The sequence below is a fragment of the Microcebus murinus genome, chromosome 13 (assembly GCF_040939455.1).
Source record: "Microcebus murinus isolate Inina chromosome 13, M.murinus_Inina_mat1.0, whole genome shotgun sequence".
NCBI classification, from domain to species: domain Eukaryota; kingdom Metazoa; phylum Chordata; class Mammalia; order Primates; family Cheirogaleidae; genus Microcebus; species Microcebus murinus.
Window position 1 is genome coordinate 48,639,655 of NC_134116.1, and position 72,089 is coordinate 48,711,743.

Sequence of the window (72,089 nt, forward strand, 5' to 3'; positions counted from 1 at the left end):
GATAGTTCAACATAGGTGAATCAATTAATTCCATATACCACATTAACAGAATAGAGGATAGAATCACATCATTGTCTCAGTAGATGCAGAAAAATAATTGACAAAATTCAACACCCTTTCATAATAAAAACTTTCAACTAACTAGTTATAAAAGGAACTTACCTCAACATAATAAAGTTCATCTAAGAAAAAATCCCACAGCTAACATACTTGATGGTGAAAAACTGATTTTCCTCCAAGATCAGAACAGGGCAAGAATGTCCAGTGTCAATCCTTCGATTCAACATAGTACAGGAAGTCTTAGGCTTGGCATTTAGGCAAGAAAAAGAAATAAAAACATCCAAATTGACAAAGAAGAACAAAATTATCTCTGTTAGCAAATGACATGATCTTATATGGAGAAAACCCTATAAACTCCACCAAAAAACTATCAGAAGTAATAAACAAATCCAGTAAGGTGGCAGGACACAAAATCAACTTACACAAGTTGTGTTTTTATACATTAACAATGAAGTATCCAAAAGGGAAATTAGGGGAAAAAAACCAATTACAATAGCATTAAAATGAATAAAATACTTAGTAATAAATGCCACCAAACAGGTGAAAGATTGGTATGCGGAAAAACTATAAAGCATTGATTAAAAAAATTAAGGAAGACACAAATAAATGGAAAGACATTTGTGTTCATGGAAGGAAGACTGAACATTGTTGAACTGTCCATACTATCCAAAATGACCTACAGATTCACACAATCCCTACTAAAATTCCAATGGTATTTTTAACAGAAAAGGAAAAAAATCAAAAAATTCATATGGAACCAGAAAAGACACCAAAAAGGCAAAGCTATCTTAAGAAATAAGAACAAAACTGGTGGCATTGCACTTCCTCATTTCAAAATACATTACAAAGCTACAGTAATTAAGACAGTATGATATTGCCATAAAAACAAACATATGAACTAAAGGAAAAGGATACAGAACCCCAAAATAAACTCACACATATGCGGTCAACTGATTTTTGACAGGAATGCCAATGAGAAAATAATAGTCTCTTCAATAAATGGTGCTGGGGAAACTGGAGACCCACATGTAAAAGAATCAAACTGGGCTCTTAAATATACCATAAGTGAAATCAACTGAAATGAGTTAAATATTTAAACATTGAACCTGAAACTGAAAAACTGGAAAAAAAATTTGAAAAATATGGAAAAAATTTCATGAGATTGGTTTAGACCAGTGGTCCCTAACTTTTTTTGGCACCAGGAACCAGTTTCATGGAAGACAATTTTTCCACAGATGGGAGTGGGGGGAATGGTTTCAGGCTGATTCAAGTGCATTCCGTTTACTGGGCAGTCAAACTTCTCTGCTAATGATAATCTGTATTTGTAGCTGCTCCCCCACAGTAGCATCACTACCTCAGCTGCACCCTCAGTTCATCAGGCATTGGATTCTCATAAGGAACATGCAATCTAGATCCCTTGCATGCACAGTTTACAGTAGGGTTCACTCTCCTATGAGAATCTAGTGCTGCTGCTGATCTGTCAGGAGATGGAGCTCAGGTGGTGATGTGAGAGATGTGGAGGGGCTCTAAATAGAGATGAAGTTTCATTCACTCTCCTGCCACTCACCTCCTGCTGTGCTGCCTGACTTCTAACAGGCCACAGCCTGGTACCAGTCTGTGGACCAGGGGTTGGGGACCGCAGGTTTAGGCAATGATTTCTTGGTTATAACAGCAAAAGCTCAAGCAGCCAAAGTAAAAATAGACAAATGTGTCTACATCAAACTAAAATGTTTTAGCATGGAATAAACAAAGCAAAACAAGATAAAACAAAATCAACAGTAAAAAGGCAACTTCTGGAATGGTAGAAAATATTTACAAATTAATAATATTTATTTTATAACTGAGTAATATTGGCAATATACTAGGAACTCCTGCAACTTAACAGTAAATCAAGACAAACACACCAAACTAACAAAAAATGATTAAAAAATAGTCAAAGAACCTGAATAGACACTTCTCCAAAGAATAAATACAAATGGCCAACAGGTATATGAAAATTTGTTCAATTAAACTTTACTAATCATCAGGGAAATGCAAACCCAAACCACAGTGAGATATCACTTCACACTGGTTAGGATGGCTATTTCAGAAACTACCACAAAACAAAATATAACAAATGTTATCAATGATGTGGAGAAATTAGAACCTTTACATAGTGGTGGTGGTAATATAAAATGATACAGTCACTATGGAGGTTCTTCAAACATTAAAAATTATTTTAAAAGAATTTATAGTAGTCACTAAACTACCATATGAGCCAACAGTCCTATTTTGGGTATACATGCAAAATAATTGAAATCAGGATGCCCAAGAGGATTTGCACCTCCATGTTCATTGTATCTTAACTCATAATAAGCAAGATATGGAAATAACATAAATATCCATAGATGAATGAGTGGATAAAGAAAATGTGCTTTTATATACACTGAAATAATAGTCAGCCTTAAATAAAAGAAGAAAATCTTGCCATATGCAAAAACATGGATTAATCTGGAGGAAATTATACTAAATATAATATGCTAGTTACAGAAGTACAAATACTGCTTGATTTCACTTACATGCAGTATCTTAAATAGTCAGAACCAGAGAAAGGGGAAAATGGGGAGTTACTTTACAATGGTTATAAAGTTTCAATTATGCGTGATAAATATTAGTAAGATCTAGAGATCTACTGTACAACCTTGTTAACTGTTATTAATAATATTGTTTTGCACATTTAAAATTTATTAAGAGGGTCAAACTCATGTTAAGTGTTCTTACCACAATTAAAAAAATCACAACACATTTACTATGTGTATGTATATAGCTACTAAGCATATCAAATTATACAGTAAATATTGATTGATATATTCCACAAGATAGCCACACACAGATTTATTTGATAATTGCATTTATACTGAGGAGAATAAAGTCAATCTCATTTTTGCAAAATATGAATTTAACATTATCAGACAGTATTTTATACATTTTTATTTCTCTAGAGATTAGCCTTTGTCAAATATAGGCTATTGCATTTTTAATTTCTTTGAATGTATATTCACTCCAAGTCTCTGATTAGAAAAAATTTTAATGAAATATAGGCCTTACTTCCCATTATACATTTTCCTTGTTGAGGGCATTCAAGTAATGTTAAAAAACCTTTAACAATCAGATCCTCATTAATTAAAATTAATGATCCACGCCCGTAAAATGCCCTTTCTTTTCCCCATCACTTCCCTGAGGGTTCACTGAATGTTATTAGCAAACATTTCATTTTAATGGATGTAAATTCCAACTGGGTTACTTCCCACCCAGTCATTTTGTGGCTGACATATTTGGTGGCATAGTTAGACATGTCACTGAGAATCATTCCCTCTATTAATGTTTATAGATTCTTAGGCAAACAAAAACAAAACCAACAGAAAAATAGCTTCACTGTTCTTGTTAGTTTATATCCATTCCACTCTCATATACATAAACAGTGCAAGATTACCAGAAGAACACTGAAAATGAATACCTTCATACTCTAAAGACTATCTTTATTGTATCTGAGGAAAGATAATAAGCATTTTCTCTTCCGCATCTGGGAGGTGCTTTCTCTTCTTGCTTAAGGTAGTCCTCTTTTAGGGTGTGGCAGCATTCCCCCTTCCTGGATCAAGAGTCTTTATCCCTGTGCCCTGGAGCATATTCAGAGCTCTCTTTTTCATCTTCCCAAAGAAACCAAAGGGCCTTATATGTTAAAAAAAAAAAAAAAATTAAAGGTTCTTGTCTTATATGTTGAAGTTTCTGGGTTACATATCTTACTTTGTAGCTTTTTCTAACCATCCACAAATTCACAGTCATTTCTGAGGAACTGGTAATACAAAGATGAAAAAGAAAAGAGAGAAGGAATGGAGTAAAGGGGGGAAAAACAAAGAGGAAGGAAAAAATGTGGAAATGGAGGGAGAAAGGATGGAATAAACAGGAAGGACAAGAGGCAGTGACAAATGGACAAAAGATGGTGGGGGAATAGTTGTGGAGAGAGAAGACACACCTCTATACAATATACTATAATAGAGTGTTTTGTAAATTTATAGACATTAAAACCGGACTAGCTGAGTTCACATCCAGTTCTTACTACTTCATAACTAAAATACAGTGACAATTTGTTAACTCCCCCTAGCTTCATCTTTCTCATTTAAAAAGTGAGGAATAGTACTACACTATGATAAACATTATTAGACACAGCCACACAAGTGTGCATAGTTTATAAGCCCCTGAAGAAGAAACTGCTTCATCTAACTTTGTGCCAAATGCATAGTGGATTTTTGTTGCTTGGCTGTTGAATGATTGATAGACACAGAATCATTTCAATTTACTCTGTTGCACACAATTCAATGACCATTCCAGGCACCTGCACAGCACACTATTAGAGAAATAGGAAAGATGACTTACTTGTTAGGGGATATTTAAAGCTTCAAATGCACTTCCCTTTTACTCTATGATCTCCTACTTTCACTTACCTGACATTTCTTCATTTATTAGTGATTGATCAGATCAGGGCTAGCATATTCTATGATCATGTTATCATTGCGTTTTGTTCCTTTGTTATACACTATAATTTTATAGAATTTTATGTAATGTGATTGCCTTATGTATGACTATCTTCTTTAACATTTATTTTTATTTATTTTTTTGACAGAGTCTCACTCTGTAGCCTGGGCTAGAGTGCCGTAGCATCAACCTAGCTCACAGCAACCTCAAACTCCTGGGCTCAAGCCATCCTCCTGCCTCAGCCTCCAGCGTAGCTAGGACTACAGGCACGCACCCCCGTGCCCGGCTAATTTTTTCTATTTTTAGCTGTTTGGCTAATTTTCTTTCTATTTATAGTAGAGACGGGGTCTTGCTCTTGGTTAGGCTGGTCTGGAACTCCTGAGCCCCAGCAATCCTCCCGCCTTGGCCGCCCAGAGTGCTAGGATTGCAGGCGTGAGCCACCACGCCCGGCCTCTTCTTTAACATTTAATATATTGAAAGCACATCTTTAACACTGCAACCTAAATACTTGGTTTCAGTTTCAGAAACTTTTAGTTTTGGAAGTCATAGTTCACTCACACACACACACACACATAAATCACATATACCTATAGATAATCTGTATGACAGACGGCAGTCTCTGTCATTTTAGAGATTTGGGTTATGATGACTTGAATCTCCTATTTGCAATTCAAATTGGCTTCCAAATCCCTCTTAAGGATATTGATAAACTCCTAGATATGTATATCCCTATATTTTCTCATAATTTGTGGACAAGGCTTCATTTCTTGCTGTTTATGCCCTTTAACTTAACAGCTCTGACATCATATTCAGAGAAAGAAAGAGAATGTATATTTGGATGAGTGTGTAGTCTAAAAACTAAAAGTAGTCCTACCTAACAAATTTCAGTTATTTACACTTTGGGATTTTTTTATTCTACCATAGAAGGATTCCTTAAATTAGGAAATGTGTGTCATGAATAAGGTGGCAATGTTTTCAAGTAATTATTTTACACTTTTAAAATCCAACCAAAATAGCTTCTTATGCCAATAAATCCAAATATTTTCAATAGAGGGACTTTAATTGTCTATGGGAGTTTATCACATAGAAAAATTTCACAATTACGTATGTGTGTGTCCCTTTCTTGCCTCTCGCTTGAACTCTAATGTTTACCTTAAAGCATTAAGTAGGCATTATCACACTTTCCACAGCTTAAATTCCTTAAAACTTGCTTAATAGCTTCACAGTCAAAGCAATTATCTCTATCACTGCCTAACTGGGCAACTTGTTCTCCAGAGCAAAATTAATAGATATCATTTAATGGTCAGAGCTGTTTGTGACCTTTCCATGACTCTAGGGCACTGAAACAGTTTGTTCAATCTACTGCACTTACATAAAAAGCTGCTGCTAACAGCTTGGATTTAGCATCAATTTTTGATAACAGAAGGTCTTTCACAGCAGGGTCAGCACACTCGGTATGGTGCAGTACAATGGCAACAAGAACTGTCAGTATTATGAAAATTCAACTCAGGACACTGATGTTAAAAAAATGTGCATCTAAGCTTTCTTGTGGATGCATATACTATTTCTGCATTCATGCTATCACATGTTTTTGAACTGAAAGGAATACATTATGAAATAAATTAGGAACAAAAAGAGTGAATTATGAAAACAGTATAGTTCAAGTACCTGGAGAGGAAATTCAAGGCAAACAAACCAGAATACATAAAATGCAATAGTTTACTGTTTAAGTTTTACATATGTAAACATTAAAATTAGAATCTTGAGAGGATTTGGATAATACTGGCAGTCCTTGTTGCGCCAAGTGAGCTAACCCCTTTGAGAAAGGTCTCCTATTACCATGAATATTCTATGAGTAAATAAGACTATTTAAAAAATGAACTGTATTTTTATTGTTTAATGATTTCTTAAATATAATATCAAATATAAACTGTTTTTATATTATGAATTTTTTTAAAGTTACCTTTCTAGGAACAGTTCCTATAATATAGCATCATGTGTTCATCTCACACATATCAGTAATAAACATATTTTTAAAATATCAGAAGATGTCTCCTTGTCCATATTCTGGTATTGAATAAATTATAATTATTAGTATCACCAGTTATGCAAACAAGTATAAAACTAATGTAATCAGTCATCTATAAAAGTACATTTAAATTTACTTTGAATTGGGATACAAATTTATTTTCCAAGGTCTTAACTTCTCAAAAAAAATGCTCCAAAGTAGAAGAATGAAAATATACTACTAAATATAAAAGCATAACTACCTAACTCCAATACTATCTGAATTCAAACAGAAAGTAGGGATTCAATATAAGTTTTAAAAAAGTTATTGCAAAGAGATTAAGTTGAGGAAGAACTTGGTGCAAATATCATAAACAAAAACTTGGCTTTTTTAGGTCTTTATAAATTGAATCCCAAAGTTGAACCCTAACTATTTTCTCATCCCTCTCTCTCCTTATTTTATTCAGCTTCCCCAGATTCTTCTGTTTGGTGACAACAAAGGCTTTAAAATTGCTGATCTGAAGATGAAACTGCCAGAAGCAATTCTGCTAATGGATCTTTTAAAAGTAGCTCAGTAAAAAACAATATGTTTATGCACCTTCTTTTTGGTTAACTAAATATATTATCAACTAAATAATAACTATTAATATGAGAACTGAAATTTTGAACCAAATAACAAAATATAACTCCCTCTTGTAGAGTCATAGTATTAATATTTGCATTTCTTTCTTGTATAAAAGGTAAAAAAATGTATTTCCAGTAACTACAAATTGTACATACTAACTTTTCTTGATTCTCCTTGGTGTGAAATTCAAAATATCCTTTTAACTGTCAGAACAGTGTGCTATATCAGTGATAGTAGCTCTTTGAGAAGATTTTTAGCATCTTCAAAGACATCATTTTATTTTTATGACAATCAAACAAGCTTATAAATTTTTCATTAGATGATAAAGTGTCAGGTAGCTTAATTGATTTACTGGCTTCTTGAAATAAATAATTGCTCTGAAATTATCATTTTTATATCTTCACCATAGTCTTATAAATGTCATTTTAAAAATGGAACAGAAAATCCGTTAGTATATATTTAGTTGGCAGTTCTGAATACTGTGTAATATATTTTTAAATATCAATTTGATTAAATTAGTATTGCTATGTCCTAGTCTGTTGGAATTACATTTAAAGTTATGATAGATGGTATGCTCTCATACAAAGTCACTTTTCATTGTAAAACCATAATGATTATAATCAAAATCAATTTCAAGGGCTCCAAGCCCTTTAGGACTACCACACTGACCAAAATAATGGAAAATTAAAATGATTTAAAATCCATTTTAGCTCTGTGTATCTTAAAAATTATACTTTATCATATTATGTAAATTACATATATTTGCCACATAGTCTAGTTTAACAACCTCTTATGTCCTCATGCATGTGATAAGGGTGACATACTATCCACTTTGTGATGAGTGCATAAAATGACAATTTTGTAGACAAAACATCTTGCTGGCAGATGTTATAAAAGGCTGTTCAAGAACCTTTTCAAAGCAAGTTGAAATAGTCTGATAATGAATAAATAGCAGATGCTGTCATTGTAAATTTTAGAATACACACAAAATACATTCTGAGATTTTTTTGAAAGCAAACGTTAGCCAAATTTTTACCAGTATATGTATTTTAATTGAATCTTCTAATTACTTCAGATGAATTAGAAATATCAAATATTTCCATAATTATTTCAGACAGTATTCTTAATCATCTAACTATATTTACCTATATTGATTATAATCATACAAAACATACAGGGTTTCAATGTATACATTTTTAATAAAAAAACATTGTACACTAAAATATGGCTGCAATTCTGGCTTTCAATTTATTCTACCCCCTTTCTCTGAAAATAAAAGTTTATAGCTTTAGGTAAAGGTTTATAAATTTATTCTCAGTAATGTTTTTCAATATTAGATAGAAAATTGATTTGCAAAAAACCTAGAAAAAATTTATCTTCATGCTTATATTTAGTGACAGACTAATTATAGCCATTGTGAAAAGAATATTTTGTTTATTGGCTCAGTTTTATGTTTTTGCTCTTAGTTTGAATCGACTACATGCTCAATGACTTTCATCTCTTTTAATTCTGTAAAGTAAACATTATCCCTGGACTTATTTAATTTTCAATTTACCCAGAATCTCTAAAATTGTTAACACAGTTCAGAATTTGGTGATAAATATTTAGAACTCTTGAGTAGGCAGAATAATATTCAATATATAAAATGCCAGAGAAGAAACATTATAAACACTTTGCCATGAGTTTGGCTGAAATGGTTTCAACAGAGTGACATAATCATATACTATCTGCTGAACAAGCAAAGAAATAGAGTGTTTTCTAAAACATTTGAAAGGCAGCTTTTCTCAACTAGTGTAGAATTTGGATCAAGCTGGAACGATACACCTAGAAGAATCCACTAATGTAGTTGAGATTTTTATACTATACTCAAGGTTAAATTCCAAACATTGCCACTAGTTTAAAATTTTAGTTCACTGTGTAAGGAGTAAAAATATGGTGAAATTTTAAAAGCCCGGTGAGATGTTGTCAATTGCATTATAAACAGGGACCTGAGAGAAGCATACTTTTTGTAACTGTTTCTGAAAATACGAGTCTACTATGTGCTATTTATAATCCAAAATTTATTTTTCTATAAAAAATAGTTTCCTTTGATATATTTATGCTAACAATTGCTATTCTCACTTTATGATGTTTAAAGATATATCAGTAAATGGTATTTACTGAATAACTCCAGCATACTTTAAAAAGGTTTAGTTGAAAAAGCACATTGTATGTAAATATTGTATTTGTCATCTTATCTGATATAATTTATATTAAAAGTACTTCAGTACAAAAACTGTGAAATATGTATGCATATATTATTAATATTTTAATCTGTGATGCACACTGTCTGGGGGATGGACACACTTGAAGCTCTGACTCGAGGGGGTAGGGGAGACAAGGGCAATGTATGTAACCTTAAAGTTTGTACTCCCATAATAAATATATATATATATGTATATATATATATATTTTTTAATCTGTATCCCGGGCTAAGTTATTTGATGTGAATTATTTTCATTATAAACCTATGGTCTGCTAATGGTTAGCTTTTGAAAGGTATAAGGAATAAACAGACCAGAGTTAAGCACTAAAAATATAATTATCAAAATTTATACCTTAGCATTCATTAAATAGCATTGTTGAGGCTAGAAGTAATTCTTTAATGGATGTGTTTCATCTGGTAAAGACGTTTAGTTTTCTGCCAAAACAATGCTACCATGTCTACAGTACACAGTTTGTGTGAAGATTCAGGGGCCCAGATCGGTGCTTTATTTCTAAATTTCTTTTCATTTTTGCATAATCTTCTGATTTATTTTTACCAGCAGAATATTATTAGGAGAATTAACATGTACCTTTTCAGTGTCAAAGTACCTTTTAAGAAATGCTTTTTACACTCTAAAATTCGTCTGTTTCCTTTTTTTTAATTTCTAGATATACAAAGTATTTTTATATTCTCCATCTTTTCTCTTTTCTCTTCTGATTTGCAGGAATAGATGATGAAATGGTCCTTACAGGTTGAAAAGGCAAAGATTTAACAAGGAAACAGGCACCTGCTAACTAGAAAGATTGTATGGACCCTCATACTTTGCACAAATAAAGCCTGTTAAGCAATCCCAGCAAACAAACACCTTCAGGATATAATGTGAGAGTTACTATTCCATAGTATATGTGTGCTCAACTTTCACAAATGTCTTCTGAGTAACTCTATCTGCAATCTGTAATGTGAGTCTAAACATCAGAATATTTTTACATGTTAGAAGGTGTCTTTCCAGAGACACTTTTCTAAGTCCTAATTGAGTAGATTGAGACTTTATCAAGAAAAGAAAAGTTTTTTTTTAATACTGCATACTCATAAATGTTTAAGCATATAGAAGCATATAGTGTGAAGACCAGATTTTATTTAAATATTTTTTTCTGTTAACAAATTATTGAATGATGGGCATATAGTTTTCATGTACATGCTAACAAAGTAAGTTATTTTCATAAATAAAAATCATATAATAATAGTTATGGAATTAATTTAGATAAGTTCAAAGTAAAATTTTATAAATTTAAGTATGAACAAAAATACAATTTTACTATAACTTGAGGTTGAGAAATTAGTAGCCATACAAGAACACTGAGTGATTATTAGTGTATGCTTATAAAAATCCCAATTTTTAAATAGGTTGCTTAGATTGAACTTTCTACAATTGCAGCTACTTATTTGGTAGCTCTATAAATGAAATTTTGGCTTAGAGATTTTTATATTCTTTTCAGAATTGTAAGTTTGGCAGTTTATTTTATTTTTACCCCACATCAGCAGTGGCAAAGTAAGTTTGGCAGTTTAGGTGATAATTTTAAACTCCTTTTAGTGAATTTTATTTGATAAATTGTTTTATAAAACACACAAATAAAAAATATATAAGAAGGGGTTGAATAATATAATGACACTATTTTAATTATGTTATTTTTATTCTGAGATGAAAAGGGGAGAGAATATTAGAATAGTCTAGTTATTTAAACTCTAATTCCCTCAATACCTGTTAGAGGAAGATTAAATTAAAATAGTTAAGTGTTTGCTGCAGTTTAGTATTAGAGCTTTAGTGTCTTCGTGTCCTTTAAAAGGAGATAAAGGCCAATATTAAGGATTCTTTGTTTTGGCTCAACAATACAGAGATAATGAAGGAGAAAGAAATAAGACGAAAGATAAATTAAAGAATTACTGAGATAGAGTACTTCCTCCTAAATTTAATGAATATTTGGATTTGTTTCCTTAATACTATTCTTTGAAAGTGATCGTCAATTATACAGTTGAAAGGTTTTTTTTTTTTCCTTAATAATCTTTATTCCAAAATGTCATAATGGAGAGAGTTGGCAATTGTAATCGGTAAACTGTAACATGATACGTAGACAAAAATACAATTTTCAAAAAAAAAATAATGTATTGACTTAGGTATGGAAGATTATTGTATCTGGTGCAGACAGAACCAGATATATTGTGATCTTTAATCATAAGATATTTCCAGGAGATGGGAGAAATGGGTGATTTCTTTTAGCCTTTGTTTGATCTTCATTTACCATTATCTCCTTGGGAGGGCAAAAAATAAATCTATAACTTTTTTCCAGTATTTTTCCTGAGTTAAACTCCTTTAATGTAATGTGCATTTTAACAATTTGATCTACACAGCAAAAGGTACATACTAAATCTTCAGAAATTTTTATTATCATGATCACAAGTGTTCTTGTTCCACGTCAAATAGTTTAAAATGCTTTTGCTTGTTTGTGTGACATAACAGCAGCATACCTAGCATGTCATGATGCCATTATATTAATCTTTCTCCTTTAAAAAATCATAACTAAAAATCATAATTTCTTAAATACAGGAAAAACATGTGCATTATCAGGGACAATTGATAATGCTTGCTTTCTGTGTAGAAGATAGGGATCAAATACATATAAACAGTGTCACAATGCAATGACCTTGAAGTGCACTGCAGGCCCATGATCTTTCATGATACTTTCTGATGCTCCAAACTGTATCTCTGAGTTAGCAAAATATGTTCTGATGAAGTTCAGAATGCACTGTTTCATAGATAGAGTGAATGCTGTACCTTTCACTCCATTAGCAACTGCCAGATTCATTTTGGATTTGGCATTCCCTATCTAATTTGACACCAAATAGCTAATCTCTTTACCCTTTAAATTTCTGATGTGTCATATTGCATTACATTTCTTCTGTCACCTTCCATCACTGTATATTTTGTCGCATAGAAAAGCCAATGTGATTTGACATAACACAAGATGATGGGATCCAAGAGATTTAAAGCAATGCTAGTCAGTGGAGCAGAAATGTGACACATTGCTTCAAATGTGCAAATACTCACTTTTTCAAAAGTAGATATCTGCTAAAAGCAGGTATATAGGGTGATCTATAATAGTTAAGGGAAAAGATATGGATTTTACCTTTTAGTGGCAAATTTAAAACTCTCTGCTGCCCTATATAAATAACAGAAAAATTGATTCAAAGTGACAATGGCCAGAGAAAAATTAGTTTGATACCACTGTATTTTGTATGGTAAGCATTTTTCTAAACTCACTAAATAATACACCAACATGCCTGTCACAGTTTTTTCATTATATTTTTGGACAGAATTGTAGATAACTTGCATATGTTTATTTATGGCAAAACAAGCATTGCTTTTTGTATTGTAACACCTTAAATAATAATAATATATACTGAAAAGAAATTTCACATTGCTCAAGTAAGTTTTTTGGCTCATTTTAAAGTTATAATGTGTTTTTGAAATACAAGATTATAAATTGGTACCATAAAGTCAGTAATATCCATGAGATAAATGGGATCTAGCTGCTCGTATACAGCCCAGAATTATCTTGGAAGACATGATTCTACCTCTTCTCGCACAAACTATTTCATTCATATTTTTAACTTGTACTTGTTCAATGAGTCCACTGATATATTCTATTAGCAAAGGCTAGGATAACTGGTAGAAAAGAAAGAAATAATTTATAATTCAGAGGCAAGGTAAAGGTTAATATCTATGGTTAACATTCTGATATTTTTAATACCAAATGCACCATATGTGAATGCCCATTCTATGATTGGAGAATTCCCCACCCAATAAGTATTGGCAGGTCATAACATCATCTTCCCAGTAAAGAGAGAAATATATTTTAAAATGTATTCATTATCTACTTGGAAACTCAAATATCATACAAGAATATGAATTAGGCGTCACTAATCTGATATACTCAATGCTAAACAAGAAGCTAACAAAACAACGAATACAGGATTATTTTAGGTGGTGGTGATTACATCAATATCTTATTTTTATGATAGGTTGTAGCATAAGTACCATAAGTTGTGCTGGTAGCATGACAGGTGTCCAGTTTCAGATATGGAAATGGCATAAATTCTGAGTACACTGTTCAAAGGCAATGATCATATGGTATATGCCTGACAGATCATGGTGAAATTTTTATTGAAACATTTACCTTCCCCTGTTCCATCTCTTCTCTCAGTCTGGTTCTCTAGACTTGCATTAAATATTTCAAGCTACACAATCACAATGTGCTTTATATATATTTCTTTTTAGTTTAATTTTAGCCAAAATTTTTTCATTGTTTTATTGTAATAAACTTTTGCTATTTTAAAGCAAAAACTCAATGAAACCATTGAGGAAATAGACAAAGTATTTAAATACCCACTTCTGAAGAATGCAAATCCAAGTAGATATTGATAAATAAAAAACCAAATTTTCTATTGATTTGTTAAATGTAAATTACATGAATGTGGAAATTTTATTTCATTTTACACATGTTAGACTTTTAAGTAGATGTATTTTAAAAATTAGAAGTAATATATCTCACCTATTGCTGATCAGGATGCTGAGTAAAAGTTTACTCTCATACATGGCTGATGATAAAGTGAATTACTATAGCTTTTTGGATAACATTGAACATATGTATTTAGAGAAAGAGACAATGGCACATTTTTGATCTAGCGAGCCTCTTCTTGGTAATGAATACATTAATGAATTCATGGAAATGAATACATTAATGACATGTAAGGGGGATCTAAGAATAAAAAGGAAATAGATGCATTAATACATAAAGGTATTAATACATACACAATAAAGGATGTTTAGTGAAGTGCTATTTATTATATGAAAAAATTTAAAAGAGTAAAAACCAATCAAGAGGGGGAAATTTGAATAAATTGTGGTCCACCTATTTTGTGAAGTAGTCCAGAAATTCTAAAACAATCTGTTAACTCCATTCCAGGTGAATAGATACATTTAATTTTGAACTTTTTGGAGGACGAAGCAAAATGACTAAGAAGTATGACAACTTGGTCCGTTTTAAATAAAACAACAAAAATATTTATACTTACATTTATAATTATGTTTTGATTTATAAATATTTATATTATACACGATATAACTACAACAATTTGATGTAAAGACATACATTATTTTGGTAATATTGTTTACTCAGGATTGAGAGGAAGTAAGATATAATAACAATTTTTACTGGAAAAAATGAGTGAGTAAAATTAGTACTTAGCAAAAAAAAAAAAGGTGGCCTGTGAGAATGAAAAATGAAAACTCCCAGTAAGAACTGTGTATGACATTTGAATGTTACACTCAGAAAACAGTATGTATGACCATACCAGAATCATCCTCTGAATCACACAGCTGAAGAGTTCTCACCATTGCCTTTTGGAAAGGAATTACTACTGAATTACAACCCATTATATATCCTTTATATTCATATGTGTATAATATATGCCTGAAGGTATGAACATGATGGAACTTGTCTTGATACCATAAATATCACTCGCTTAGCTATGACTTGGTGTCTTTATTAACTGGTTCTTTACTGTTTTTAAAACTTGAGTTCCTGCTTCAGAAGTACGATGAATTTGTTTTTCACTCGAAGGACATTAAACTGTGTTGTGGAGCCAGTTTCAGATTAAGACTGTTTATGTATGCTACTAATTGCAGTGAATCCATGCCAGGAAAACTGCCTATCTGATTAAATCTAAAATCATCAATTCCCAACTCCCTGTTGCTGTGCTGTGGTACAGCAGCCTAAGACATCCTCTTTACTTTGGTTTGAATCTTGCATACGCTTATTTCATGTCGAGACTACCAGTTGCCTGTTTCAACCTCACAGATGTAATGCCTTGTCTCTGAACCTAAATGTTTCCCCATTATCTCCAGTCAGTTCTCTCACTCATACATACAAGGGCTACCTCATACAATTTGATCAGCCTCAGTTCTGGATTCTGGCCCCGCTTAGTCTGCCCCAACACATTTAAGAATCTGGGTCATGATCAACTATAATTGCCGTATAAAAATTAAAAAATCTTATCTATAGATAATTACAGTATAGTTTAATTGCTAAATATGAGAGTACATCTTAATAATAAGGGGTAATGCCAAGGATACTCTCATAAATAGTACATAATCTACAATTAGAGATTAAGTGAAGGTTATAAACATACTAGTTAAGATTAATTTATTATTTCCTGTCATTAGGAATATGATAATATCCTATTAGCAGGACAACACATGATTCTTTCAGAAAAAAAAACAATTTTCTACCAGTAATTTATTTAGGTTCATTAATAATGGAATTTTAAAGAAAAGTTTTTAAAAATACTTAAAAACTTTCTGGAAATAACAGCTCATGATATCAAAAATAGCATGTGAATAAATTGACATATACCCCTCCCCAAGCTGTTTTATGTTGGAAAAGGATAAAAAATTATGAGAATAATATTGTTAGAACTTACAAAAATAATAATTTTCATTCAATATAGAAATCTACATATGCACCCTTGGCATCAATTTAATCAAAGGTTTTCTCAAAATGAGAATTCAACAAACAGTGAATATATAGGAAACAACTAAGGATTTCTTGAACTGCTCACAGAATGTAATTATTTTTTATTATAGTTTAGAAGAAATTAAACTTTTTAATTAGAAAGTTACATTGTAATTTGAATCTAAGCAACTGTTCATAAAATAGCCACTGGCACTGTCATTAAAGTAAAAATAGATTGAATTTAAATTAAAATAAATGTCTTTTAAAAAAACACAGCTGGGCTCCCAACACCATTTTCTCCATAATATCTCCTAAAATGAAAGCTCTAAATTGTTGAGATCATATCTACCATTTTATTAGTTATCAAATCTCTTAAAAAATATACTTCTTCCTATTTGACAACCCTAGTATTGCATTAACTGTTGTTTGTTATAAGATTACCTAAAGAAGCAATTTTAATACTAAATGCATAAGAATACATTATTTTTCTTTTACATTAAAAAAATCTGGTTGACTAAATAAAAGGTTTTGTGATGCACATTTTAGTTCAATTAAACTACATACTAGTGATGGAATGAATATTACAGGTTAATAGTTTTAATTTTTTGCTTAATAGTTTATATATTTTATTGAGCAGTGTAAAAAAAGTACAAATAAGTGTTTCATAATGAATACTTTTAAAAGATATCTGAAATGGTGCAATAGAGTTTAAACCTTAAATGCTACACCACTGATAGTGGGGGAAAATCCTATAAATATTTCATGAAGGAAATAGGGAGCTACTGGATACCTAAATTTTAAGCCTCAAAAAAAATTATGATTCAATTAAAATACATCTTGTTACTGTCTGTACACCTTAATAGAAAAGGCAATGTTTCTGTCTTTAAGAACCTTTCCATCAAGTTTGTTGAAAATAAGAAGCAACTAGAAAGCACTCAAGCATTTATATTTTAGCATGAATTGCGTGCTATTACAATTTATCTTGCTATAATTGATATAAAATTTCAACAAATTTTGCAAAAGAATTCTAAAAGGAAAAGGAAACAGGGAAATGTATTTTAGAACTTCCAAAAGTAGGGGAGAGGTACCTGGCATGCTTCACTTCATTCTACTTCTAGTTTTTACAGACTATCTGATAACAAAGTAAGACCAGAGGCCAAAAGACAGTATGAATAATTTCAACTCCAGAATAGCCCACAGGGTGCCAGTTCAGACTAGATTGAGGAACTAGAATACACTCTTAAAATTTTCTAACAAAAAAAGGAAACGGAGCTTGGAGTGATGAGAAAAAGTTTAACACAAGGACTAGATCTAGAAAAAAAGAAAAACAAAATGGGAGGTCAGAAGAGATAGTGTATGTTTGTGAGACAATGAGAAAATATTCTGTTTGTTTCAGATATCTCAATTCTATACCAAGTGTGGAAAATAGAGAAGAGAGGATCTGGTTATAAAGGGCTTTAAACAGAGGAAGTTGGGCTTTTTTCATCATTTGAAATGGGAAGCCCCACTATCACCCCTCAAAGTCACCTCCTTATCTCTCCTCCCACATCCACCTATCCCTTGCCTCTCACAAAGTAGGAGAATGATGTGATTAAATATTTTTCAGCAATGGTAGTTGGTAGAATGTAAAAAAAAATTAAGAGAGTAGAGATGAAGATAAGTGGCTTTAACAGGAAAGAAAGGTACTCATTATAAGAAAGAAATGCAGTTGACCCTCGAATAACAAGAGTTTGAACTGTGCATGCAGGTCCACTTATGAGCAGAATTTTTAACCAACCCAAATGGAAAATAAAATGTTTTATGTATATGGAGGGCCTGAGAATCTGGAGGGCCAACTTTTCCTATCTACAGGTTCCACAGGGCATATTTCAGGACTTGAGTATGTGGGTTTGGGTACACACAGGAATTCCTGAAACTAATCCCTGGTGAATATGGAGGGATGACTCTGTGTGTGTGTGTGCGTGCGTGTGTGTATTCTAAATTATGCATGAAATATAGGAATTCTTATATTGACAATATATAGGATAATAGAAAAAGAGAGGGATAAAATAGAAATTTCCATTTAAGCTTTAAGATTTATTTTGTGAGGTATGAATGTTCAATATTGATTTGTATGCAATGAAAAGTCAGATTAATTTTGGTAAAGGAGGAAATCCTACCCAAGTTTTTAAAGATAAATTTGAAACAGGGGTGGAGTTCATATTGAACAAGATAGAAAACCGTAGAAAGGATACCAATAAAGCCACCTTTGTACTATTTCAATTAAGTAATGACAAGGTCCTGAATGAGAATGATACAATACACTAGACCGTTCACACAAGAAAGATTTCAAGTAGATTGGGAGTCTTGATAGACTAATTGACAGGATTGATATTTTTTTTCTCTTTCTTAGCAAGTAATAGCAAGATGATCTTTCGAGAGAATTCTTACCTTTCTTTAGTGGCAATGAATTTACAATTACTGATTCACCAGTAGGAAATGCTAAATTTTGAGGAGGCTTTCTAGAAACAAATTTCCCTTTCATAGAACATAAGTTTAAACATTCCCAGGCAGAATTAATTTTCTAAACAGTATGAAATATCCAATTTATGTGTCATGATCCTCTTGAGAGCCCTTAATGTCAATAGAGTAATATATCAAAAGATATTGTGTGAATTAGGAAAAGTAAATTTTACTTTACCACTACAATGCTAAGAGAATTTTCACAGTTGAACTCATCTATGATTATGAAATTTCAGGTGACTGAAACAAAAACATCTATAAATTTACTTGGTTTTTTTGTTTGTTTGTTTTGCTAATTTGCCTTACCATTATTATTGATTGGTAATTTAGGGTGAAGTCAAAGAACTTCTTTGATTAGGTAAGAATGGTGAGGAAAAGGAACATTTAGATAGTCTACAAGTCAAATTTCTATTTTAGGGACATGTGCCTGTAAGGGTCATGAAGTCCAAGTGTAGCTCTTCCTATTTAGCAGATATGAAACGCCTTGGGAAAAGGAAACTTTGGGCTTAGAAGTGTTGATTCAGCCCTTCAGAGTTACATGTGATACGTTATTTCTATTAAACATGTAAGCCAGAAAGCGAAGAAAGAAAAGGCTGCCAAGACTCCTCAGGCAGTGATTTATCAGAGGAGTAAGATGAGAGGAGAACAACCCTGCTTATACTACACCAGATAAATGAGGGCTCCTTGTGTGCTAAGATTGCCTGGCATATCTGCACAGACCAAGTTATGTTTGGTGAATTATAAAAGAAAAGCCTGCATTGTAAAGCCCTTAGGAGATAGTATCAAATGGTAAAAAGACTGAACTAAATATATAACTTCAGACAACTCTGAGTTTTATTTTATCATGTGTACGATAAGTATTAAAACACAAAACAGACATAAATAGATGGTTGTTGTCAGGATTAAAATAGACAATGCAAATGGAGCATTTAGCCAAGTACAAGACACTAAGCAGATATTTTGCCATATAAACATTTTGCTTGTTTTCCTTTTCTTGTTTTAACATGGCTTTGTAATCTTTTTAAATCATAAAATGCCTACCTCCCGCCACTATGGTAACCTACTTTTATATAGAGGCAGAAAATGGCAAAAATAAAAATGTAATAACAGGTAATAGGCAATGAAACAGGCTTATTTATTTTTTAATTTTAAATACCAGTAGAACTATGCTGTTTATGAATTTTTTTTAGTTGTAAATTTGTTAAAATAAAGCTATTAAGTTAAAATAAAGGAAGATACTGAATGTATTTTAGCTATCTTCTCTTTTTTTGGTACCTAAATAAAGTACATGAGTCCCAGTGGCCATATTTTCTTTATCACGTATAGCAATGCTGATGAAAGCACTTGAGGCCAAGATAAAAAATATAAATTTCCAAGAATCTGAAATGATAGTGCAGTAACTGAAAAGTTGAGTGTGGTTGGAATTCTTAAATGCTTAACTAGATTATTGAACAAGCTGGATCTAGTTGACTGCAGATACAGATTGTCAACCTTCTCACTTGATATGGCTATACAGTCTAGATTACTTATAATACCGAATACAGTGCCTACATATCACCTCATTTGTGTTGATGCAGTGAAGTACTTGGTGTGTGGCACATTCGTTATCCACTGTTCTAAACATTAATATTGTAAAAATTCCAAGACATACCTGTGTATTTTATTTAAATGAGTGAATAATCAATGTACTAAGAAATATGTATCACCATTTATATGAAAAGAGTAGATGCACAAATTAACAAGTATATAGGTTTACAAATGTGATTAATATTTTGAGCCCCTTCAGAAGCTGGCTGGATTTGAATCCTATCTTATACTAATTGTATGATTTTGATAAATTTATGGAACATACCTCTGCTTTAGTTTTTATATTTTCTACCTCCTAGAATTGTTGCGATCAGTAAATATGTCGTCAATTTGAGCAAATGTTAGAACATTGAAAAAAATTATATATCACTATATATTAATAATTGCTTATATATAGTGATATGATTAATTATATTCCTGTGTAACAATATATTGTCTTTTGCTTTAAGTTAAATTCATATAAGCACCTTTAAATTTTAGTTGTATTAGTTTTATGAGAGGAGGAATACTTTCAGATAATTTTTCTGTTAATAAAATGGTAATTTCTTATATATTTTCTGATAATTATATGACATGAATATGGTTATATACATAAAATTAGTTCACAGGGAAAGTGAATAAGTAATTCCTCCTATGAAAAACATGATTTATAACATTAAGAAAAAAACATTCTCAATAATCAACATACTCTTAAAAAATTGTGGCTAACTAAAACATCCCTAATCTCAAGTTTCCTGAATGTTCAAACAAACCTCTCAAATTTACAATAGTTCTCTGTTTATTTCTAGGACATAAATTTAGAAATTCAACTCTATTAACTACATCAAAAGTATATTTTTAGTTTGCATTATATAGATTCTGGTAAACAAAATCCTTTGTAACTTTCATTGATGTCTTGCCAGGCAATGTGTAACAACTGCTTCCATTTATGAGTCCTTGAAACAATTGTATCAACAACCTAACTACCATTTTCTAGATGTTTCTCATTGATAGCTATTTAAATTTAGAGCTTATAATTTCTACTGTATACTTAGCCATGATTGTATCTAATGATTTTAGCTATGTATTCTCTGATATATAAATATACAAATACACATATGTATTTATATGAATAACTTTTAAAATAATTAAATATCCAATGAAGGATACAAAAGACACTGGTAGGTTTAATGGAGGTAACATTTTAGAATTAATTAATAGATAAACAATATAAGAAAATCAAAGACAAAACTATGTAAAAACTAAATTTGTAAACAATTCCTTATTAAAAGTTGCATAATCATATAGTGATCGGTGCTTTTATATTTTGTTTGTATCACTTTTCTATAGTATATAAAATGTGGCATTCCAATATTCCTTAATAGAAATCATTAAGAAATGTTTTCTGTCTCTTTCCTTTTTCCTAAGGGTTCCAAATTTGAAAAAAAAATGATACAAATCTTTTTACTTTTTGTTTACATATTTCTTTTTTCCTTAGGCCAAGATTCACTTTATTTCTGCTCCATCTTTTACTACTTGACTTTTATTTTTCTACAGTCTGGATAGACTCCTCTCTTCCATTTTAAGTTCTATGACTCAGTTTGGCAATTACATTGTCAAGAATTTAAACAAATGATTTTGCCAGTATAGTTTTTCTTCTATATCCAAACTGACTCCAAAACATACACCCTAGTGTTTTATTTATTTTCAAAATCTCCATGTTAAGCTGAATTGGCTTAGGAAGCACATTATAGTTAACAAAATATTGAAGTTTAAATAGAATCATGAGAGTCAGAGATGTTTATTGATTCCCCTGTGTTATAAAGCTAAAGAAATTGTAGTGCTAGTAAAACCTGTTCTCATTTTACTTTACCTTTAAGTTTTTTGAAGCTAGTGGTAGCGTTTTGAGCCTTTTTTTTTTCTATCCAAAACCCCTGGCACAGTATTTTTAATCAAGTTTCACATAAACAATATATGTTAGTAAATAGAGTGACCACACATAGTAATGGATGCAGGTCTTTCAGCAAACGCACTGAGGAATACAATATAGATACACAAGAAATGAGATATGAATAGTGCAAGATACAATACAGCTTTTGGGACACTGTAGACACCAGTCAGGAATTTCACCACAAAAATTTGTGAAGCTAAAGAAGAGCTCTGTCAGAGGCAATAAACATGATCCTGGATCCCAGTGCTTCAATGTGAAGTTGCTGTTGGCACTCCAACAAGAATCAAAATGTGGCTCCTGGACTCCAGACAATGGATGGAGGACTATTACCAAATTTAACCTTATATATAAAAGAAGGCTAACACATTCCAAAAGGTTATCTTGGTTGTCACCTCATCTGACCTTGTTCCAAGAAAATTTCTCTGCATTTTTGAAATTCACCATTTTCCATTTTGAGTATTGCTTCATTTTAGCAACTGCAGCTCACTCTGTACTGATATACCACAGGAAAGAAACATCTCTTAGCACACAGTAAAGGACAGGCGATAGTATAAAATAACTCTTTATGTAGCAAGTATTGTAGGATAAATATACATAAATTAAAATAAAATGAAATTTAGAAATGAATACCAAATATGAAATGTGACCGTTTCCTAAATCCGTAATCTAGGTCTTACAAGGGTTTACCATCAAATAACAGAGACCCAGGTTCCCAGCATGATTCATTTATATCTATGGTCGAATCTCTAACCCCTCAAAATATAAATATAAACAACTTTCTTCTCCACCTTCGATTTGCCCTGATATCAGCTGCCTTTTCTTGATTCCTTTATTTCTATTTTTAGATAAGCCTCTTTTCAGGATAACAATAATTCAATTAAATTTGAAAGATTTATTTTGCCCAGATTGAGTACCAATCAATTTCTAAGAACCGTACATCCATTAGTGAACCACACACATATGGATCATTCTTCTAGTGGGAGCAGATGGATATTAAAATAAAATAAGGTCTTTATAAGGTGGGTATACTATAGGGTGTCAAATCCTCAGGAGAAATATAAAACAGGAGAAGGGATTAAAGTGAGTGTTAGAAGAGGGATGCAATTTTTAAGAGTAGTCAGAACAGGTCCCACTGAGAAGGTGACATTTAAACAAAGAAATTAAGGTGGAAAAATCAAAGATTAAAAAAAAACTAAAATAATACAAGCAATCAATTCTATAGACTATACAATGTAATATAGAACATAGTATAGTTTATACATAGAATAGATGACAGCTAAAATTTATTATTTATGTGCCAAGCCCTAGCTGTAATCATGTTACATAACACCATTTGTTAGTTTACATTACAACTCCATGAAATAGGCAAAATTATTATCCACATTCTACAGATTAAGAAATTGAGATAAAAAAAGGTTTATGTAATTTGTTCAAGGTCATGCAGCTGATTAATATTTTTCAAATACAACTTTTGCTCCAGATCCCAGGATTTTATCACTAAAATTGTCATGCTCTGACAGGAAGGGTGATTTACATTCTGTTAATTTACTTCTATGTAGAGAAATAAAAAAGCAAACTAATCCCTTCCCACTGATCTTGGCCTTGTCCTATTTGTCCTCCATTCAAAACCCCCACAACTGTACAATCCACTGGAGAACATTTATTACAGTATAAGAAATTTAGTTCTCAGTAATACCACATATGGGAATCAGCCAAGCAGTGTAAATTGAACTTTAGAACTTCAGATCTGGTTCCCTTTACAGTCTGGTGCCAGCATCAGCACCAGGGGATGCCTCCAGGTTGTTCCTGTCATCACCAGCCTCTGATCTCCATCTCCCTTAGGAAGACAATTTTAGAAAAGAATACACACACACACATACACACACACATCTACACACACACTCCCTACTCCATCCCAAACTTAATAATTTTCATTAAAATGCTGATTATATCCACACAAAGAAAAAATAATTTCCCAAAGGAAACATTCTATGAAAAAAATGTCTGTACAACTCTCTGATCCTATGTTTTTCTACTCAGAAATAATCAAGTATGCAGGTAGAGGCAAGGGGGAATCTGTGCGTGTGTCTCATGCTGATGCTAGAGATCTTCTGAAGGTTGGCAGAGGGAGCCAAGGTCCAATTTTGTCATGCAAAGAGTAAAGATGCCAAGGCAGCCTGAAAGGGTTTCAGACAACTAGTAAGTTGAAATCAATAGAGGAGAGGAAAGGAAAAGAAATGTGACCAACACAAAAACATGATTAAAGAGTGAGAAATGAAAATGCAATAATAATTAATAATAAATCCAAATAAATAGAAGGAATAAAATCAAATAATCTCCAAATAGATTATTTATACACATCATTATATTAATGCAAATGTTTTAAATCGTCTATGTAAAAAAAACAAACCTGAAGCATCTCAAAATGGTTACAAGCAAAATCTGGCGGTTTATTAATGATACATCAAATACAAAGTGACAAGAAATGTAAAAGATAAAAGAATTAAAATGGAATACTGTGAAAAGTAAACAAATGGTACGTAGGAGTAGAAATCATCAAACCAAGTAAAGTAAATTTCAAAGCCCAAAGCACTAGAGAGAGAAAGAAAGAGAGTGATTGTTTTATTTTGCTAGAATAAAATGTTCCTTTAATGTTGTGTTTGTGGTAGTATTTTGTTGTCTAAAAGAAAGGAGAAGATAAATCTTGTAAGTAAACTTTGACCTCTACTTGCCTGTAAAAAATACTAGGGCTTCAACATATCAGTCATTTTCAATGTTTCTTTAAAACAAAAACAAAAGTAATCACAATAGTTTATCACTTAATAAATACAATTAAGAGGTATCAATAGAATTATAATGAAAAATATCCATCTATATACCCACACTCATGATGCCAGCCTCACCCAATGCTACTTCTCAGCATTTAAATATTTTTGTCAGTTAACTCCATGTTTTAAAAATGTGCATAGTGGTATTTAATAGTCACATTGGACCCTATTATTTATATCTCATTTTGTGGTTTCCCCTGATCCTCTCCCTCACTCATCAGTCCTTTCATGCATTTTCTCAATATTTTTCTAGCCATATATTAGTTAAAATCATCTTTATGTTATCATGCCTTTAGAAATATTAGTGTATTATAATTGCATTTTGGCACTTCTTATTTTTTTAAATTGCATTTTGAATAGACTTTTTGGTGGTCTTTTGTTGTCTTTGCATTATTTATGTATTATATCTTCTCATTTGTACTTTGGAAGTCTTTCAATTACACCTTCAGTATTTTATTAAGTCTGAGCCCTGAAACCTTCTTGCTGAAACACACCCTCTACTTTCCTGCTTCAGTCTTGAACTATCTGTCCTTGATTTCTACTGTGAACCACCTATCCCAGGCTGCCTTTGACTCTAATCCAGGATTGCAGGCTCCTTTCTGCTTTGTTCTTTGAAACATATACCGATAATTTCAGAGGTGTGGGAGGTCCTGGTGTTTCCAAAAAATGTTTTATACCATCTTGTCTGGTTTCATTGAATTGGTAGCTTAGCAAATTATATACTTCTGAGTTGAAAAGACAGCATCCCTGAGAAACATGAAAGCATTCCTCCCCTGCCCTCTAATAGCTAATGTCATTCTTGGAAAAGCTGGCTGCTATTTCGTTTGTAGATAATCTGTTTGTGTGGTTGGGTTGGGTTTCATTTTGTTTACCTCTCTAACAGATTTTAGCTTTTAGTATTTTCACAATTTTATTAAAAGCTCATGAAAATGTGCCTTTGTGTGTGTGTGTGCATGTGTTTATTTCCTGTATAATCCCTGACCTGGAGAGTATTATCAATTTTCTCTTGACTAATTCCACTATTGATTTGCAGATATTTTCTTCCCTTAATTTTCTCTATTTGTATAGGTTATGGAAAATTGTATAAATAATACATGTGACTTTCTTAAAATTTTCTCTATATCTATTAGCATTTTTCCTCATGTTTCTTACTGCTCTTTTTTTCTATTTTCTGGGAGATGTTTTAACTTAAGTTTCTAGAGTTGCCAATAATTTTACATTAAAATATATAGTTTTTTTTGGGGGGGTGGGTATACATTTCTCCAAATTTTCCTAAAAATTTTTCTTTATTTTATTTGTTGAATATACTTATTAGAAGTATATTTGCTTAAATTTTCTTTTCTTTCATGGGTTATCTCTATTTCCTCTAGGGTGATTACTTTTTGATATTCACCCTTCATCATTTTGTGTTGAAAACTTTTCTCAAGTGTCTTAGTGGTCATAAGTTAACTGTTTATATGTAAGAATTAAATAGTACAAAAAAACCAATCAGGAACATAATACCTTAGTGGCCCTTATCAACTGTCAAGCTTTGGTTTAGGTTAATTAACTCTATAATATCAAAGCTTGGAATTATTTCCTCTGGGTTCATTTAAATTCCCCAATAAAACTTCTTATCTGCTCTCTAGGGGTATAGAAGTTCAATTGCTTGCACTCAAGATAAAGAGATGGGACAAGTTCTCAATATTGAAAATTTCAATTACTTTTCTAACTATTCTCTCACTATCACCCTTTGATTTTTTTTTTTTTTAAGAGTTGGGGTCTTGCCATGTTGCCCAGGCTAGACCGGAATGACTGGGCCCTAAGCGATCCTCCTGTGTCGGCCTGCTGAGTAGCTGGAGCTACAGGCACGTGCCACAATGCATAGCTTATTATGCACAATCTTTGTAACAGCTTTCTTCTCTCTTCTACTAAGCACTATGACTATTTCTACTAAGCAAAATGGCTCTCCAGTCATTTTTTCTTTAAAATTGTATTATGTATTCACCCACTTTTAATCCTATGCTTTGAGATAGTGGGTAAATGTATATAGGCAACCCTTCATCTTTGTTCAGAACATTTTCAACATTTCACATAGTCCAGATCCACATCCTAGTGAAACCTGAAGTCAAATTGCATAGCCTAGGATGGAAGGGTTCTGTGATTATGCTCTTCATGGAAGAATCAGAATAAATACAACCCTCTTCTGGAGCGAATCCAAGTGACTTTGTCTTTTCCCAAGTACGTAGACATCCACAAAGTATTAAAAACTTGAAAAAAACTTGAGTAGATCAAGATGTGAGTCATGGTAATGAGGCTATGTGGGAGAGAAGCTTTCAAAAAAACAAGAGATCTTTCAAGAACAGAGAACAGCAAAAACAAAGACCTTGAGGTAGGACTAAGTGTGTCATGTTAAAAGGAATATTAATAAAGATAAAATACCTGAAGTAGAGAGAGTGGTAAAGAGATCATGTAAGACTCATAGTCTACTGAGAATTTGATTGTTAATCTGAGAAAGATAAGAATGCACTGGAGAATCTTGAGTAAATGAATAATGACATCTATTTGCATTTAGAAAGAATCAGTCTGGTTGATGTGTTGATTTGTTGAGAATAGAGTTTATAGAGGCAAAGACAAGAAGAAGATGATCAATTATAGAATATATATATATATTCCTTGCATTTATTTAATTGTAAAATGTATTAGGTTGTGAATTTTTTAGCTAAATTTTTAAATAATATAATGGAATCTGCAAACATGATTGGATGATTTACATCAATTTCCCTAGCATTTCAGATCTATGGAACCACAGGGGCAGTAAAATTTAATAAGGCTCACGCAGCTTCCTCAAACAATACAAATACTAATAGGATAATGGAGTTTGATTAAATCCCATCTCTTTAGAACCAGTGTTATTGTGTCATTTTATTTACAAAAAGTTACTGTAAATTTCCCACATGGCTATTAAAGAAATTGTAGTATATACTTATTGCCTGTTAATAGTATAGGTATTTTTCTTGCTAATGTTGCATTAATCTTGAATAAAAATAATCATTATCCTTAATTAAAGAAATGGGAATTTATTATAGATGTGTTTAATAAAATAATAAAGACAACTATCAGAATAAAGTAGAGAGTAAGTTGGCTGATTTAGAAGGGTCAAATGTAGATGATTATCAGAGCATGTCTGGAATGGCTGAAATGCTAAGAAAACTATTTGGAAAGAATAGTCAATAAAATAAGTGATGAGTATGGCTACCATATAAACTTGGGGATGTGAGGAGAGCTACTAGGACCTCTAATAGAAAGACATGAACAGACAAAAAAAAAAAAAAAAGTTCAGAAATCAAAGCCAGTTTAGAGGACACAAAATGGTTAAGTCACCTCTACATTTGACAGAACTACACTAGAGCTCAACTAATATGGATTATCTTGAACTGACAGGATCTCTATAAATAGAAATTCTATTTAAGGCAGTTACCATGGAGAAAGCACTTGGTCCTATTTTTTTTTCCCTAAAAGGACCTTGTAATATTATGCTGGGGGATTTGTTTTTGGGGGAGTGGTGTCAAATATCTACCTTTTGAACAGAATAAACTCCAGAATTTGTTGTGTGTGTGTGTGTGTGTGTGTGTACGTGTGTGTGTTGGAGTGGGGAATTATTTATAAACCATAACAATTAAAGTTTTCCTTGAAAAAATTAAAAAATAACAGTCAGTGAGTATCTTTGAATATACAGGAAAAAGAGGAAGAAAGAAAAATAGCTATAACTATAACAAATCTTTAGAATGGGAATATTAATATATCATACATAAAATTATATATGAACATGTAAATCAAAAATATAAAATACAAAATAGATGAGAAAATAAAGAAAAGATGACAATGAACAAATATTTCTGATTTTCTAGACCAATTAGGCCTCTGCTGCAAATAAAAAACTGAAGCTTCAGCTTGCAACACCTATGCTATTGATTGTAGTCCTTGAATGCTGTTGTCAGAAATTTTTAATGCCTTTGAAAACTAACCTAAACATTTGTACCCCCATAACATTCTGAAATAAAACAAAATTAAATTAAATTAAAATTAAAAAGTTAAAAAAAAGAAAACTAGAGGTAGAAACCACTTTTTTTTTCAAAATGAAAGAATGAACATATATTAGAAAATATTTTGCTAGTGGAAACCAAAAAAAAAAAAAAAATCTTTATAAGCTTATATACTTGAAAGAATACATAATCTCCTTAAATTTGAGAGAGAAAGCTTTAAGAAGAAAGAAAATGGGTGAAATGACAATAGAAATAAAAGAAAGTGGTTAACAAACATTGATACAATGAGGAACGATGGTAGAATATACTTAAAAAAAAGAAAAATTAAAATATACACTGGAGTACAAAAGTATATGATTCACACTAAAAAAATAATTACTTTAATGGGAAGCATGTGAAAACTACTCCTAAAATACAACGAGAGATGACCATAGGCTAAAAACGATGAGAAATTAAATAGTAGGTATGAAGGATAGGAGAATAGAGGGTTCCAAAGAAGAAAACAGTCTTGCAAAATTGTCATGAAATCTCTAACCACTAAAAAACTTATTGAAAAACATGTTGTATATGCACGCTAAAAATCTAATTCAGTTTTTTGAAAAAAAATCTTGAAAATTCTGCCATTTTTAAATTTCAATAATACAAAAGTTTGGATAGAAAAATGTTTTCTTCAAATTGATAATTTCTTTTCTGCATTGTAAAACTTCAGAAGAAAATGAAGTAATCATTACAGAATTTATGACAAAATTTTTTAAACTGAGAGTTATATATTCAGGCAAGCATTTAATTTATATGTGATAGACATAAATGATACGATTGTCTACTTAGGAACTCACACTTATACCAGGCACAGATACATAATTCTATAGAAATTACATTCAATAGAACCCTAATGTTAGGTACTTAGTGAGGGAACTCAGGCTCTCTTAGGACAAAAACAGGTGCCCTGCCTGAGTGCTGTCTACAGCAATTGTCATGCCCAGGGAAGGACAAAGACAGGTACTCTGGCCTTGGTGCTGCCCCACCTTGATCTTGTCGCAAGTCATTGCCACACCTGGGAGAAGGAAGAACACCCTGAGGATCTGCAAAAGAATGCAGGGAATTCCCTAGCCCACAGACCAGAGAGCCCAGACACAATAGGATCTGGAAGATGACCTAGTATAAGACTAATTATGTTATTAACTGTCCATCAAAGTGGTTCAATGGTGACATTTGAACCATGAGGAGGGCACAATCCAAACAATATAAAATAGGACCCCAGACCATAACCAAGGCCTCTTCTTATGACAGAGGGCCCATTCATCCTCTGTAGTGAATGCATCTTGCTCTTGATCTCTAAAGCTATCTTGCTCTTCCCCAATAAACTTCATTTAGTGCTGCCTCTGTTATCAGTGTGTCTGGTCATTTTTGGGCCAAGAGCACAGCAAGAACCAAGAACAGACTGCCAACCAGATACTAATAGGCAAAGGAATTAGTACATACTTTAGTCTTAAGGAGGGATATTTGTGAAATAAATTTGTGTGCCTTTGGAAAAAGACAATTATACAAAAAAAAAAAAAAAACAAAAACAAAAAATAAGAAAAATATTTCTCTGCCTGCCTTCATTTAATTTCACGCTACAATCAAGACTGTAAACACATACTATAAGGTGCATTCATAAAACGAATTTGGCCTTGCTTTGCTTTGCCATTTTCTTTTGCCTACTCACCCTCCCCCATTAATAGTGTATATCTCAATCTTTGCTTATACCCTAAATTTTGAATGGTATTATTTAATTACTTAAAAATTACCAAATACTGTTTAATTACCTCTGGAATAAGTAATTTGGAATATTTATACAGTTACTCATATAACGAATAAAAATACTTACTAAAGAATTTCTTTGTTAATACAGACAATGGGTTTTATTTTGTTCTAAAAGCCTTTATTATAAAAGAGTGTAGTAAGTATATTTTCCATCTTTCAATTTCATATTGGACAATCTGTTTTCTTAATTAAAAATATTTTTTATCTGCTTTGTCAAAGATGAGATGGCTATATGAGGATGGTTTTATATCAGGATTCTCACATCTGTTCCACTGGTCAATATTCCTGTTTTTGTGCCAATACCATATTGTTTTAATTACTACAGCTTTGTAGTATAGTTTGATATCTGGCATATTAATGCCTCCCATTTTGTTTTTGTTGCCTAGAATTGCTCTTGATATTCGGGGTCTTCTTTGGTTCCATACGAAGCGTAAAATTATTTTTTCTATATCTGTGAAGAATGCTGATGGGATTTTAATAGGTATTGCATTGAATCTGTAGATCAGTTTGGGTAGTATAGACATTTTGATGATATTGAGTCTGCCGATCCACGAGCAAAAGAATCCCTCTTCAATAAATGGTGCTGGGAAAACTGGATAGCCACCTGTAGAAGGCTAAAACAGGACCCACACCTTTCACCTCTCACAAAAACCAACTCACGCTGGATAACAGACTTAAACCTAAGATATGAAACTATTAGAACTCTAGAGGAAAAAGTTGGAAACACTCTCCTAGACATCGGCCTGGGCAAAGAGTTTATGAAGAAGTCCCCAAAGGCAATCACAGCAGCAACAAAAATAAATAAATGGGACATGATCAAACTACAAAGCTTCTGCACAGCCAAAGAAATAGTCATGAAAGTAAACAGACAGCCTACAGAATGGGAGAAAATTTTTGCATCCTATGCATCCGATAAGGGACTGATAACTAGAATATACTTAGAACTCACGAAAATTAGGAAGAAAAAATCAAATAACCCCATTAAAAAGTGGGCAAAGGACTTGAACAGAAATTTTTCTAAAGAAGACAGAAGAATGGCCAACAAACATATGAAGAAATGCTCAACATCTCTAATCATCAGGGAAATGCAAATCAAAACCACAATGAGATATCACTTAACCCCAGTGAGAATGGCCTTTATCAAAAAATCTCCAAACAATAAATGCTGGCGTGGTTGCGGAGAGAGAGGAACACTCCTACACTGCTGGTGGGACTGCAAACTAGTTCAACCTCTGTGGAAAGCAATATGGAGATACCTTAAAGCGATACAAGTGAATCTACCATTTGATCCAGCAATCCCATTGCTGGGCATCTACCCAAATGATCCAGTGACACTCTACAAAAAAGACACCTGCACTCAAATGTTTATAGCAGCACAATTCATAATTGCAAGGCTGTGGAAACAGCCCAAGTGCCCATCAATCAAAGAATGGATTAATAAAATGTGGTATATGTACACCATGGAGTACTATTCAGCTCTAAGAAACAATGGTGATATAGCACACCTTATATTTTCCTGGTTAGAGCTGGAACCCATACTACTAAGTGAAGTATCCCAAGAATGGAAAAACAAGCACCAGATATATTCTCCAGCAAACTGGTATTAACTGAGTAGCACCTAAGTAGACACATAGGTGCTACAGTAATAGGGTATTGGGCAGGTGGGAGGGGGGAGGGGGGCGGGTATATACATACATAGTGAGTGAGATGTGCACCATCTGGGGGATGGTCATGATGGAGACTCAGACTTTTGGGGGGAGGGGGGAATGGGCATTTATTGAAACCTTAAAATCTGTACCCCCATAATATGCCAAAATAAAAAAAAAATAAAAAAAAAATAAAAAAAATATTTTTTAAATTTCCTTTTTTTATTTGTATCTTTGTTTTCTTAATTAGTAATCTAAAAGGACCTATGAAGATTTTGGAATAATCAATTCAAAACAAATCCATACCATCTGATTTCAAAATCAGCAAAAATTTTAATGACTTGGGGAATAGCAAAAAAATAAAATAATATAAAATAAAAATTTTTAGAGAATTTAGAGAAGAGCAAAAAATGCAAAAACAAAAGATAAAAATATAAACTGTTAATCATAATTCTATCTAGGTTCAAATTTTTACATTAAATTATTTTTCAATAATTTTACTTTACTTGAAAACTAGACAAATGAAATTAATAAAGGTATGTACAATTTTATCTGAACTATAACCATAACCTCATGGTATAAAACTATTATCTATAATGAACAATCAATGGAAAGTAATCACAATTAAAATTTTAGCTTTCAAAATTACATGCATAACTGGCTCTTTGAACAAATTTCAACAACCCTTATATGTTTTTGGCAATCCTCTCCCTTAACTAACTTGCTTGACTTTTGAGTTGTTTCAGAGAAATGATGGATTTTCTGTGAGATAAAGGAGCTGATATTCTGAAGACCTTTGGACAGACTTCTTGAAGCTAAACATCACCATCCCTCACAACCTACCCCAAATGTACCTAACCACTTGTTAGTTACACCATAACCTGCCCCAAGACACGTGGCTCCTTCTTTAAAAGCTGTGATCTCTGTTATTGGTTATTCAGAATGAGAGATTTAAGAAAGCTTCTCCCATTCTCCTGGCAGGATGTCTTTTTTCTTTTTTTTTATGGTAGGTATGTTTATTATACCTTTTTAAATATATAAAGCCAAACATTGAAGAAATGACATTCTTTGGCTAGGAAGCATAGCTAGAAAGTGAATAAGTCAATATTTGAACTCCAAAGCCAACATTATTCCTACCATATCATATACCATAGGGATTTTTCAGTAACTCTTTTGGGGGGAGGGTGCTGAGATGGTTACATTTTTTTTTATTATTATTATTATTTCAGAATAGCACAGGGGTACAACCAGGAGAACCACCCCTACCTTTCCTGCTGGACAGACTGCACCATGTCCACCCTTAGGTCTTCCAGGCCCACCTGGTCCATCATGTCCTCCACCTCCTGGTCAGGTTCTGCCTCCTCATCTAGCTGGGTCTCCTAACCAAGGAGATTGCCCTCAACCACCAGTTCTTTTTCCTGGACAACCTTTCAGCACCCTTTTTGGGTCTGCTTCCTCCTGGCTCTCCACCTCTAGTTCCAGGCTATGGCTCTCTTCCTGGTCCACCACCTCCACACCAGGGACTACCTCCACCTCTAGGCCTTTTTCCACCTTGCCCACCTGGTCCACTTGGGCCACTCCTTATACTTGCTCCTCCTCCGCATCTTCCTGGACCACCTCCAGGTACCCCACCGTTAGCTCCACAAGGGAATCCAGCTTTCTTTCCTCCACCAACTAACAGTGGCATGCCAGCATCACATGGCTGATGTCCAGCACCAACAGATCCATATGGCTGACCTTCACCATATGATAGGGTGACCATGGGCCCCCTGGAAGGGAAATATATAGTGCAAGAATACTACTGAATGAAGCTGAGTTTGAGGAAATCATGAATAGAAATAGGGCAATCTCAAGCAGTGCTATTTCAAGAGTTGTGTCTGATGCTAGTGCTGGTGATTATGAGAGTGCTATTGAGACATTGGTAACTGCAATTTCTTTAATTAAACAATCCAAAGTATCTGCCAATGATCATTGCAACGTTCTTATTAGCTCTTTGCAAGATTTCCTTCATGGAATTGAGTCCAAGTCATATGGTTCTGAATCAAGAAGACGTGAAAGATCAAGAGAGTGGGACTATAGTCATGAGAAAAGAAACAGCATCATAAATCCCATAGTAGAGCTCATCATGACGATTGTTATAGAGAGAGAAGCAGAGAATGAGAAAGGCACCAGATCCTGACAGAGGTGGTGACTGAGACAGTGACTGACAGCGAGAGTATTGTCATTGTTAGTAGTATATACCTACATTTTAAATGGTCCAACTACTTGTTCTGAATTTAATCTTTTGGAAACATCTGTTTCCTATCTATAAACAGATCTTATAGAAATCAACCATTAAATATGTGGGCTAAGATGTCAAGACTACTTTGTTAGAGCAAAAATTTCTGTTTTCTTCTTTTCAAAGGAACAAGTTGTTGCCGCATTAAGATGTAGGCAGAACTGAATATATACTAGGAAAAAATATATTTAAACTACCAGAGACAAACAGATGCAGTTAAATATTCTTCATATTTTTTAGAAAAGAAATTAGATAAGAAACATCAAACATGCCCTATTCAAGAAAATAAAATTGAATGATTTTCCAAACCATTCAAATATTATTTTATAACAAACTCTGAAGCATGAAAATTATATTACCACAAACTACTTTCTTCCTAAAGCACAGATTGAAACAATTGAGTTCTAACAATCAACAGATGCTATCTGTAGGTGGTACATTCATTTATAAAGACTTATCAAGATAGGAATAGTAATTCAGTAAAGAAAGTTAAGTCACCTAGTACAATTTGAATCTTTATAGTCAACATATTACTGGTAATGACAAAATAATGTGAAAATGGTAAATGGTAACTATCTCACAGATGGAAAATGAGAATTTAAATCAGGAAATGCTTATATAGGAATGCAAAATCATTTGTAGTTACAGTGCAGTTTGCTGATAATATAAATTTCAGGAAAATTAAGAACAAAAACGAAACAAATTTTGATTATTTCAGGTATCTATTGGTTAGTGTGGTAGAAAAAAAATTAAAAAAGAGAAAGAAAGAAAAGAAACAAAACAAAAACATGCTCTTCCAAAAACTAAGAATTTAAGATCTACGGGTTTGGAGGACCTCTTTTATTTCCACCACCATTTCTTTACTTTAATTATCTCTCCTCTGAAGTTACTTTTTAAAACGATATTACTTAAAAACATGCTCCATAACTGTGCTAAGTCATTATGATCATGAAAATGTATTTGAATTTAAAAACTATATTTAAATTTAAAATGACTAAAATTTAAAGTAATATCCAAAATGTCAAAACGTTAAAATTTAAACTGTCAAAACAATCATATTTCAGCTCAACAGGAAATCAAATAAACCATTTGATATAAACCAAATATATCTAAAAGACAACTGGTTTTAGATATATTTTTAGTTTTTCTGAAATTATTTAATAATAATTTAAGGCTTTATCAGAATAGATGATACAATCTATGAGTCATTTAAAATAAAAATAAAGATGAAACTTTTACTATCTTGAAACAAGTTTACATATATACCTAGGGGAGTCAAAATTTCCTTGTACTATTAATGTGTATTTCAACAGTAATATTTGGTTGATTACAAAAGAAACTGTAATGTATTATCACTGACTCCACTATGTCCATGAGATAGATTATCTTTTTGACAGACATTTTTTTTTCTTTCCTATACACAGTTATCTGACATTATTGAACATACAAACTTCTTAAACTTGGATGCTTTCCTGTGTAATACAATAATATGTATTATTATTTACATTAATATACTTCATCATAAAAATGTACTCTAAAAATAGATACCATATATTTATGCACTGATCATTTAACTCTTGCACATTAATATCCATAAATGCAAGTATTATTCTTTGGAACACAAATCGAGCATGAAATATATGCAATTCTTTCTTAATCCCTTTTTACAGATGACCATTCTCTTTAGACTTTTTCTAATATTATAATTTTTATCACTTTTATGTGGGGTAGGAAAGTGAACAAAGGATTAGCACTTGAAAGAATGAATTTCTCTAATTTACTGAAATAGATTAAGTGCTTATTATATTTAATACTTCTAACATACATTACCATAAAGTAGTAGTGAACTTTTTCTTTTTACTAAAGGCACAGTACTAAAGTAGAAGGTACACAAGAGCAAGGATTATAATTGTCTTAACTTTACTATTCCCTTTATATGTGGCACATAGTAGGTACTCTACACATAGTTCTGAAATCGATGAATATTTTCTAACCATTCATGAAAAACGAAAAAACCTCTGTGTTCTCTCTCTCAGGAGTTGCTTTATTGACCACCAAAGTACCAGCACAATGTAGATTTTTTGGATGTAATTTACATTCTTGCATATACTATTATATAAATCTAGTACTCCATAGTCAACTTATTTTACCTTTGCTACTCCCTAAAGCAACAAATGTTTGTGTTATACTGTTTTGTTTCTCAGAATTTCTTTATCATGTACCCAGATATGATACAAATGATTCCAAATCCATGATTTAGTTATGCTGCTAAACAGTAAATATAGTTTTACACACAATTTAATAAGTTACAAAACAGAAGTCTTTTTTGAACAATGTTCTATAAACAAAAATTTCTCTTTGTGTGATCAAAGTCTGACCTGCCCTGACTCACCTGAATCTTTCTCAGGCTTCCCATGACAAGCAGCTCAGCAATCAATAACAGGTCACAGAAGCTAAAGTTGAAGGATTCTGCATCTCAATGTTTCACATTTATTCGTTTTTTACTTGGTCCAATCATACTTGGGTCTTATAACTCTCACTTAAAATGTAGAAAAAAGTTTTTCAAAATATTACATTTAAATACACACACACACACACACACACACACACACACACAGACCCACAGGTATGTCTGCCACATTGTAGTGTCAGAATGTGGTTGTGATGAGGATGATTCATTTCAATACAAAATTCAAAATAGAAATGACGTAAGATTGATAGTAAGTTTTATAAAAACCAGTTCTTACTATGCCCAACTTAGAAATAAATATATTCCAACCACCTCTGGACCTTTATCCAATATAACTAATTTGTTTCCTAAAGTTAGCCTTAAAATGACATTTAGCCTGTTACAAATCACTTTGCTTATTCAAGAGAAATACAAGGACAAAGAATTTCCATAAATAAGATGATCTGCAAAAAGAGCCTGAAATAAATTTCAGGTAAAGATGGTAATATATATGTGTGCATTTTTAAAAATCAGAGTAGGCATTGCAGCTACCTCTTTTATGTGTGTGTGTGTGTGTCATAAAAATTATCCCTTTAATTCACCTAGAATACACTGAGATTGACAATGTTATTCATTTAGGAACACTAAATGATCTTTCCTGAATATCCTTCAGAGTTAAGCAGTCATGTGACACACTACATATCTAAAACTTGCAGCGGCTGCAGTTCTATTGTTTGTTATGCAGACAGACACAATTAAGCTCCCTTGGAGAACACTATTGGCACAAACCAGTAAAAGTTTTCTTTATGCTAAAAACATAAAACAACAGACTAAGTGGCAGCCAAAGAGGAAGTCATGACCACCGGCAGTACACTGTCATTCACTTTTCCCTAGTGAATTAATTTGCCATGAACATTAGAAATAGCATCCTTCATGTCAGAAGCAAAACCATTAGATCACCATCCAGAGAATGGACAGGAATTATGCAGACACCTAGGAACACTAATGCCATGGTATTACAATCTTCAGTAATTCAATGGCTCAAGAGTTTTGCTCATCTGTTATTTGAAGTGATGGACATCTGTCTGTTAAGTCCGTGGGCCCTGCATGACTATTTAAAATGCCACCAGATGTTAGAAAATCAAAATAAACAAAAGTCAGTTTAAAAGACAGAAAAGTTTGATTGTTATCAGAAATAAAGACAGATGGATGGACAGACATAAGAGAGACATACTTTATTTTAGGCAGTTAGTCTGTGCTCATCTATCTTTTCATTTACGTGGCCTCTGACACCACAATAAGACAATATTAACTGGGGCTTAGGACACATGTATAATAGTAGCTTCCTACATGATTTACCTGAGTCTGTCTCTCTGCCCTTCAGTCTATCCTCCGTATCAAAACCACAAAAGTGTTCCAATAATAGAACAAAAAGGGTATCATATCAAAAGAAAATTCTTCAGACTTCATAATTTTGTGCAGGTCAAACTGTGCAGCCAAGTTTCACATTCTGCACTAACCCGGGTGGCCTCAATGCTCTCCTCAGCTTGACAAGACTTTAGACAGGCTTTGTCTTGGTTCTACACCCCTGCCCTCACTTTTCTTAGAGCATTTATTTTTAAAACACTTGAATTATAATTTTTTTCCACCTTATTGAGATGTAAATCTTCTCCTAGTCTGTTGTCAATTTTACAACCTAGAACTGTTTTTATGAAATGTAATCACCAAGAGAATAGTGCCCATCTCCCAGTCTCTATGAGACAGCAGGAGCTTAACTTCACTCAGCATCAATTAGGAAACACAGATGGCCCAGATATGTTAACCAAACTCCCTTCTACTGTCCTCTGGTCCTTAATCCACTAGATCACCTCAGCCCTTGAAAATATTAAAAAATCATCCATACTTTTTTTTTTTCACGGTAGTTAAATTCCATTTTTCTCCTCTATTGCAACAGTCTTGACCCCTATTGCAACAACCTTGAGTCAAATCTTTCTTGCCTGTTTAACTCTACACAGTGATTTTTTTTTTCTTGACAGCACTTACTCTGTGCTTTCCATTGCTCATTCCTCTTTGCATGTCCTTCCCCAGCCTTTCTTTTTTGAGATCCTAATTATACTTTAAGACCTATGTCAAATACATCACATATGAGTACAACCAGCTGAATTCTTGCAGTTGCAAGAAAGGAGGGGACTCTTCATTTTGTCTCGCAATGTTTACGGTCCAAAAACGTAAAACAAGATAAAGAATCTCACCCTACATGAATTAGTCATTCTCTCTTCAAGTAGTCAGTATCTTTAATGAGAGATTGAAAGAGTGAAGAAATATGTCCTTTCTTGCCAAGCAGTTAGCAGGGCGTTTCTTTAGTTTCCAGTCTTCACATGTTCACTTAGAAAGGGAAAAAATGAGTTAGAACACTGTGAAATTTGTCTTACTGAAACATTTTTCAGTTACTTAAAAGACGAAGAAGACTATCATCTTCTTTCTCACCAGGCAACTTCCCTTCAAATGACTTTGTAATGTCACTGAATATAGAACTCTGCTGAGCAGGGAATAGAAACATTGATGTCTGTAGAAAAGTGCTAAAGAACTCCTTGACATTTTATGTCTGGCACTGTAAGGAAGTGTACTTATGAGAAAAGCTTATTGTGATGCTCATCAGGCATGGAATGTTCTATTTTTTTCTATACAAAAATATATAATTATGTGCAGCAGTATACATGCATATCTGAGTAAAAAGAAACAACACAGTGGGAAAAAAGGGCAAGAGCTAGAGAGGGGTTATTTGTTCTTTTCTCTTTCATTCTCAAATTTGAAAAAAGAACATAATTAAATGGAAACAAAATAACAATATGACCAAAATCTGAAAATTGGAGGTTGAAAGAGAATAGTAAGATCTTATTTTTTAAAAAAAAGTTTGCTTGATTCCTTTAATACTCAACATGCAATCTTTTTTCATAGTCCCTGAAGCTACCTCAAATATACTGCAAATTGCCCGCTATGCAGGGCCATTATGACCCTCTATCCTGCCCCCACCCTTTCTCAACTGGACTCCTGCAAATAAATCTCAAAAACTGTATTACTGATTTTTTTTCTTTTCTTCTAAAAACTACATGATACCTGGCTGTAAAAGTCACCATGGTGAAACCAATTTATGCTTTCAGTAAAAGATAAAGCATGACACTCCCTTGCTCATAACCTTCAAATCTATCCTCAAAAATCTCAAGCACTTGACCATACTCCAAAAGCCACTACATGATATGTCCCAAATCTGTTTCTCCAAAATTATTTCCTTCTTTCTTCCCTTCAGGACCTCCATTCAGGCCAAACTGGACTTACTGCTATCCCTCAGAAGCAACTAACTGGAATTTCCCTTCCAGAAATCTCCACACGATTCACTCCCTTACTTTGTTTAAGACTCTGGTCAAGTATTGTCATTTTAGAGTTCTCTAGAATCTCTCATTTTAAAGTGGATCATTTTTCTCCACAAGTCACCTTTTAACACATGATCCTCTTTTGTTGTTTTGATAGCACAATTTCCACCTGAGATAATAGCACAAAATAGTGTAATAAAGTTGTATCACTTTCTAGACACACACTCCATGGCAGTGGCTTCTCATTACACTGAGGATAAAAGCCACAGTGTCTTGCATGGACCCTCTCTATATCTGTGAACTACTTATCACACACATTCAATTTACTTGCTCACTCTTTTCCAGCCATTCTGATATTCTTGCATATTTTGAACATAAATAGCTCGTTCCTGATTTAGGATCATTGTATTCATTGTCATTTGCAGGGCTTATTCCTTCATTATATTCAGGTTTAGCACCACTTCTGTATTAATGCCTTCCTTAATCACAGTATTGAAATGCTACTTCACAACACTCTCAATTGCTTTACCCTGCTTGTTGATTTTTCCTACATTTGTAGCTATTTTATATGTTAAAAACTTATTTTATTTGTTGATATTGGCACATTCCTATAGAATGAGAATAGATGCTTTGACTCTCTGGGTTATCATTGTATCTTTGGCTCCTAGGAACAGTGTGTGGTACATAATGAAACCTCAGTAAATACATTGAATGAACAAATTATTTGTATATGCAAAAGCTATTTTCTTTAAATGCTGCAATATAAAAGACTAACAGGAACACACAAATTTCTTTGAAATTATGTCAATTTTGAATACTTGCATATTGTTTCTTTATGCTGGAAAGAAGATTGACTTGGATTCTTCCCTTGGACAACTCAATTTGTTGTGACAGTTGATTAAGGAAACAATAGATAATACACAGCTTACATTTAAAAATGATCCCCATGATCTATGATATTTTATTTTTGAAGTAACACTGAAGAAGAAGAGATTAGTGAACTTGGTAGATCTGCCTATAATGAAACACAGAAATATTAGACTCCCAAAAGGAGTAGGGAGAACATAAAATATTTGAAATAATAATAATGACCCCCATATTTTCCCATATATAATCAGAATGTCAACGTATAGATTTAAGAATCTTGACAAATTCTAAGCAGAATAAACATAGACACTTTCACTAAGGGGCATCATAATGAAATTGGTATGAATAAGCAATAAAGAAAAAAAATTAAAATCAGTCAAAGAAAAAGACATCTAACAGTTGTTTTATAAAACAACTCTCTCAGAGAATGATATTAATAACTTCTTTTATACCACTTTTAAAATCTCGAATAAGTCTTTTTGTTTTTTGCAGCAAATTCTAGTCTGAAAACAAATGGGGAAGAGGATATAGAAATTGTAGTTCTTGATATTCGCTCTGCTAAGCTTAGGGCTCATGGAAAAGAAAGGAAATGATACAAATTGACAGAACTCACTTATCTTTTGATCTTTTTGCCTACATACAGCAGGTATTGACATTTTTCATATAATGATATTAATGTTAATGTTTTAAATATTATTTTTATACATTTATTTTAATAATATGCTTGTATTTGAATAGGAGGCATTTATCTGGGGAATAAGAACCATTGCTTTCATTATCTTAATGAAGAATTTTAGGATTCCTTGAAGGAAAAAGGCACACTGTATGCTCTTGAATTCAGAAAGCTTTTAATTTTTTACCCAAAGTCTAACTCATTATCTGACATAATATTTGCAGATGTTTGTATAGTCAGTTAACAAAAGCAAGAAAGATGAAAGTAAAAGCAAAAAAACCACTTTTTTTCCTCCACATTAAATTAGAAGCCCCTTGCTAAATGCATTCAGAGCATTCTATAGTTTTCTCAAAATATTTTTTTACTTTATTTTAACAGCTTATTGTAGCTTTCTCCCTCTCAGAGTTGAATTTACCATGAAACAAATAAATCTTAAGCCTCTAGGACCCTCATATAATGGGGCCACTTTCTAGGCTATGACTATTGAGTACTGATGAATTAAAGATCATTTAAAATTAGTCACTACAAATGAAATCTGAAATCCTCTGACTTATTGTAGCTGACATATGCAATCATCTTGATCCTAGTTTTACCAAATGTAACAATTCCAAAGTGTGTCTCATGTTACCAATGATTTCAGAAGCCAAAGGAAACCTCAGTAAACTGTACTAAAATAGTCTTCCTAGAGGAAAGACTGAATTGTATGTCTGCATTTAATATTTAGATATTGTCTTTTAAGAATAAATTAATTGTTTGATAGTCAACCACAAGAAGTCAAATTATCTTTGCAAAACTATGTGTACACTAGAAAACCCTTTTCTAGGCATTGAGGAATAAATATGGGAAGAATAGTAATCGCCCTACTTCATTATAAATCAGAAGAAATAATGCAGGGTACAGGTTATCTGCTCCTCTGCAACCAAATCTTGTGACTTCTCTGGAAATAACCATCATTTATTTAGGAGATTCATTTGGGGTGTTTTTCACACAAGGCTTAGTCTTGTGTACACCTGAGGCAGATTCACCTGGCATATCTGTTGTAACATAAAAACAGCTTACTGTTCTGTAACTGCAAAGTGGGACAGTACTTAATGGGAAAAAAATTCCATGGGAGCTGTTGGGATTATGATCAATCCAGTTTTGATCACAGGTTTAAATGGGCCTGACACCAGCCACAAGTAAAACCATCCCTCATGACTGGTTGCACATACCGTCATAGGTTACTAATCCCAATTTATATTAATGGAAAGTAACTTTTTGTTTCCAAACCAATTCTCACTATTACCATTATTTTAAAGAATCCACTAATAACCAGGAATTAGGCAGTTAATAAGGAAAAATGTAGTCATACGCATTAAAAACTTTCCTCTTTTTCACTGAGGACAGACCATATATTTCCCTTTGGAGTCATTAGGTCCATGAAGTCTAATCTTATACATAGTTACCTATCAATAAATGTTTTATGAAATAGACTAATAATTTATGTAATAGACTAATAATTTATGTAATTTGAGCATATATTTTTATTCAGATCTCAGCTTTTACATCTAAAAAATGAGAGATCTGAGAAAGTTCATGCCAGAAATTAATTATATTATTAAAATTTTCATAGAATCTTATATAATGTAGTATGTTTGTAATTTATAATATATCTAAATTGAAATAAATGAGTTTAAAATATGTGGATTATAAATATGCAGATATAAGTTTTTGACACACATGTATATAGCTCTACTATTATTTGGCAACTGCAAATTTTGTCTGCAAATTATCAAGTTTTTATAAAAATATTAATCTGAAAAACAAAAAAATCAATTTATGTCAAAATTATGGATACACAAATGCATGGGTTTTTAATATAATTTGTTTCTTTATTTTGAAATAATTCTAGGCTCATAGGAAGTGGCAAAAATAGTACATAAAGTCCCATGGACCCTTCACTCATATTTCTCCAATGGTGACATTCTAGGTAACTACAGTACAATATCAAAAAGAGGAGATCCACATTGCAATACTGTTAATCAAGCTACAGATTTTATCTTTATATGTGTATGTGTGTATGCAGTTCTGTGCAAATTTCTGCCACATATAGATTTGTGTTACCATCACAACAAGTGAGATACAGAACTTTCCTATCACCTCAAAGGAGCTCCCTTGAGCTACCCCTTTCTAGTCTGGCTGGACTCTGGCAACTACTGTCCTCTATTCCTGGAGTTTTGTCATTTTAGAATGCTAATATGATTTTCAGAGATTTTTTTCAGTGTTGAAACTGTGTAAATAGCAAGTACAATACTTTAGTCTCAAAGAAAAAGAAATAGAGTAAAATATCAAGTAATCAGAATTCCATAGCATTTTAAGAGGAATAATGTGCATTCAATAGTTAAGTAATATGTACCTTTTCAAGGTTATATGATATTCAAAATGAGTTAGAATATATTAAAAAAAAAAAAGAAACAACTACTTGGTAAAAGTGGACAAAACATTTCCATCAAGAAAACCGTAGTGTGAAGCAGGTCAAATACATCCATTTATTATGAAAGTTTTAAAATCAAAACTTTTAATAACTGACAACTGGTGTCCAGAGTCACCTCATTCCCTGAGAGGAATGATCTCTCCTTCTCACTAAATCACACCATGTTATGTGACAAAGCACATGAAGTGTTAGTGGCCACATGCTGACTGAGCAGCTGTACAAAATGAATTAAAACCAAATTGTGAAAATCTCTAGAATTGCAAACTTTTTAGAATTTTTAATGAAAATAGAAAGATATTTGTATCTATAACACAACCAAATAAAATAATGATTTTAGCATATTAATAATTAACATTTTGTATGTTGTCCTTGGACGATAAATTATGTCTTCATTATAAGCATATTGAATTATGTAGATTCCTATTTAATGCACAGAAATTTTTTTAAAAATGTGTGAATGTGAGATAGCAACATAAAGAAAAGTATAATAAAGAAACATATAGTAAGCTGTGATTATTGACAATAAATAGGAGTTAACTAGGATCGAGGATTCAAATACTATTATGAAAGAGAATCAACATATCTCAAGAGATACATGTGATATTAATTCTAAATATTAAAGAAAATATAAATATATCATTATTTGATATCTGTGACAGTTATCAATTTATTACCTCCAAGTTCCAAATTCACTCTTCTATACATGCTCTGTGATAATGGGTATATTTCCTTTAAAATTTTCTTTCTTGTGGTGAGTACAATTTTAGTGTCCTCAGCCAAGGTCACTCCTGCATTTCCAGAGGTTGCACATTTGGTCTGCAGCATGGATGTCAGAGCTGCCCCAGCCACATATCTAGAAGTGTGAACTCTAAGCATCTTGCAGCCCCAGCCCAGGCTGATGGTCATCATCATGCATCTATTTCCACATTAACACTGTATGCGCCATCACTTCTGCAGATTCCACATTCCTCTGTTCACCTGCCCCAAAACCCTAGAGCTTCATTTCTCAAGGATTTCCTGATGTTGCTGCCCTGTCAACACTGTGGATCTCCCAAAACAGAAATCATGAGTTCCAGGCCTTCTGTCTGTACTGGTGCCCCTATTCCCTCTGTTATGTCTGTGTATCTAGCCAGTGCATGTGGATCATCTGTGTCCTTCTTGTTTTCTAGATGATTGTTTCCTGTTTGCTCAAAAACGTTGGATGAACACCAGGCCAGTCAAATCAGTGAACTTCTCTCCCATCCAGTAGCCTGTAACTATACCTTCTCTATGGAGATCTGAACCCTAGCCTTGGAAGTGTGTGACCCTCTCTGGGCAGTCTCCCTCAGCTCTAAAATACCATACTAAGATTTCTTATAGCTTATAACTGCTTTTACCTTGATTTAAACATTCTTTATCTTAAAACTTCCCTGTTTATATGATATTACTGTATGGTTTATGTGTCCTAATTGCATTCAGACTAATATAAAATTAGGATCAGGAGTGATCCCAGAATACCAGCCCCTAAAAATGGAATTTGAGGGCTGGTTTTGGCCTTGAGCTTGAGCACAGTACTGAGTTCCTTGGCAATGGAAAATGGAATACTAGTGACCCATGACATGCAGTGGAATCTCAACCAAGCTATCACCTGTGGTTGACTATGAGAAAGCATCAACTGACACATGTATCTTGGCAGCTCATGTGGCTGCCGTACTTGACTGTTTCGGTAATAATGATGATATAGAGACTATAATATAGGATAGATGCTTTTGAATGAAAGTAGCTTGCCTCCTGTTTTCTGAGTAGATAAGCTTTTTGTTCTTAGAAACATAATGATAGCTTCATTTGTGGAAGATATGTTGAAAGTTGACATTCATTTTATTCAAGACCCACTATAATTAACCTCTGCTGCCACTAGACTCATAGGTATTGGTCAAATGTGAACATGATTGGAGGATTTTATATACAGTATAACCCAGGAGGAAATAACTCACAGATCAAAATATTTGAAAGAATTTCCTACTATATTTTGGCAGAAAATGAAACATGTATGTGGATAGAAACTAAGGGCATTAGTCCAAGAAGGGAAGGATATAAAAATAGACAGAGTTGGTTAAGTATATTCATAGGTACTTTAATTTCTTTGTTGCTATTGTGAAGGGAATTGAGTCTTTGATTTGGTTCTCAATTACATTGTTGTTGGCGTATGTGAATGCCTCTGATATCTGTGTATTGATTTTGTATCCTGAGACCTTACTAAATTCATTTATCAGTTCCAGGAGTTTCTTGGTTGAATCTTTGGGGTTTTCTAGTTATAATATCATATCATCAGCAAACAGTGAAAGTTTGATCTCTTCTGCCCCTATTTGGATACCTTTAATTCCATTTTCCTGTCTGATTGCTGTAGCCAGGACTTCCACCACTATGTTGAACAGAAGTGGAACAGATGTGAGAATCCTGATATAAAACCATCTTCATATAGCCATCTAATCTTTGACAAAGCAGACAAAAACATACGCTGGGGAAAAGAATCCCTTTTCAATAAATGGTGCTGGGAAAACTGGATAGCCACCTATAGAAGGCTAAAAAGGACCCACACCTCTCACCTCTCACAAAAATCAACTCATGCTGGATAACAGACTTAAACCTAAGGTATGAAACTATTAGAACTCTAGAGGAAAAAGTTGGAAACACTCTCCTAGACATCGGCCTAGGCAAAGAGTTTATGAAGAAGTACCCAAAGGCAATCACAGCAGCAACAAAAATAAATAAATGGGACATGATCAAACTACAAAGCTTCTGCACAGAAATAGTCACGAAAGTAAACAGACAACCTACAGAATGGGAGAAAATTTTTGCATCCTACTCATCCGATAAGGGACTGATAACTAGAATATACTTAGAACTCACAAAAATCAGGAAGAAAAAATCAAATAACCCTATTAAAAAGTGGGCAAAGGACTTGAACAGAAACTTTTCTAAAGAAGACAGAAGAATGGCCAACAAACATATGAAAAAATGCTCAACATCTCTAATCATCAGGGAAATGCAAATCAAAACCACAATGAGATATCACTTAACTCCATTGAGAATGGCCTTTATCAAAAAGTCTCCAAATAACAAATGCTGGCATGGATGTAGAGAGAGAGGAACACTCCTACACTGCTGGTGGGACTGCAAACTAGTTCAACCTCTGTGGAAAGCAATATGGAGATACCTTAAAGCAATACAAGTGAATCTACCATTTGATCCAGCAATCCCATTGCTGGGCATCTACCCAAAAGATCCAATGACACTCTACAAAAAAGACACCTGCACTCGAATGTTTATAGCAGCACAATTCATAATCGCAAGGCTGTGGAAACATCCCAAGTGCCCATCAATCCAAGAATGGATTAATAAAATGTGGTATATGTATACCATGGAGTACTATTCAGCTCTAAGAAACAACGGTGATATAGCACATTTTATATTTTCCTGGTTAAAGCTGGAACCCATACTAGTGAGGTTCCCCATGAATGGAAAAACAAGCACCACATATACTCACCAGTACATTGGTATTAACTGAGCAGCACCTAAGTGGACACATATGTACTACAGTAATAGGGTATTGGGCAGGTGGGAGGGGGGAGGGGGGCGGGCATATACATACATAATGAGTGAGATGTGCACCATCTGGGGGATGGTCATGCTGGAGACTCAGACTTGTGGGGGGAGGGGGGAATGGGCATTTATTGAAACCTTAAAATCTGTACCCCCAGTATGCCAAAATAAAAAAAAAATAGAGTTGGAAAAATTGATTTAAGTGCACTTCCCAAGGAACCCAGATTTAATATCACATTCATTATTTTTTAAGCATTCCTTCAAATTGTTAAATTGTTCTCTTTTTTGTTTTCTCTGAAACTCCATTTACACTAATGTGACATTTCCTCTCCTTCAGTATGCAGTGAGATGGGTTAAAATAAATAAATTAATGACTTTAAAAAACTTCTCTCCCACTTATGTTTTTTCTAACCATTTTGCTGTCTTGCTTCAGTTAGTATATTTGATATTTGCCGGGCGTGGTAGCTCACGCCTGTAATCCTAGCACTCTGGGAGGCTGAGGCTGGTGGATTGCTCGAGGTCAGGAGTTCGAACCCAGCCTGAGCAAAAGCAAAACCCCATCTCTATTAAAAATAGAAAGAAATTAATTGGCCAACTAATATATATAGAAAAAATTAGCTGGGCATGGTGGCACATGCCTGTAGTCCCAGCTACTCGGGAGGCTGAGGCAGGAGGATTCCTTGAGCCCAGGAGTTTGAGGTTGCTATGAGCTAGGCTGATGCCACGGCACTCACTCTAGCCTGGGCATCAAAGCGAGACTCTGTCTCAAAGAAAAAAAAAAAAAAAAAAGAATATTTGATATTGACTTTCTCCAGTTCACTAATCTGTTTTATCTTTTCCACTTTGCTTTTAAATCTACCAAGTTTTTAATTCCAATTAGTTTTCTTCAATCCTAGTTTTTTTTTATTTTTTTCTTATTTAGATTAGTTTTCTAGTATAACTCTCTATCATACATCTAATTTTTGACATATGAGTCATTTTGTATTTAAAGTCAATTTCCAATAAATCCAACAATTAAGTTATTGGCATCTGTGTTCATTAATTTTCTTTCCCTTCTTGATCCTTGTTATTTTAATGTTGGACAACTATAACAAATTTAAGAGTCTCTTTTTTTCAGAAATGTATCACCATATTGTCTTTTAGACAGATACAGTAAGGACATCTTACATGAACTTGTTTTAAGTCTGTGCTGCAATGTTGCAGGTGTTCATGTTTTGCTTCCTGAGGTTTTTCTGCATGTGATTTATTTCCATTTCTAGCATATAGCTCTCTAAGAATCACAACAGAAAATGTAGGCCACTCTAATTTTGTGTGTCATAGACTCTAATTTTTATCTCCTCGGTATGGTGACACTGCCTCTTCCGTTGCATTTGACATGGGGGCAAACCATTAAGTGAAAGGTTAATGTCTCTGAGCCTTTCTTCTCACTGGTAACTTAGCTACTATTTTTTTCTTTAACTTTCTTGTCACTGCAGCCTCACTCTTTTTTGCAGCACTATATGATTGTAGAAATAAAATCTGCTATTTTCTCTTATTTTTGGCAAATTTTTGGTTTCTTGGCCTTTGTTCAGTGTCATTAATTGGCAAAGGCACTCAGGGGAAAATTATCTTGAAAATTATGGATCCAATTTTATAGTTCATTTTGTTAAGGGACCCTACCTTCAACTTATGATTTCTTTGGAAAACTTTCAATTTATTTATGTTATTATTATTATAGTTGTTTCTATTTCAACAGATTTCATTTTGTTGCTGTTACTCTGGGTTGGAATGTTCATCTTCCATAAGCTACTCTGCCATAGCTAAAACCAGAAATCTTTTTACTTACATATATTTACTATCTAGACTGTAAATTACATTAGAGATAATGTCTACGTTTTTATTTTTTATGTTTTGTCTGAAGTATCTTGGCATTCTATAATAAGATTTCATTATATGTATCAGCTGGGGTAAAACTAGATTCAAGGAAATAAAACAGAAGAACATTGATGTAGTCATAATGCCAAGATAAAATATTAGCTTTGTATGAAGTAATATCGTGGGGGTGGGCAGAAGTGGTAGTTAGGAACTTTTTAATTGTTCAGGTATGTTACTGAGGATGCTGCCTACTAGGAATAATAAAAATTATTTTCTATAGGTCTTAGTACCAACAAATATCTGTGCTTTTCTTGAACAACTGTAAGAAAGATTTGATGTTATGAATATTGAACTTCTCATGATTTATTGTTTGTTTCTGGTTTGGCTATTCAGAAATTCAGAAATAAATAATACCTTACCTTTAATTATTCAATTGTGCTTCTTAGGATATCATTTACAATTTAGCTTTATTTTTGCTTTCCTGATTTTTTTTTCTTTGCTATATAACTTCTATATAATTTCTCTTCCATGGTATTGAATATATAAATCTTGGTAGGTTGTTTCAAATTATTTTTTGGTATGAAGTGAAAGATAACCGAATAAATACATATATAAAGTGAAAATCCATGGAAGGAAGGACACATTTCTTTTTAATACTAGGAAAATAAACTTTCCCATGAACCCATAAGATTTCCCTTAATGTCTCATTATTTAGGGAAGTTGGATTCTCATGCCTAAATAGATTACTGGCAAAGGGACTACAATTTACTGATTAGCTTGGGTTGTAATTTACTGAGGGACAGTATTACTGGGGAAGGAACCCATAAAGCATATCATTATGTAACACATTAAAAAAAATCAGGGTTCTAATACCAAGAAAAAATTGAGTAATGATAATTGAGTGGAAAAAAATAATGGTGTCTTCCATACTCCTTTTATTATATCATAGTTTTATAGGTTCAAAACCTCAAGTGTCAACCATTGATTCATTTGACAAAAAATTACTGGGTACATAATTTGTGCTAGCCATAATTTTTGAAAATAAAGATACAGCAGTGGACAAAAAAAGTATCCTAGGAGTCATGAAGATTACCTGAGAGATTATGATAATGCTCTTTGTTCTCAACCTAAATATTATTCCTTTATCTAAATTTTCAGAATTCTGACTAAACTTTAACTTTTTCTCATATAGATATGATCTACTCTTTTTCTAGGTTTCCTAAAATGTTACTACTCTCATCATTTCACAATCATATTCTGAATTATATTATATTTATTTGCTATTTGTCTTATTCATCTACCCGTATAGAAAAAAAATCTAGCTCCTCAAGAGAAGAAACATTATCTTCTATGTCTTTCATTCACACAAGTAATAGTTTTTTCCTTGGACAACGTGCTAGGCATTGGAAGTATAGCTATATATATAGTCCAACATGGACTTGCATTCATTAAACTTCTATATTGTGTATGAATGCCATTTCTTGGTGTTCAATCTGTATGTGTAAAATTGGAATGCAGTATACTCTTTTAAGAAAATATTTCTATTGTTATTTGTGCTATTTTAAAAAAATACTGACAAAAACATTTTCCTTCAGCATGAATAAGATAAAACGTTATACTTGGAAGTCTATCCTAAGGGGAAGAACATACAAGATTGCATTTGCTTTCCTAAAGCTCATAAAAAGAGGTACAAACTGCTGGAATTTATCTAAGCAACCCTAATCAATGATCAGTAATGTTCAATAAGCCTATTTCAAAGGTTTAAACAAAAGACAGATAACAGTATTGTTTAAAGTCATCTGGCTCTGTTTGCTTTTTTGGTATTTAGGTTCCAAGTTATTTTATACTTGCAATGGTAGCTTCTAATATGGAGGGAAAGTGTATATTTTAGATATACTTGCCCATCTCAGCTGAGCATATTTAAGTTTAAAAAAAAATTCATTCCAGTTCATTTTAATTGCAATTTATAGAAATATTTTTCCTAGATGAAAAGGGGAAACAAAGAATGACAATTCAATAGTAAGCCATGAGACCACATTTTTACTTTTTGTGATGGACCAATACAGCTATATATTAAGATGATATATTCTGGAGCCCAGCTGTCAGGCTTCAAAATAGAGCTTTATCACTTATTAAACATGTGACCTTGGTAAATTATATGAGTGCTTTAGGCCCAAATTTCCTCATCCATAAAATGTAGAAAATAAAAATTATTAAGAAAACTTTTTTTTTCCTCGTAGTCTGGGTTGGATTGTGTCCTCCAAAAAGGTATGTTGAAGTCTTAACTCCTGCCATCTGTGAATGTGTCCTTATTTGAAAATAGGATCTTTGTAGATATAATCAACTAATATGTGGTCATTAGTGCAGTTCATAATCCAATATTTAAAGTATTTATGGATTTTTAAAAACTTTTATTGAAACATTAATTCAGATCAAATAGGATGTTCTCCTCAGATCCCCACTGTAATTATTCCACCTGCATTCATCTGTTCAGGCTACTATAACAAAATGTCATAGACTGGATGACTTCAACAAGAGATATTTATATCTCACAGTCTGGAGGCTCAGAAGTCCAAGATCAAAGAGCCTGACAATTTGGTTCCTGGTGGGAGCTGAAAAAGCATAAATGATTTGAAATATCATATCTCACTTCACCTGGTTTATATCAAGAAACCTATTGAATTTAAATGTTCTGTGATAAATGATAAATATGATATTTTTAAACATTTAATACAAAATTAATTCCAAACTAAAGGTTTGTTTTAGCTTGAAATTGACAATAGAGAAGACATCTAATTGTTAGCTTGGATTGTCCATCTTTTTAAGCAAACATCAATATATTATACAAAATAAAATAGACATAATAATGAAAATTTCTGTTTCTTTTCACATAACAGTAAATAATATGTAAAGTAGTAATTTATAAAGACTTTTAATTTCATGGAATATGTATAGGTATTCTCCCTAACCATCTCCTGCTCTTTTTTCTCTTTTGATATCACCAGTAGAAAATAGTCATATAATTTTAATAGCTGTAAGAAATTTACTATTTTTATAAGGAAAACAATAAGAAAGAGAAGGAGATTCAGGAGAAGCAGAAGAAGTAGAGGAATAAAGAAAGAAAGAAGAGGAATTAAAAGTAACTTTTACCAGAGGACACACTGAGTGCTAAGGGCAAATCTTTGAAAACATGCATCATTCTTCCACTAAGATAAGAAATGCAGAAGAAAAAATTATTATTAGTGGCTTGCTAGCTACCTTGAAAAGCTTTCAGGTCATAAGAAAAATCTAGTGCTTAATTTTAATATATCAATGGAGAGTGAGCTTCAGTAATGTGTCCAGAACCATAAGTTACTTTCGTAAGAGTGTCACAAAAGTATTCATAATGTCTAGAGTACAAAAAATACTGCACTCTAAAAGGGGAAAAAATATTCATTTATCCTTACATTTGCCTCTGGACCTAGCACACAATAGTCATTCAAAAATATTTGAAGATAATAATTTTACAGAAATTGTATACAGGCTTTATAGTTCTCCAAACCCAAAGACAATCCAGAAGATGCATATTTGAGCAGTTTTCCTTTGCATTTACCATATCAGTAAATTAGTCCCAACCAATAACCAAGATTTCAAAGACAGGTAAGTCTAAGTTACAAAACAAACTAATCACATTTTGGATGCATTACTGCTGAAAGGAATCACCTCCACACTTTTATAATATATTCATAATTGCATACCACAGCAAAAGATTCAGAGGCTTTTGGGACTTGCCTGGGTTGTGAATGTATACATTGGTTAGGGGAGGACAGGACAATCACAAGCATCTCACTGGAGAAGAGATAAATCCTTCCACAGAATATAAGAGAAGGTAACTGAAAGAAAGATAGTAGATGTTAACTGGCAAAAACAAACTATGTCTACTCCTATGCAACCATCTTTTATAAACGTCTCACATTCACATCCAAAAGAAAAGTTGACATCTTGGCATTATTTGAACTAATATGCTGTATCCTTGTACATAGTTCATAGTTCATAGACTACCCTTTAGTCTCATGTTTTATGAAAAGTTCCATAAAAAGTTTTAAAAGGTCATGATAATAAAAATAAATGATTCAGAGTTCAAATATCAAAGTTTTAACAGTTGGACTTATTCCGTGGAAGTGGTGTCCCTCAAATCAAACTTTCTTCTTTTAAGGAATGCTATAATATAAATAAGTACTTGAGGTTCTTACTTTTCCAAAAAGGTAAATAATAGCCTCTAACAGTTTTTAATTTTTATAACCCTCGTCAAATAGATGATATTGCTTAATGTTTTTTCTTAGTAACTAAAAAAAAAATGATTACTTTTACAAGAAATTATACTATTGGTGTCAATAGTTGCATAATTCTACAATTTATACATATTGTATAAAATTGGGTGGTGTTTTATACTTCTATCCAACATAATGGACATGATTATCCATTTTTAATGATTGACAAGGGAGATATGATTGTTAAAATGAAATCTCAAGTGATGTTTTGTACAATAATACTCATTTTAAAAATAGAGACTTTTCAAACTGAAGAAGAGAGACATGAAAGATTTTGTATATGCCATTATTAAATACATAAGACAAATAATCATCATAGAATTAAGTGCACAGTTTTCTAAGTTCTTTCAAGCCTTCAAATAAGGCAAATTGCCCTAATAGTTAATATTCTTCTTTTTCTTGGGGAAATATCCTTTTTGTTTTCTCTCTCCATGGCTTACTTTTTTTTTTCTTGACATACATTGAGTAAGACTTTCTGTACAACGTTGAATGGAAGTGTAAATAATCATAATTCTTGTGTGATTTTTCTTTAAATGAAAATGCATGTGATATTTTTCACTAAGAGTTAGGTTTGATATTGGACTTAACATGCACTTTGTATCTCACAGGAAATAAACTCTGAGACAAATACTTGTATAGAGATGTTTGTTAGGAAGTGCTCTCTGAAAGAATAGCTATCAGGAATTAGAGATTACGGTGTAGTAACAAGGGAAAAGAGCTTCCCAATAGACATCTCTAAGGTCATTCAGAGTTGTTACACACCGAAACATGTGTTTTAAGTAGTTGTACCCCCACATCAACCAGCAAAAGGGCATAATATTGTCTGAGGCAGCCCCTTTGACTGAGAGAAATGTCTTCAAAGGAATTCATCTATGAGCTGTCAGCAACTAAAACTTCTGTAAGGAACATGGGTACCTTGCTGTGGAAGGAGGGATCTGGTTGGTACACTAAATCAACTAAAATTTATGTCTACTATTCAATGTAATAAATTAAGTTCACTGGATAAGATTATGCTTGATTTATTTTTCTAAGGATATTTACAAGTAGAAAGTTAATGAGATGAACTACAGGTCCCATGCTTTTACTAGCTGCAATTGATAATTATTATGTCCCACCTCTAATACGAATTCAAGATTGACTACATCTTTAGTGAACATCTCTACCCTTCTAGATGGCTTACTAGGGGAGGTGGAGGTGCTAACTCCCTGATAATTGTAAGTTTTTGATCACCATGCTCTAATTGGACTAAAGTTGCTACATTTGTCTATCTAGCAACAAAATTGTTTGAGGGAGTGCTGTTAATAAAAACTACCTAATGGATCACATATGAGCCACACCTGTTTTCCCTTACCGCTAGTTGGTAAGAACATTCCTATTTCATTGTAATGATTAAACTTAGGTATCTAAGCCAGCATAGAGACTTTTTTTGTTTAAATCTGCTGCTATTATGGTAAGAAGAGTCCAAAGAACATAGCCCCAATTGCAGGTTAAAGACAAGGAGCAATTCCTTGTTTCTGTTGGTGGAAGAATTTCCCATTTAGGGACAAGTGTCCTTAAATTTACAGCCCAGAGTGTGGGGATGTAAAAAACAAATTCCCAAGAGATAAGTCAGAAAAGATGATTAGTGGATAACTCTTTCATCTCTTGTTTTCCATACCCATGCCTTTATCTATTTGGAAAAGAGCATTACTAAATTGTCAGTGATTTAGAGTGTGTACTGCAATTTGAAGGATAACACACCATTTTTCACAGTATTATCTCCAATCTGACATCTTGGTGCAGGACCTTTCAATAACTATTAAAGATTTACAGTTCTGGGGTGTGGAAAAACAATGGATTCCATACACTCACTGCAATATCTTTTTTTTCTTTCTTACTCTTTTCTGTAAAATGAGTTCCTTGGTTCAGTGTGATACTATGCAGAAACGCATGTTGGTAGACTAAACACTCTGTTAGTCCATGGATAGCTATACTGTATCCATTTTGAGGGCTGAAACAACAAATCTATATGTGGAATACATGTCGATTCTACTTAAGATAAATCATAGATTGATATCCTAAAAGTCTGATGTTTTTTCAGGGGAATAGCCTTTGTCTTTGTTGTTGGAAGGTTGTACACACATTAACAGAGGTAGCTAAGCTAGTCTCAATGAAGACAAACCTATTTTTCCGGGCACAATTTTTGCACATCCATCTCCGTGTTTGCTTCTTTTGTTCACACATTGTGCCAGCTCCAGAGTGACTAATTATAGAGACTAACTAGCCAATTAATTCTGACTATATAGTTATATCTTCTGATATGAGTGCTTTCTGATGGGTGTTAACATGCAATGCAAATATCTTGGTACTTACTCTTTTGGGTCTATCCACATGCTCCTTCACCAGATCTGATTGTATTAGATCTTCCGATCTTTCTCCCTTTCAGATCCTGACCACTTGCCATTGCCCATGACTCCACAGGTCAATTACTTTTGTACTCAAACATATTAAAAACCCAAGATTTGCCTTTTAGGAATATTTTTTCTTCATTACTGTCTTTCAAAGTCACCTCTGGATATACAAATAGTCTATCCTACTGTTTCAATAATCTGGTTTTGGCTTTCACTAAGAAAATGAGCTGACCTTTCCAGGAAACAAGCTCAGCTTTTATACTCCACCATCTTCTGTATTTAAGGATCCCTAAATAGGCACAGTGTCATGTGGATAGATGACATGGAACTACCAACTTCTATCTCTACCAAGGTCTAGTAGCACATCATGAGAAATTATTCAGATATATTATTTATCATTTTCAGGCATCTTGGCCTTGATCCAGAACCTTAGGTGTCTGAGTTGTTATTTTGCTATCAAAATTTACCATAACATCTTAGGGATGTGGTGAGCATTGTGGAGGGGAAGGCCTAGGGAGAGGCAAAGATATAAAATGTAACCAAAATGTAAAAAAAAAAAAAAATAAACATTTATCAGGTGTCGGGCAGGTGGGAGGGGGGAGGAGGGGATGGGTGTATACTTACATAATGAGTGCGACAGGCACCACCTGGAGGATGGACGCCTAGAAGCTCTGACTGGGGCGGTAGGGGTGGCAAGGGCAATATATATAACCTTAACAATATTTGTACCCCCATAATATGATGAAATAAAAAAAAAGAAAAAAAAGAAAAAAATTTACCATAACTACACTAGCTATTTTCAAAATAAAATTACATGTAATACAATAGGGGTGCCATGCTGTATGCTCCAAATTGTAGAGTTTATGCCTAGGACTGAATCTGCTAAAAACCCATTTCTTGTTATAGGCTTCATTCAAAGCTGTGAGCTAAGTCCCTCGATGAGTGACTTGAGGTAATATTCCCAAGAGTGGAATATGCTGCCTCCACAAACACAAAAGACGTACCAGGCATACCTTTTTAGTGGTGGCTTGTGTGCGATAAACCTCCTTTGGAGGAATATCCCAGTATGTTCCAGATAACTAGATGCTAAAACCTTCGGCAATGTTATAGTCCCACAATCCTTGTAAAGTTCACCTCCCACCCTCTGGATTGCACATATCTTGCCAAGCCTTAAAGTGTTCCTTCAACTTCTTGCTTCATACTTATCCAAGTTGCATAATGTTATCTAAAAAGACCAATGCAGTATTCTTCCTAAAAATGTTTACAGTTTAAATCCTTATGGAAAAGGGTAGGACTTCTAACATGGCCCTGGAACTGGATGAGGGTTTGTAATTTATTATTTAGGTAGCTGCCCCCTGAATATATATTATTTTTCTTCTTGTATGGATGGAGCAATATCATTGTCAATTATACATTTATCTTGTATCCAGGACACCATGATTTATTAATAATCATAATATTAATAGTTATCCTGCAATTGTGGACCCCCTGGTTTCTGCACAATGTTGTCACTCATTCTAATAATGAAGCCAAGGCATTGACTTCTATTCTCTAGCTATGAAAGTCTTAGACAACATCTTTTTCCAACATAAGGCTATTTCATCACATTTAAAATCTATTGTTTAGTATAACCGTCTTCATCAATTATTTTAGCTATATTTTATGGATAATTTGCTACAGCTTCTACATCAGCACTTGCCACTTGACCTGGCACTCTTATGTTATGAAGGCAGCTTCTTCTCTTAAACTTTATGAATCAACCTCTGCTAGCTTCAATACTTTTGTTTGTTTGTTTTTCCCTGATGGTATCTTACCTCTCTTAGCCTTCACAGAACTGAAGAGAGTTAGGGCCTTGCTCTGGATTAGGCTTTGGCTTAAAATAATGTTGTGGCTGGATTGATCTTTCATGTAAACCACTTAAACTTTCTCCATATGAGCAACAAACCTTTCTTTTCATTTGTGTGTTCGTGGGAGTGGCACTTTTACTTCCCTTCATAAACTTTTCCTTTGCATTCAGAAGTTGGCAAACTGGAGCAAGAGCCTAGCTTGTGGCCTATGTTGGTCTTCCACGGACCTTTTTCACTAAGCTTAATAATTTTTAGTTTTGCTTTAAAATGAGTGATGTGAGATTCTTCCTTTCACTTTAACACTTAGAGTTCATTGTAGGATTACTAACTGGACTAATTTCAATTTTTTTGTGACTCAAGGATTAGCAAGGCCCAAGAAAGGAAGAAAAATGGGGGAATGGTTGGTCAGTGGAGCAGTCAGAACACAAACATTTAAAGATTAAGTTCACCATTTTATGCGGGCCTAGTTCACAGCACCCCAAAACAGCAAAGACCACTGATCATAAATCACCATAACAGATATAATAATAATTAAAAAGTTTGAAATACTGTGAGAATTTCCAAAATATGACACAGAGACATGAAGTGAGTGCATGCTGTTGGAAAAAATGTTTGCAATAGATTTTCTAGATGCAGGGTTATCATAAACCTTTAATTTGCTAAAAAAAAAAAAAAAGCAATATCTGCAAATCATAATAAAGTGAAACACAATAAAATAAGATCTGCAAAGTTAAATGAAATTAACTGACCTCTGAAGTTCTGGAACCCTAACCACCACCCATTGATTCTAAGGAGCCTATCACTATAACAACATCTGTCATTTCTGGCCTATAAAACTGTCATCATTATTATTCTCATAAGTGCTGATACTTTTTATAATAGTTTATTTATTATAATAAATAATTTAATTTGATGATGTGAGTGTCCCTTGGGTCATCTCAGAAAACAGAGTGAGGTTTTGTACTCTGTTCTCATATGTCAACTCCATCGTAACATATGCATCTCACTGAGCCTTCTGACCCCTTATTCAATAGTTCATCAAAAGACTTCCAACATCTCTACATCATTTACTGTGTATGTGTGCATGTGTGTGTGTGTGTGTCTCAGCACCGTGTTGAAACTTCAAGAAGCCACTGCAGCAGCATGTTTGCAACACATCCCCCCATGTGTCCTTGCAAAAACTGAAATCTCTGAATCATGAAACAGTGCTCCCATATCAATAAATTTTCCTTTATTCCCTATCTACCCTCCATGATATTACACTCTCACAATCCAATTCCATGCATGCATGATTCCTTCTGACACAAATTATCTGAGTATATCAGATACAATTGTTGTATTAAGAAATTATCTCAAAACTTACTGTCATAAAGCAATCATTTTATTATGTGCATGGATTCTTTAGACCAGAAATCTGGACAGGGCACATCAAGGATAGATTTTTTTCTCCTCCATGGTATCTGGAGCCCTGGTGAGGAAGGCTCAAAGTTGAAAGTGATCAGATGCCTGGAGGCTATACCTTCTGAAGCTATTTTAAATTATTTATATCATTTTTGACACTAGCTATCAGCTGGGTACTTGGGTTGTCAACAGAACAACTACGTGTAGTCTCTCCATGTGGACTCTCCATATGGGCTAGTCTGAGCTTCCTGAGAGCATGGTGACTAAGTTTCATCAGGAAATGCCTCAAAAAACAAGGTGTAAGTGATTGAAACTTTTATGAATGAATTGTAAAAATCTTTCAACAGTATATTTTATTTTTGTTTTTGTGCTATAGATATAATATGTTTTACTTCTACCTATAAAATAAAGTCTATAATATATTGTTATTATTTTTATTTAAATTTTAAATTAACAAAATGGAAGCATTTTAAAATACTTACCTATATATTGACCATGTCTGATGCTCTTCATTCTTTTATGTAGATCCAAATTTCCATTTAGTATCATTTTCTTTCAATCTTAAGGCCTATCTTTAATATTTTTAATAGTAGAGTTCCAGCACGATTTCTCTAAGCTTTTCAAAAATATTATTTATGATAATTTTTATTACACCTTCATTTTCTAAAACTAAATTTTATTATGTATATTTCAGGTAAACAACATAATATGGGATACATATAGATATTAAAAAGGTTACTATAGTGGAGTAAATTCACATCTATTATCTCACATAGTTACTTTTGTGTGACAAGAGCAGCAATGATCTACTCATTTAGCAAGAATATCAAATACAGTGCAATTTATTTCCTATAGTCCTCATGTTGTACATTAGATCTCTAGGCTTGTTCTTTTTACACATCTGCTACTTTGTATCCTCTGAATGATATCTCCTGATTTCCTCACCACTACTACCTACCACCACTACTACCACCAATGCCCTAGCAACCACTGTTTTGTTCTCTATCTCTGTATATTTGATTTCTTTCTTTTAGAGTTCCATAAAATTAAGATTATGCAATAATGATTCTGCAATAAATTTATTTCTGTGTCTAGCTTATTTCACCTAGCATAGTGTCCTGCAGGCTCACACATATTGTAGCAAATGGCAAGATCTTGTCCTTTTTGAGATCTGAGTAATATTACATTATATACGTGAATGTGTGTGTGTGTGTGTGTGTGTGTGTGTGTGTGCTTGTCAAATTGTCCATCAATGAACACAGATTGTTTCCATTGCTGGGTATTGTGAATAATGTTGCAATAAACATTAGATTGAAGATATCTTTACAAAGGTGGTGATTTCATTTTCTTTGGTTATATGCCAAAGAGATTGCTGAGTCATATAGCAGTTATATTTTTAATTTCTTTAGAAATCTCAATACTGTTTTCCATAATGGCTCTATTAATCTACATTGCTTGCAGGAGGATTGCTTGAGCCCAGGAGTTTGGGTTCCAGTGAGCTGTGATGATGCCAATGCACTCTAGCCCAGGCAACAAAGTGAGACTCTGCCTCAAAAAACTCCCAAAATCTACATTCCTGCCAACAGTGTACAAATCTCTTTGCTCCAGGTCCTCATCAACATTTCTTATATTTCAACTTTTTGATAATAGCTGTGCTAATGTGTGTGAGGTACTATTTCATAGTGATTTTGATTTGCATTTCATTGATGAATAATGATGTTGAATAAGTTTTCATATACCTATTGAAAACTTTTTATTCTTTGGAGAAACATCTATTCAGATGTGTTGCTGATTTTTTAATTGAGATAGTTATTTATAGGCTATTAAGTTATATGACTTCTATAAATTTTAAATATTAATCCCTTATCAGATACAGAGTGTGTATTTTTTTCAAATCTGTAGCCTATCATTTCATTTTGTTGATTGTTTTGTTTGTTGATATTTGTTTTGTTGCACTGAACCCATATATATCTGAGGTATGCCTCTATATAGGAAAGTGATTGACTTTTGTAGGGATTTTTTTCTTTACATCATTTGATAAAGTTTCCAAGTAATGTGAATACATATTAGTTTACTAGATAATGTGAATAAAATTATACAGATAAATCATTACCATAAGCAATCTCAGGTAAGTAGGATGGATGGAATAGGAAGAAGTTTATTGTTTGAATTGCTGAACCAGTATTTATTTCATTTATAACAACAAAATATTTACTTAAAAATGATGAGCATATTGAAATAATGTGACAGTTGTTAAGTTTAAAGTGATAAAAATGAGCTTTATGCTTTAGTAATCAAAGTTCAGGAACACTTATGTGTGGACAATGAAACTGAGCATTATGCACATTTGAACCACCCATGATGGTTTCATAATTCCAATGGAGTCTCAGTCAGTTACATGAAAATCCCTTAACAAATTATGTATAGTTGAAATAACATCTGGTCTTCAAAGACATGGGGAAAATAGGAATCAACATTGGCAAACCAGAAACTGTAGTCTTTTGTTTAAATAGAAATAATAAGAACAAAACTAATTTTAAAGGCATAAGAAATCTATAAAGTATAATCTGGTGATAAATAAGTCTCTCCAAATTATTTAAATGTTCATGTTTTCATGGATGAAAGTGATAGGAAGTAAATTAAATTCCAAATTGCTTTTTAAAAAATATTATAAATAAATTATGATCTTAATGAATTTATAATTTTAGAATTATAGGTGTTATAACTATGATTATCTTTATACCCTTGATAGCATGCTTCTAAAATGGAAGAATAACTATGCTTTTTGCTAACAACAAGGGAGCAGTATAGAAGAACAAAACATTTCAGAACAACTGTTGATCCATTCTTTGTCACCAAAAGGCATTAAATAAAGTGCCAGCCACAACTGCAAATTGCAAGTAGATTGATCTCTCTAGAAAGTTTAGTGCAGCAGTCAGTACATAAGGAATGATCGAGTTCCTGTTTCCAATACCTGCAAAGACAATAAAAGCTAGAGGCAAAGTACTGCTGAGTATTCCATATGCACCCTAACAGTCACTACTTTACCGTGTACCAGTGAAAGAAAATAGCATAAATAATAAGAAAAAGTTGAATAAAAAGTCATTTTCAAGGCATTGGGACCTCTGTGAATAATTCAAATGGTAGATCAGACATATTTAAGTTTTTTAATAAGGAAGATTTAGGAAGATTGTATAGGCATAATTGTTCAATATGGCCAGATATATGTAGTTAACACTGTACTTAATAAGAATAAATTAATTAATTGCTAATTTATTATCAATAAGAAATAGGAAAACAAATCTATTTTTAAAGCCTACCAAAAATGAAAAGAGATAGTGTTTGGATAATATTAATTATGAACCAGTGGTTTTCTCCATTTTCCCCTGTCCTGACATACTGCACTCTTTCAAATCTTTGGCTGTCTATGCTCATTTTTTTCTGAGAAAATATGAAGAAGGAAATAGAACAGAATCCAAGAGGCCTCTTAGATTTGGACAAAGTTCAGATTTCTGTTGGAAAATGGTTTAATGATGCTGGGATTCAAGTGTAGACAAGCTTTATCAGAACTTGTGGTCATTTCATTCAAAAAGTACACATTAGTTACTTAACAGGATGAGTAAGAATATCTAAAATACTCTGATCCCTTTTATTACATACCTTTAGGCAATTGGGAACTTAAAGGTCTATTTTTCTCTGTTCTTTTAAATCTTATTAGTAATATTAATGACTACTATTTATTGAGCTATTGTTAAAAAAAACAGTATACTGAACAAACTAATGTTTTACCTTGAAACCAGGATACTTTTTTCTGATTTCAGCTCTTTCTCCTACCTTAGGAAAGTTGCATAATATCTTTTTGCTTCAGTTTTCCTATTATTTTAAATTATTCCAATTATTTTATTTTCATTATTTTAAAATGTCAATAATATCACATACCTTACAAGATTGTCATAAGAACTTAGTATTTGTTAAGGCATGGAAAATTGTGCCTTTCATATAGCGAACGTAGCATAAGTAGTGATTTAATATTGCAATATTTCAGTCATTCCTCTAACCATGTTCATTAATGTACCTAAAACTCAAAAAAAAAACCTTCTTAAGTAGGTATGATTAAGGCTCTATCTTATACTAGAAACTAAGGCACACAATGGTTAAGAAACTTGCATAAAAGAAGAAGAAACATCAGAGCTGGACATTTAAGCCAGGCAATTGATAAGTTTTTAATGTCAATATTGATTCATTTTTTCTTGAAACCAAACATGAGTTTCCTGTATCAGAGATCACAAGTTTTATACTAAGCCAAAAAACTGTGTAAGTTTTTCATGTCCAGTTCTCCTCTCTCATGGTATAAATGAGAAGCTAAAGAGAGAAATGGATTCTACAATGTGCAAAAAGGAAGTTCTTGTGAGAGAGAAGTGGAACCACAAAAAATATAAATTTTGAACTTATATAGGAATGCTCCACAACAGCTTCTCCTGAGAGAAGAAAAGTAAGACCTTTACTTTTCTAATGTAAACAAATTATCTTTGGGAGAAAAGAAGGTCCTTAGTTGTTCACAAACCTTAGGAAAGTAAACCAATGGCTCTAGGTTTTATCTTTTTTCAAAATGTAAAATATGGCTCTGAGCCATCTATCACCTTAGAAGGCAAACTGTAAATATTTCTCAGCCAAAGGAGACATTTTCTATCTTCACAAAATTTTTCTCTGCTCAGAGAAATTTGACCATGGAGAAAAATCAAAATACTTTTCTATAATTCAACAGCAGTCTGTCTCCAGAGATTACACATTTAACCACTAAATTATACTAAGATATTAAAAGCTTAGCATGATTTCTAAACAACAATAATTGTTCTAAGAAATATGTAGAAATTTAAAAAATGCCCATGCCACAAATTTTTAGCCTGTCTTCTATGATGAGGAATATTACTCTTAGAGCATCTTGCTTTAAGGACAGTGGAAAACAGGCATACTCCAGCCTTTTTTCTCTGAGAAATAATAATCACTAATTGGCAATGGGAGAGGCTTTTATGCTCTATGAATGGGATTTTTTAGAAGAGCTCTCACAAAGCCTAGAAATTACTAATAGAAATAAAACATGTTGATATTAGACATTAGGTTTGAGATATGATGTACTGCTTGGACACTTGCTGTTGACTGAATGTTTCTGTCCCCCCAAAATTCGTATGTTGAAGCTGTAATTCCCAATGTGATCATATCTCATGCAGGGTCCTTAGGAGGTAATTAGGATTAGATTTTTTCATTAGAGTGGGGTCCTCATGATGGTATTGATGGCCATATAAAAAGAGATACAGATACAAGATCTTTGCCTCCACCATGTAAGAAAGAAAACAGCCATCTGTAAGATGTAAGAAAACAGTGATCTGTAAATCAGGAATAGGACCTTCACCAGACTCTGAATCTGCTGAAAACTTGATCTTGAAAATGGTGAGAAATAAATTGTCCTTTAGGTCACTCAGTCTATGACATCCTTAAACTGACTCTGACAGATGCACAGATATGTAACATCCCAGCTTCAAAGTCATCTGATAGCAACTATGTAGTGTTGGGTCAAATTCCACAGTCTGAGAGAATAGTCGTCCACAAGACGTCCACAGACAATCAGTCAGTAGACAGTAGGACAAGTTTGGGGATCTGAAGGTACCTTCACTTCTGATGAGATAGCTAAAATTTGGAGGTTACTACTATCCTCTCAGATTTGAAAATTTGTTAGAATGACTTATAAGACTCAGGTAAACTTTACACTTGCTATCATAGTTTCATTATAGCAAAAGAGATAAGAATCAGAACCATTCAAAGACAGATACATAGAACAAGATCTGGGGGCACCGCAAACATGAAGCTTCTGTCATCCTCAGGGATATATTATTCTCCCAGCACATTAATGTATAACAATAAGCAGAGTATAGCCAAGAAGGGAAGTTTCACTGTTTATAATTTTCATTGAGTTTCTTTACATCAGTATGATTGATTGAATCATTGGGCATGTGGTCAAACTCAATCTCCATCCTCCCTGCCCTCCCTGGAGGTCAGGTTGACATTACATGATTTAAAGTCCCAATGTACAAATCACATGGTTGGTCTTTCTGCTGTGGCTAGCCTCATCTTTAGTTACCTCATTGGCATAAACTATCTAGGGGCCCACCGTGAGTCACCTAGCTAGCATAAACTATCAAGTGTGGCCTGAGAGGTCTACCGTGAATAACATAGATACACATATTATTTGAGAAATTTCAAGAATTTAAAGGTTATCTCCCAGGAGTGAGGGACAAAGATAAAATTCTTCATTATACACTAGGATGTCTCAGGCCAAAAAGACAAATCAAAAACAAAAACAGATGTGGACATGGGGCTATAAAGCTGGTTGAGACAGAAGAAAAAAGAATAGATCCCCCTTTCCACTAGAGATAGTACCTATATGTATAGGGGACTAATAAAACCACTTTAAGATAGGGAAAGAGGAACCATTTCACAGTCCATATTCTTCCACTCCCCTCTTGAAATTTGAAGGTTGGATTATAATGTATAATGTTCTTAATTTATGTGAACCCTCCAAAAGTTTCTACAATAGCAGCCATTCTAGCCAGTAAAATATTCTTGTTCTTAAACTTCAGTGAGGCTGTAAATAAATAAACTTCTATATCACCATTCAGAAATTTTGCCATTATTCATTTTCTCTTGTGAAAATTTACAATGAGAGGGTGAGTGATATTTGATCCAACAAAGAAGTCATTGCTTTTGCAAATGGCAGCTGGTCCAATCAAGTGCATTTTACTTATTCTAAATTTCTAGTATTTCTAGGAATATGGCTAGTCACTGGTTGTTTTATCTTTCACTAAGAAACCTCTACTCATTCTCACATAATTCTTTTGGCACCAGGGACCAGTTTCATGGAAGACAATTTTTCCCCAGACTGGGAGGGGGGATGAATTAGAGATGATTCCAGTGCATCACATTCATTGTGCAGTCAAACCTCTCTGCTAATGAGAATATGTACTTGTAGCCTCTCCTCAGAGCAAGCATCATTGCCTCAGCCCCACCTCAGATCATCAGGCATTACATTCTTATATAAAGAACGCACAATCTAGATCCTTCACATGTGCAGTTTACAGTATGGTTTGTGCTCCTATGAGAATCTAATGCCACCATTGACCTGACAGGAGGTGGAGCTTATGTGGTGATTCAAGCAATGGGGAACAGCTGTAAATATAGAAGCAGTTTCCCTTGCTAGCTCACTGCTCACCTCCTGCTGTGTGGTTTGGTTCCTATAAGACCACTAACCAGTACTGGTCTGCTGCCTGGGGATTGGGGACTGCAGCTCTAAAGGATACTGTATAATAGCATCCCCATTTTAAAACAAAAGCAACAACAACCAAAAAACCTAATAGCAATATTTGGTTGCATAGTGATTTAAGGGAAAAATGTATTTTCATGGGGCTACTCAGAATCCTCCTCATTATTTGGGAAAATGAATATCCATGTAACAAGTGAAATCACACATTTAGATACCACAAATCATTATAAAGCCATGGAATCAATTGGAAATATATTACTTTGATTTCAATAAATTATAATATCACTTAATATACCCTCTCAGAGTGGCAGTGCATAGTATAAAACTGACTTGACTCTCTGAACAGTTTTCTATAATTCAGGTTTCTATGAGATTTTACATTGCCCACTTGGATCTCATATTCAACCCATGATACTATTACTGTCTGAATCACCCTCCAGATATTTTCTATTAAAGTGTGTTAATAACACCAGGTCACATAAATATTTTAGCTGCAGTTACCTTACTAAGTATGTTTGAGTTATGTTAACATTTAATTTATAATAATAATATTTATTTTCTCAGACCATAGTTAGTCAAAACTTAACTTAGAAAAGCCAGCATTTAATTAAAATTTTAGTATACCTAATCTATAAATTGGTTAATAGTCCTGGAAGTAGTAGCGGATATGTACTTTTATCATTAATACTCAGTTTGTAATAATTTCCTGTATTATATCATAATAATTTATGTAAGACTACTTCCTAAATTTTGGTTAATTGCTCTCAAACATGTTAATTATGTGTATTAGAATTTGTTTCCTAGAAATTTAAAAGTACACCACAGTTTCATCTTTAAAAGAGCTTTAAATATGTTTTGCTTATTCTATAGCTTAAAAATCATTTGTGGAATAGACCTCATTCATCATTGCAGGGAACCATTTCTGAAGACAAGATTCTACAGGTTAACAATAAAAAGATGTCAACTCTGTTCCCTCAAAATAAAGCATAAAATATAGTAATACAATTTTAATTAAAATTTAGATATATTTTGCTGAAAACTCTTTAACAAATAATCTTGGGAGCACTGTAACTAAATTTCTAAAATTTTCAAGTCAAAGTGAAATAAAATGTTAATGCAAATTTAAAATTAAGCTTAAGCTTAAATTTAAATTAAACTTGAAAGTGATCTAGGATATATCTCTAAGAATCAAATGTAAACTCTTCCTTTTTAATTATATTTTGGACAATATATAGTGATAGTTATATAAATAAATATTAAAGTAGTATTAATTTCTACTGTTTAAACCTATGCAATTTTATGTTCATGAAAACTTAATACATGTTGAGTAATTAGATTAATACTTCTGTAAAACAGTATCATAGGTCAAAGTAATTAAAGGTGTTCCTTTGACTAAAATTTAGTATTTATGAAAAAAATCAATCATAGCAATTAAACTGGTAGTGTTTTTTTTTTTTATCAAATTGCTATTCTTTACAGTAGATACAAAATATATACCATGAATATTTATGCAATGCATGGATATTGTTAATTTCTTCAAATAACTTTGGCCATTTGTTTCACCATTTCTGAAACCACTTCTCCATTACATCAGTTATGTAGCATTACAATGGTCAACATAGCTGATTATTACCTTCTTAGCATACAACATTTTAAAAAATTATTCACTTTCTAATTTCTATCTGATATCTACGATATCAATTTTGTTAAATTTTAGCTTGTGAATGACCAATTCCTCAGTTTATACCAATCCCAGTTTCTGGGTAGACACAGTCTCTATTTTTGATGTCACTGCCTTTGTCCTTTTCTCCAATCTCTAAGTATAAATAATTGGTTTGCATGGGACAGTCTCTACATAAAGGGCACTTTGGAAATGATGATGGACATGCTATGACTTTTAATGGGTACAGCCAGACATACTAACCACCCTGCAATACTCAGGAGGTTGTCCTCAGGGAAGAATTTTCTATCATTCCACACTACTTCCAGATGTCTCAACATGCAATAGTGCATATGACAAACTGGCTAATAGTTATCTGAGTTTAGAACCTAACACTGCTTACACCAAAGCAAAGTTTTTCACAATTTTAAAATAGCCTCTGTTTTCCCAAAGCCTATGACCATGTTTACCAAATGAAGAGCATATTGTTTTTTCAGGAAAATTTTGAAGCTTTGTTCAATATTTTGAAAATTATTTTACTGAATACAATGACACTTGTGGTATTGGATATTCTAATACAACACAGAGTGATCTGCATTTGTAGCTGTTGTAATTATGTTGCTTCTATGCTGAGGTACAAGTGCCTGATGAATCCAATATGTTTTCTTCTGAGGTTACACCTGTTTAACCATTACTTTACATTACATTCATAATAATTTACATATTTTTATTATTGTTTTAATTAAATAAAATTACTTTTTTCATGTTTGTTTATTCCAACTGATACATTAATTTTTTTGTTATGTAAGTAGGTAAGCTATATTATGTTTGAAATTCATCTCACAAGAGTAAATCTGACATTATAAAATACTTGTTAAAAAGGAGGTTTTGGGTATGATATGCTTAAGAATCATTACTGTAAATAATGCCCATTAATGTAATTATTAAAAACGTGCTATGTGAGCTGTCTCTAGTGACATATAAACAAAATTTTGTGCTTGCTTTGATATTATAGAAAGTAAGTATTTTTAAGAGTTTACAAAAGAGCAGCAATCAAAACACCTGTCTGAAAAGTAGATAACAATAGCAACATGAGTTCATCATTATTGAGCATTTACCATCTGCCAGGCAATGTTTTGAGCAGTTAATACATTGGCACCTCATTTAATTCTTATAGAAACCTATGTGGTACATGCTTTTATCTTCCTCATGTTACAAATTAATAAGACAAAGTGACAATAAGAATTTTGGGTTCAACTATATACACAGTTAACATAATCTACAATTATTATTTAAAAAAACTACTATTAAAACAAACAAACAAGCGATTGGTAAAAGGCTTGCTAGGTTCCATGATTACACAGTGGCTTTGTTTTTGTCTTGAAACATCATAATCACTCAGTGGTCTAATTTATTCTTATCAGGCCAGATTAGTGCTGTTTTTTCTCTTCCTTAAGTCTCTTGAGATTCTAGAAAAATGAATCCATTTCGTAAGTCCTAAAATCTAATTTGTCATATTCTAGTGTATGTGTGTGTGTGTGTGTGTGTATAGTGGTGTGTGTATGTGTGTATGTTTGTATATAATTAGAAAAATTGAGAGTCACTATGTTCTTTAAAAAGGAAAATAATTCATAGCTAGCTGATTTTTTTTTTTTGAAGACCATGGAAAGTAATAAACTTTGAACAATGGTGGAATTTAATAGGGAAGTGTGATTAAGTGTTCAGATCTGCAAAATGATAGGATGACTTTCCTCACCTCTTCCAGTTTCTCTTGACTCTCCTCTTAAAAGCAACTCTTCCCATTATATCTTTGTATGTTTGTTTCTGTGTTGGTGTCTGCTTCTAGCACACCAGACGTTTTGCAGCAAGGAAATGTGTTCAAGAGAAACAGTAGTTGTGCTTTTCTGAAGGGTATACTTATTGTGTGTTAGCAGTGGGAGGCAAGACTGAAAACATAGATTGGGTAATACTTAGGTAATGTTTGAAATACCAAGATAATGGATTTACAGTAAATATAATATTGAATTTGGATTTAAATTTAGTTCAGTAGCATTGTACAGAAGGGTACAGGAGGGCAAAATGACAAGTGGAAAAACTACTAAAAAGCCTCATTAATATAATTCATATAGAAGCAATTGAGAACATTATTAGCATAGTGGCTGTTGGGAAAGGAAGTCGTCCATAAACGCTGTACATTCCAGCACCTATTACAGGCAAGACCAGATATATAAGTGCAGAAAAGCATAGGGTAGTTCAGAGGACAAGGTGTTTTATTATTGCATAGTTTACATGCCGATAAAGCCCATCCTTTTTCTGGGTATGACAATAATGCAAAGTCTTGACTACTTTATACTTGGGCCATTTCTCAAGGTTTTGTTTGCAATGTAAAACCTCAAGAAATGAGTTAGTATCTCCCTTAGGGACAAAGAGCAAGCTTGCTTATTGCTTACTATTACAGACAACAAGGCGGCTCCCCCAAGTTCAGTGTCCCTTAGCTGTGACACAAATCCACTGCATACACAATATCCAACTGAGTCCCTTGGCACTGTACTGGTGAGACTGGGAGTGGATGCAAACATGATGCTAATACGATAAAGAGTCTCATATCTTTGTCAGCACCCACTTGATAGCAACAAGCTAACTTATTAGCTTATAATAAAAGTAATATAAAATTTAAGACCCTAAGACTGAGAAAATGAAGTGCAAATTTGTAAGCCCATTGAAGAAACATATTAGAGACAATATCAATTGACAACGGATTATGAAAATTAGGAAAGAAAGTACAGAAGATGATTAGGTTTAAAATCCAAAATAGAAAAATCTAAGTGCCACTAAAAGTAAGAGTGGCAAGACAGGGGGTTTGGGAGAGAAAAATTAAAAAATTATTTAAATGTTTTGAGTACTTCCGTATAAATATTTCTTCAATGTAATTCCATCTCTCAGTTTATTATACATTGTGACTGACTTTATCCTAATAGGTACATCACACCAATCTCTCTTCATTGTATTTCACTATACTCAATGAAGTCTGAGTAATCCCTAAAAATTAGAAATATGCATATGTAAAAATTAAAACAAATAAAATACTTTTAAAGATATGCAACAAAAATGGACAAAAGGAGGGATCACTTAACCACTGGCAGTTATTTCCATCAAAGAACTGTAAAGGCAAATAGAAAACATAGTGTTTTGAATTTTCTGCAGAAAGATGATACTTGAAGTTTGTGGAGAAGAAATGTTTAACAATAGCTGTCTTTTAGACTGACATATATAATTG

At 32.9% G+C, this 72,089-nt stretch overlaps 1 pseudogene; it reads left to right on the top strand.

The window, feature by feature from the left end:
• The first annotated feature begins 27,149 nt into the window (after positions 1-27,149).
• Positions 27,150-34,573, top strand: LOC105863035 (cleavage and polyadenylation specificity factor subunit 6 pseudogene; annotated as a pseudogene).
• The last annotated feature ends 37,516 nt before the right edge of the window (positions 34,574-72,089 follow it).